The sequence below is a fragment of the Motacilla alba genome, chromosome 26 (assembly GCF_015832195.1).
Source record: "Motacilla alba alba isolate MOTALB_02 chromosome 26, Motacilla_alba_V1.0_pri, whole genome shotgun sequence".
Classification (NCBI taxonomy): domain Eukaryota; kingdom Metazoa; phylum Chordata; class Aves; order Passeriformes; family Motacillidae; genus Motacilla; species Motacilla alba.
The window spans coordinates 3,199,036-3,251,494 of record NC_052041.1 but is presented as its reverse complement, the minus strand read 5'-3'; the positions used below and the strand labels follow the sequence as shown (position 1 = coordinate 3,251,494).

Below are 52,459 nucleotides of genomic sequence, written 5' to 3'. Positions count from 1 at the left end.
GAATTATTTAGGTGGGAAAATTAGAATTATTTAGCTGGGAAAATCAGAATTATTTAGCTGGGAAAATCAGAGTTATTTAGCTGGGAAAATCAGAGTTATTTAGCTGGGAAAATTAGAATTATTTAGGCGGGAAAATCAGAATTATTTAGCTGGGAAAATCAGAATTATTTAGGTGGGAAAATCCCTCCTGGATCACCAAATCCAAGCTGTGCCCAATCCCCAGCCCCGAGCACTCAGGAATTGCTTGGGCACCCAGGGATGGGCACTCCAGACCTCCCTGGGCACTTCCAAGGCCTGAGCACCCTTTCCATGAGGAAATTCCTGCTGATGTCCAACCCCCGGGGCTGTCTCCCCTGGTCCTGTCCCTTTTTCCCGGGAGCAGAGCCTCCCTACCCTGGACTTCATCTCCCTGAGGTGCAGCACTGCCGACCCCCCCTTTATCTCGTTGATAAGGGAATCTTGATGGCAAAAACCCCTTGAAATTCCAGCCAGGCCTCTGTTCCTCCCCGGAAAGCTGCCGTGGGTTGGAGCTGCAGCTCTGCTCCCCCTCTCCAGAGAGGAATTGTCACTCCCAGAAATTTTCACTTCATCTCCTCAACTCCTGCTCCATGAGGAGCTCAGAGGGCAGCGAGCCCAAACCTGGGCACCCAAACGAGAGCCCAAACCTGGGCACCCAAACGAGAGCCTAAACCTGGGCACCCAAACGAGAGCCTAAACCTGGGCACCCAAACGAGAGCCTAAAGCTGGGCACCCAAACGAGAGCCCAAACCTGGGCACCCAAATGAGAGCCTAAACCTGGGCACCCAAACGAGAGCATAAACCTGGGCACCCAAACGAGAGCCCAAACCTGGGCACCCAAATGAGAGCCTAAACCTGGGCACCCAAAGGAGAGCCCAAACCTGGGCACCCAAACGACAGCCCAAACCTGGGCACCCAAACGAGAGCCCAAACCTGGGCACCCAAACGAGAGCCCAAACCTGGGCACCCAAACGAGAGCCTAAACCTGGGCACCCAAACGAGAGCATAAAGCTGGGCACCCAAACGAGAGCATAAAGCTGGGCACCCAAACGAGAGCCTAAACCTGGGCACCCAAACGAGAGCCCAAACCTGGGCACCCAAACGAGAGCCTGGCCTTGTTTACACTGACGGTTCAGCTAGACCCAGTCCTGGGCTTAAAAAGGGATCATTTTTGGGGCAGGGTTGAGCCACCATGGGAACGTGCGAAGCGGAATCCTTTATCAGGCAGAGGAAATGCAGAGCCAACGGCCGCCTCAGCTGCTCGTGCCTGATTAGATCCCAGCAGAGATCAGAGATCCCTGCTCTGGGCCAGATCTGATGGATCCAGCCAAGCTGACCAGAACCTTGTCAGGGGTCGGCAGCATCCCACGCGGCCAAGAAAAGGAGCTAAAAAATAAGGTTAAAATTAACTAATTTGAAAAACTGCTTTATAAATTAATTAAACCAGGACATTTTTTATAAAGTTTCCTATAGGTTCAGAATTTCGGTGAACAATTTTACATGAGAGAACAGGCAGTAATTTCTGGATTAAGAGAAAGAAGGGAAAAAGGTTTTGCTGGATAATGTCCTCAGCTTCCCCCAGGATGAGCTGAGGCAGCTCGGAGCTCAGATTCTGCTGCTGCAGCTCCACGGGGACAATCCCCTCCACGTTTTTGTGGCTTTTCTGGGTGCTCTGATTTGCTCTGGGAGCCCCAGCTGGGCCTGAGGCGTCTTTAGACCCATTTTGTGCCACGTTACAGAAAATTCAAGCCCAGATCTTGGCTGCTGACTCACAGCCCAAACCTTTCTGGAGGCAGAGAGCACAAACCCGGCCTCAGCACCCCACCCAGGGAGGCTGGAGGGAGTATTTATCAAACTTGCAGATCCCAAGGTGGAAAAGTGATAAAGAAATGCCAAAAAAACCACATTTTGGGGGTGTCCAGCGCTGCTGCCTCAGGTACAAAGGTGAGGATTCTTTTAGAAAGAGCTCCCCTGACGAGCTGATGGCTAAAAAACTTCTGTGCCAGTCAGGAGTGATGCTGGGCTTTGTTTAATTGTGTCTAAAGCACCTTTGGAAAGAGGACAGAGCCCCTGGAAGGAGCTGCAGCAGTTCGTAGCCGAGGTAGCCGAGCACTTGAGGGCTGATCTTCGCTCTCTCTCTAAACAGGAAATGTATTTTTGTCTCAGCGGCGCAGGAGAAGCCACCGGGCTCCTCCGTTCAGAGCGTGGGGTGCCAAAAAGCAGCAGCTCTGCAGCCTGGGGAGGGCTGGGGGCTGCTGGGGCTGCCCAGAGCAGCCGGGGATCAGCCGGCAGGGACCCTCCAGCACATCCCAGGACATCCCATCCCAGTGTCCCCTGATGCCAGGGACAATCAGGGCAGGGCAAGGGGTGACAGGAGCAGCTCCTGAGCAGCCAGAACTGTCCCAGCCCGAGAACCTGGGCAGGGGAGCTGCAGGAGCTGCATCTTCCAGGGCACGAAGAGCTCGGGCTGGAACCGGGGCAGTCCCTCCCCACCCTGGGTTCTGCCAGGAAAGGTTCTGCTCCTGAAGGCTCCCAGGGCGCTTTTGCTGCCTCTCCAAGAGCCAAGCAAAGCTGCAGCACCCCAGAGCTCCCCCATCTCCTCTCCCAGAGTCATCCCCAGGTGACGGGAGCTCCTGGGGGAGCTGGGTCAGCGCTGAGCTCATTCTGTGGAGCAGAACTTTTCACTCCCCCCGTTTTGCCTGAAGTTTCATAACATTTGAGTTCCAAGCACTTGGAGTCATGGGTTCAATGAGAGTTTTCGCTTTTTTTTTTTTTAATTATTTTTCTTTTTAAAAATATCCATGTTTTGGTTGTGGAGGAAAGCTTCGGAACCACGAGTGGCCATAAACTGCCAAACCCAGGGAGCAATTTATTCATTTATTCATTTATTTATTATCAGCCGGGAGCCTCAAGACTTCAACAACTCCGGGATTTTGAAGCTTTGCAAAGCTTGTCTGAAGCAGGGTCTGGCTCTGAGGGATTTCCTCCTTTGGTGGGGTCACTCATGGGCTCCCAGGCCTTTGCAGCCAGGCAAACAAACCTGTAAAATCCCCTCTGATCCCGGCCTGGCTCTGGGGCTGCCAGCACCGCGCAGGGAGGACGCTCCTGCTGCTGAACCCAGGCCTGAAATCCGCATTTCTGCTCTGTTTGCAGAGGGCAGGACAAACACTGCACGTCCCCCTGCTGCTCCTGGGCGGCATTCCTGCCCCCGCCTGTCCCCAGAGCCAGCTCCTGCCTGTCCCCTGTCCCCAGAGCCAGCTCCCTGCCTGTCCCCAGAGCCAGCTCCCTGCCTGTCCCCAGAGCCAGCACCCTGCCTGTCCCCAGAGCCAGCTCCTGCCTGTCCCCTGTCCCCAGAGCCAGCACCCTGCCTGTCCCCAGAGCCAGCACCCTGCCTGTCCCCCAGAGCCAGCTCCCTGCCTGTCCCCTGTCCCTAGAGCCAGCTCCCTGCCTGTCCCCTGTCCCCAGAGCCAGCTCCCTGCCTGTCCCCCAGAGCCAGCTCCCTGCCTGTCCCCTGTCCCTAGAGCCAGCTCCCTGCCTGTCCCCTGTCCCCAGAGCCAGCTCCCTGCCTGTCCCCCAGAGCCAGCTCCCTGCCTGTCCCCTGTCCCCAGAGCCAGCTCCCTGCCTGTCCCCCAGAGCCAGCTCCCTGCCTGTCCCCTGGCCCCAAACCCAGCTCCCTGCCTGTCCCCAGAGCCAGCTCCCTGACTGTCCCCTGTCCCCAAACCCAGCTCCTGCCTGTCCCCTGTCCCCAGAGCCAGCTCCTCACCTGGGGAGGTGTCCCCAGAGCTGTGACTGACCCAGGGTTTAGAGAGGTGTCCCCAGAGCTCTGAGAAGTGTCCCCAAAGCTGTGGCTGTCCCTTGTCCCAGCACAGCCTCACGTGCTCTGCTCCCCATCAGGGGGAACCCAGAGTTTTGAGGTGTCCCCAAAACTGTGGCTGTTCCAGAGTTCTGAGAGGTGTCCCCAGAGCTCTGAGAGGTGTCCCCAGAGCTGTGAGTGACCCAGAGAGTTCTGAGAGGTGTCCCCAGAGTTCTGAGAGGTGTCCCCAGAGCTGTGACTAATCCAGGGCTCTGACAGATGTCCCCAAAGCTCTGGCTGTCACTTGTCCCAGCACAGCCTCACAAGGGGGGTCCCCAGAGCTCTGAGAGGTGTCCCCAAGGCTGTGAGTGACACAGAGCTCTGAGAGGTGTCCCCAAGGCTGTGTCTGAAGCCGGCAGGGAGGGGTGGCCCTGCCCCGGCTGCGCAGGCAGGAACCGGCAACCACAAAGCAGCAGGAACCCAAAGAGCCCCAGCCAGGGGAGGTTCAGGAGGAGCAGAATTCAGCCTTCTCCCCTCCCCTCCTCGCTGTTTTTGTCACTGTCACCTCCGCTGTGACCCCGAGGTTCCGGTGGGTGCAAAGGAAGCCCGGCAGGGCAGGGCAGGGCAGGGCAGGGCAGGGCAGGGCAGGGCAGGGCAGGGCAGGCTGCAGCTCTCTGAGCCCCCATCCTCAGCGCCCCCACAGCCAGCCCGGGGAGCTCCTGAACCCTCTGCACCCCAGGGACAGCTTGGGGACACCTGGCACCATCCACAGAATCCCAGAATCACCAGGCTGGGAGAGACCTTCAGGATCAGCGAGTCCAGCCCAGCCCCAACACCTCAGCTCAGCCCTGGCACCCAGAGCCACATCCAGGCTTTGTTAAACACCCCCAGGGATGGTGGCTGCACCATCTCCTCGGGCAGAACATTCCAGAACTTTATCACCCTGTCTGTGAAAAGCTTTTCCCTGCTCTCCAGCCTGTATTTGCCTCGGTGCAGCTCGAGGCTGTGTGCTCTGGTTCTGTCAGCTCCTGGAGACAGAGCCCAGCCCAGCTGAGCACAGGCACCTTTCAGGAGCTGTGGGAGTGATGAGGGCAGCCCTGAGCCTCCTTTTCTCCAGGCTGAGCACCCCCAGCTCCCTCAGGGTTCCTCACAGGGTTTGTGTCCCCAGCCCCTCTCCAGCCTCGCTGTCCCCTCTGGATGTGCTCCAGGTCCTCGGTGTCCTTCCCAAGCTGAGAGCCCAGAGCTGGGCACGGCGCTCGAGCTGTGCCCTCACCAGGGGCAGAGTGACCTCCCTGCCCCTGCTGGCCACGCCATTCCTGACACACGCCAGGTGCCACCGGCCTTCGTGGCCACCAGGGCACACTGCTGGCTCGTGTCCATCAGTGCCCCCAGGTCCCTTTGTGCCTGGGCACTGTCCAGCCACTCTGTCCCCAGCCCAGAGCACTGCAGGGGCCGTTGTGCCCATGGGGCTGTTGTAGCTATGGGGCTGTTGTGCCCATGGGGCCGTTGTGGCCAGTTGCCAACTCCCATTCAGCTTCCTGGCCACTCACCAATCACGCTCCGCAGGAGCCATCAGGCCATTAAATATATAAATATATATTTTGTATATTTATATATAAAATATTTATTTAGAAACAATTTTTTCCTTTCCTTTCCTTTCCTTTCCTTTCCTTTCCTTTCCTTTCCTTTCCTTTCCTTTCCTTTCCTTTCCTTTCCTTTCCTTTCCTTTCCTTTCCTTTCCTTTCCTTTCCTTTCCTTTCCTTTCCTTTCCTTTCCTTTCCTTTCCCTTCCTTTCCTTTTCCCCTTTCCCCTTTCCCCTCCCCACAGCCCCCCAGTCGCCATCCTGTGTTCCCACACCCTCTCCTCTTTCCCAGCCGTTCCTGTGCAGCTTTTGGGGCCGTTTTGATCCAGCAGCCCCAGTTCCCCACTCCTGGGCCGAGCAGCAAACCCCGAGCAGGAAAGAGCAATAAAATATTTACAGAAACCACCCCAGTCCTGGGCGCAGGAAAAGGCATTTCTGGTCAAACCAGTCGATCAGGAACGATTCTCCGGGAGACTTCAGAGGATTAAAATGTTGCCTTTTCTTGGCTCTTTTGTTCCGGGGCTGACAGGCTGATGTTTGCTGCAGGTAAACAGCGCAGCCCTGTTTATGGGCCACAGAGCAAACACTGCCCGGGCTGTTTACTCTGCAGGCAGGAAGCGATTGCAGAACGAGGACAACCCCTGGCCCTGCTCCTTCCCAGAGGCTTGGGAAAGAAAGTAAAATGATCAGAGAATAAAATTATTGTTATGGAATAAAATCCATCAGTTGGATAAAATCCACCATCAATTGGATAAAATCCATCTTAAGTTGTATAAAATCCATCAGTTGGATAATATCCATCATAAATTGTATAAAATCCACCATCAGTTGGATAAAATCCATCTTAAGTTGTATAAAATCCATCAGTTGGATAAAATCCATCATAAATTGTATACAATCCACCATCAGTTGGATAAAATCCATCTTAAGTTGTATACAATCCACCATCAGTTGGATACAATCCATCAGTTGGATAAAATCCATCATCAATTGGGTAAAATCCATCATAAATTGGATAAAATCCATCACCAATTGGATAAAATCCACCATCAGTTGGATAAAATCCATCTTAAGTTGTATACAATCCACCATCAGTTGGATACAATCCATCAATTGGATAAAATCCATCACCAATTGGATAAAATCCACCATCAGTTGGATAAAATCCATCACCAATTGGATAAAATCCACCATCAGTTGGATAAAATCCATCTTAAGTTGTATACAATCCACCATCAGTTGGATACAATCCATCAATTGGATAAAATCCATCACCAATTGGATAAAATCCACCATCAGTTGGATAAAATCCATCACCATTTGGATAAAATCCATCACCAATTGGATAAAATCCACCATCAGTTGGATAAAATCCATCACCATTTGGATAAAATCCATCACCAATTGGATAAAATCCATCACCATTTGGATAAAATCCCCATTTTTTGGAGGATGACTCCTGCCCTGCAGTAGCTGAGGTGCCGGAGGTGGAGGAGGCTGAAGCCATCCCCGTGTCTGCCCCGAGAGGATCCTTCAGCTCCTTAATTCTGGTTCATTAATTAAAATAAAGGCTCAGCAAAAGAATAACGAGAGAGTTCCCCATTCAATCTCACAGTGACAGAGCAGGGCAAAAATGATTTTAGGATTTTATGTCGTTTGCTCATCACCATCCCAGGTTTCTGTGTCCTCCCCTCTCTCCCTAAAAGTCCTTTTCCCTCCTGTCCTCTCCTTGGTGGCGCGGGGAAAAGGAGATTCCAGAGTGAGAGCAAGGATTTGCACCCAAGGTTTTTCTTTTTCCTTCTGGCACCTCGCTGGCCAAAAGGAGGAAAGGGGGAAATGTTTTAAAGTCACTTGAGTGGTTTTATTTAAAGGTGTGAAACCGGTTTAATGGGAAGGAAGGAACTGAGGCTCTTCCAAATGTGAGAGTGCTCTGCCTCTGCGAGATGTGTCACTGATGGATCTCAAATGAACGGGCTGAATGCTCTGGGAACAGAGGCTGCTTCACATCCAGAGTCACAATCAGCAGTGAAGAGAAATCGAGGGAAATAAATAAGAAATAAATAATAAAATAGGGCCAGTTTAGGGAAAAAGAAATGACAGCTTAGCGTGGTAAATTGGATTGTAGACAAATTATTCCTTCACTCATTTCTCAGAAACACCACAATAATCTCACCTGCAGAAAACCACTTAGCTTAAAAAAACCCAAACCACCAGAATGCCAAGCAGAGACTTTAAAAAGAAAAAAAAAATATCAGCACTGGCTTGATCTTGAGAGGAGGAAAACAGAAATTCTCGGGCTTAAACCACTGCAATTAATCAAAATTATCTGAGCAGGGCTGTAACGGGCAAAAGCAGCAGAGCGCTGTGGTCAGGGGAGGCCCTGGCTGATAACGAAACCCCAAAATCTTCTCCCAGGGCCACGAGCTGAGCTGGAAATGCCACAGGGGGGAAGAGAGGGCGCCACGGGAAATGAGACGTGCCGGAGCTGTTATCTGCCCCCAGCAGAAAGCTGAAAAAAGAGAGAATTCAAACAAAACCCCAGCTCCTCGCCAGGATTCAGCCGTGAACCTGCAGGCAGCTCTGGGCTGGAAAGCAGAATGAAACTTTTGGAGGGTAAATGAAATGAAATATCCCATTCCAGAGATTTTATCGTCCCGTTCCAGAGGGTTTTTTATTCTATTCCAGAGGTTTTTATCCCCTTCCATAAGTTTTTATCCCATTCCAGAGGTTTTCACCCCATTCCAGAGATTTTTTTTAACCCATTCCAGAAGTTTTTATGCCATTCCAGAGGTTTTTTATCCCATTCTAGAGGGTACTTTATCCCATTCCAGATGTTTTTATCCCATTCCAGAGGTTTTCCATCCCATCCCAGAGGTTTTTATCCCATTCCAGAGATTTTTTTTAACCCATTCCAGAAGTTTTTATGCCATTCCAGAGGTTTTTTATCCCATTCTAGAGGGTACTTTATCCCATTCCAGATGGTTTTATCCCATTCCAGAGGTTTTCCATCCCATTCCAGAGGTTTTTATCCCCTTCCAGAGATTTTTATATCCCATTCCAGAAGGTTTTATCCCATTCCAGAGGTGTTTTCACCCCATTCCAATGTTTTTATCCCATTCCAGAGATTTTTCATCCCATTCCAGAGGTTTTCATCCTGTTCCAGAGGGTTTTTATCCCATTCCAGATATTTTTTATCCAATTCCAGAGGGTTTTTATCCAATTCCAGAGGGTTTTTATCCCATTCCAGAGGGTTTTTTCCCATTCCATAAGTTTTTATCCCATTCCAGATGTTTTTATCCCATTCCAGAGGTTCCACCTCGCCCTGCCAGCGCCCCCTGCTGGCACAGCGCGGGCACGGCCGCGCATCAAAACGAGCCAAAATCGGGAACACCCAGAATTGGGAACACCGAAAATCGGGAACACCCAGAATCGGGAACACCCAGAATCGGGAACACCCAGAATCGGGAACACCCGAAATCGGGAAAACCCAGAATTGGGAACACCCAGAATCGGGAACATCCAAAAATCGGGAAAACCCAGAATCGGGAAAACCCCAAATCGGGAACACCCAAAATTGGGAACACCCAAAATTGGGAACACCAAAAATCGGGAAAACCCAAAATCGGGAACACCCAAAATCAGGAAAACCCAATATCGGGAACACCCAAAATCGGGAACACCAAAAATTGGGAACATCCAAAATGGGGAACACCCAAAATCGGGAAAACCCAAAACCGGGAACACCCAAAATCGGGAACACCCGAAATCGGGAACATCCAAAATCGGGAAAACCCAAAATTGGGAAAACCCAGAATCGGGAACTACCAAAATCCGCCCCGGGAGCCGCAGGAAAAGCGATGGGAGTGTGATGGGATCCGCTCCAAGGGATTTGGTAAAAGGAGAAATTCCCTGAGCACCTGGGGCCGGGCGAGGCCCGCCCACGGTTGCCATGGCAACAGCTAAAAATTATTTATCCCAAATTCCGATGAAGTTTTCCATTTAAAAGTTTCCCATCTGCTGGGACACCCCAGGGGAAGCTCCTGGAGGGGAAGGTGACATTCCAAGGGCTTTGTCCCTGCTCTCATCTCTCCCTCAAACTGATTTTGGAGCTTAAAATCTCCATTTGTAACTCCAGGAAGAGTCGGGGGAAAGCACAAATTTCTGGATTATTGAATTCTCCTTTATTATTGAATTCCCCTTTCAGTTCTCCAAAGTCACACTGGGCCCAAAGCTGGCTTCAACTCCTCAGAGAATTCCAAGGAATTCACCCCAAAACTCCCAGAACTCCTGGAAGGTGACATTCCAAGGGCTCTGTCCCTCCTCTCATCGGTTTTGGAGCTAAAATTCTCCATTTGTAACTCCAGGAAGAGCCTGGGGACAGCACAAATTTCTGGATTATTTCAGTTCTCAAATCACACCAGGCCCAAAGCTGGCTTCACCTCCCCAGAGAATTCCAAGGAATTCACCCCAAAACTCCCAGAACTCCTGGAAGGTGACATTCCAAGGGCTTTGTCCCTCCTCTCGTCTCTCCCTCTAATTGGTTTCGGACCTTAAAATCTCAATTTATAACTCCAGGAAGAGCCTGGGGAAAGCACATTTCTGGATTATTGAATTTTCTCTTCAGTTCTCAGAAGTCACACCTGGCCTAAAGCTGCCTTCAGGAATTCCGAATTCACCCCAAAACTCCCAGAACTCTTGGAAGGTGACATTCCAAGGGCTCTGTCCCTCCTCTCATCGGTTTTGGAGCTAAAAATCTCCATTTGTAACTCCAGGAAGAGCCTGGGGACAGCACAAATTTCTGGATTATTGAATTCAGTTCTCCAAAGTCACACCGGGCCCAAAGCTGGCTTCAGGAATTCCAAGGAATTCACCCCAAAACTCCCAGAACCCCTGCAGGTGAACACTTTCTACCTCTCACAGGACGAGCCCCCCTCGCAGCAGCAGAAGAAGGACACCAGGCGCGCTCATGGGTTATAAAAGCCCTTTTATAAAGCCATTTTTAAACAAAACCAAAAAGTTTACAAAAGAAAATAAAAGATACAGAAGAATGAGTTGCTTAATATATTCCAAAAAGGAGAAAAAATAAAAGAGGGGACACAATTCCAACATGCTGAACAATAAAGGGTTCGTTTTTTTTTTTTCCTCGTGGTTCTTTTTTTTAATACAAAATACAAGCGAAGGATACACATACTTAAAACAGAGCTCAGGAGCAGGTATGCAGTCCCAGGAACCCTTTTTTCAATCAAAGCAAAGCAGGGTTTTGTTATTTTTTTTTTTTGTTTTGTTTTTCTTTCTTTGCAGGTACATACAGAGACTGAGAGGATGTCAAATTAATTAGCACAAAAGACCATCACACGATTTCTACCAATGAATGTTTGCGTCTAGAAATTCACGAACATGGTCGGCGGTCATGTTCACTTCAACCCCTTAAAAAAAAAAAAACCCCGAACAAAAAAAAAAAAAAAAAAGTGTTGGTTTTGTTTTTAATTTTAATTTTAAATAAAGCATTAATGTTACATTCAGACTTATAACTCCTAGTACCATGCTAGAGCTCAGGGTTGTCAAGAGTTGCCAACCCCACGGCGCTGTTTGCAGCTGCCCCTTTTTCCTGCTTTTCAAACGAAACCAAAAAAATTAATAATAAAAATTCAAAAAGGACAGGGAGGGGAACTGCAAAGAGCCTGATTTTTTTTTTTTTTTATTTTAGTATTTTTATTTTCCAAAAGCTCACCAGGGGATCGCAGATACTCAAGACAAAATATTCCTTGCATACCAGAAAACGCTGCCAGTCTCCTCCTCCACTGCTCACTCAGGGTTTGCTGTGACACGATGGCAAACAACGACAACAAAAAAAAAATTTACGTAGCTCTTATTTACAATTCATCTTTTTTTCGTAACAATTGCTTCTGCGGGAAGGGGAGGAGGGGGGAAAAAAAGAAGAAAAAAGAAAGAAAAAGCTCACGAATGCTGAGAACACAAAGGGGACGGGGTGTCAGACGCTCCCGCTCGCGCACTCACACACCGAAGATTTTGGGGTTTGTTTTTTTTTTTACACACATTTAAGTCTGGCTTAAGCTGATTTTAGGATCTCCACCCACCCTCCCCGCCCCCCCCAATCCCAAAATATATATATAAAAAACCCTGGCCCCACTGTACAGAGCGTTCGCACACGGGCGCTTTGCAGTCACACTGAGCACGCTGGGCACGGCCGGGGCCACGCTGGAGCCCCAGCGACCCCCAGAGTTCCATGGAAACACATTCAGCTCCTCCAGAGGGAAGGCTGGGCTCGATGCAGAGCTCGGGGAGGTGTCTGAAGGGCACGGGGGGCTCTCCCTGCTCTGCCGGGCTCCCCAAACCCCGCGGGGACAGGCAGGACAAGGCGCGAGCGCCGCTGCTGCTCCAGCGCTGATCCGCCTCCCGAACTGCACTCCCAGCCACGCAGAACTGACCCTCCCCAGGGACAGGTGGGACAGCAAGCCCCCAAATTCCCACAGCCTGAACGCCACCAGCTCCTCGGGATGTCCCTGCCACGCTGCTCCGCGTCCTCCCCCCTCCAAGAGGTGAATTCTCCATCACCGCGTCCTCCCCCTCCAAGAGGTGAATTCTCCATCACCGCGTCCTCCCCCTCCAAGAGGTGAATTCTCATCCAACACCCAACTCCCGGGGCAGGCTGTGGCTTTCAGGAGCCGTGTATCAACGCTAGGATCTGGTAGAAAAATAAAAGCTTCACGGAGAAAGGACAGGAAAGCAAAGCACCAGGTTTGGTTTGTTTTTCCTACAGCTCCAAAAGCTTCCAGCACGGTGCAGAGTCCTCCCCTGCCTCCCTCACCTGGCGGCCTCAGCGGCTCCTGGACCTTTGTGGCCATCAGGGGAGGGAATTAAAAAAAAAAAGGGGAAAAAAAAGGAAAAAAACACCGAGGAATTTCAGATTTTTGCACCACGCCTCTCTCCCCTCACTCGCTCTGCCTCGAGGAAATGAAAATTGATTTAAAGCTCCTCAGCTGCCTCATCTTTCAGCCCCTCCTGACCCCCTTAGCTCAGCTCAGCTGTCCTGCTCCTGCTGACCCCCCTGCAACTGAACCAAACCATCTCCAGCACAAAACCCCAGCTGAAATTGTGAAATTGCAGATTTTGACTGATTCTGACCGATTTTGACTGATTCAAGGCAGGATGCTGGCAGAAACCAGAGCTGGAGGTGCTGCTGTGGATTCAGGGACACGATGGAAGTTGTGAAATTTTAAAATCAAGACCAGGGCAGGGCTGGAGCCTGACTGAACTTTGGAATAAATCCAAAATTTTTCATTTGGATTAAGAATTTTGGAATAAATCAATTTTTTTTTTTTTTTTACCTCTCTGCAAAGGCTTCAGAACTACAGCTGTGGGACAGAGAAGCTTTTCAAAGGCTCCTCCTCCTGGGAATGAAACTTTTCTGCTCCATAAAAATCTCTTGGTGCTCCTAAAGAAAGGCATTTTCCCAGCTTTCCTTCCAGGATGTTTAATACAAATTAATTCCAGCGGGCATTTAAAAAGGTGAAGTCTGCCGTTGCTGCAAAATGATGGATGTTAAAATAAAAATATTCAAAATAACAGAAATATTGGCATTGAGCATTTGCTCCTCTGTAAAATTGTGAAATTGCTGTCTCAGTGTTTGTACCGAGTAACAAAAACAGGTTGGAAAAGGTACAAAATCCTGAAAATCTGGGATTTTTGTGGTGCTTGGGCTGTGAGACACTCCAAGAAGCACCAGGCAGCCTCCAACCCATGGGAAATGAAGGAGGGAGAAGCAGAGGGTGAAACAACCCAAAATCTGACTGAATTTGCATTTTCACAGCCTTAACTTCTCTTAACCGTGTCAGGAAAAAATTAATCCAGCAACCAAAAAATGTATTTGAGGTGAGAGTCACAAAATACACCTCAGAAACCATCAGGGAAGGGAAGAAGCAGAGCCCCTGGAATTCTCCTGCACACCTGAATTAAAAGAAAACCCTACAAACCCAATGCAGAAAAGCAGCTGAAAACATTTGGGGCTGCAGGGGAACAGCTCTGGGAAGCAGAGATTGATTTGCATGTTTGCTACCCCCAAATGGTTTTTGTTTTTCAAATGTGGGTGTTTGTTTGATCACAGAATTACCCAGGAAGTTTTGGGAATTTCTGCTCTCCAGGAGGTGGAAGAGCTGAGGGAGAGGAGAGGGAATTCTATTTTCAAGACTGAGATTTCCCTGCGGCCTGATGCTGTTCTGGAAAAAAAAAAAAAAAAATTAAAAAAAAAAATCAAACCGTTGTAAAAAAATAAAAATAGATTTACAATGAAACATCATCACCTTTATTGTAACTGCAACAGTTGTTCCACGAGAGTCAAGAACGTCAGAGGAGTTCAGTTTTTAGGAGGTAAAGGAATTTCCCAGCCTCAATAAAATCCAGGGAGTCACACAGGACAATCACTCAGCTGCTGGAGGAATATTCCACCCCCACCTGCACTGGATTCAGGGTCCTTCCTGATCATTTTTAGTGTATCACCCTCTAGGAACTCTCCAAAATCCCCCAGAGGATTCAGAACCTGCTGCCACCAGCAATCCCAACTGGTGGGTTAGCTGCCTTATGTCACCTTCCAGAGGCTGGTCACAAAATGGGGAGCTCTGGGACAAAAAAATAAAAAGCAAAAAACCCGAGAAGGACGCAAAGCTTGCCAGCTGGAGGGAAGGTGAGCAACAGACAAAGCACAGAGGGTTTCAGGAAAAAAATCCAAATAAAAATGGCAGGTCCAGTTTTCAAGGTTTCCACCAGCAAACGCGGCAGAAAACTGTCTGAGGGGGTGAAAATCGAGGTTTGGGGAGCTTCATGAGGTTCAGAAAATAAAACATCAAGGAAAGGATAGGGCTGCTCGGGTAAAAGCACATTAAAATGGCAGCACGAGCTGAGGGGCCTGCTGTGCAGGGACAGCCCCGCGGCAGCCCAGGGCCCTGACCCCACTGACCCCACAGGGAGGAGCTGATCCCACTGACCCCACAGGAACCTGGGGAGCCGATCCCACTGACCCCACAGGAACCTGGGGAGCTGACCCCACAGGAACCTGGGGAGCTGACCCCACAGGAACCTGGGGAGCTGACCCCACAGGGACCTGGGGAGCTGACCCCACAGATCCCACAGGAAGCTGAGGAGCTGATCCCACAGATCCCACAGGAATCTGGGGAGCTGATCCCACAGATCCCACAGGAATCTGGGGAGCTGATCCCACAGATCCCACAGAAACCTGGGGAGCTGATCCCACTGACCCCACAGGGAGGGAGCTGATCCCATGGACCCCATAGGGAGAGGAGCTGATCCCATAGGCAGGATGGGAGCAGAACCCACAGGCAGGAGGGGAACAGAGCCCTCAGACCCCAGAGGAAGGGTGAGGAGCTGAACCCACAAATCCCACAGGAAAGGGTGGGGAGCTGATCCTACAGGCAGCAGGGGAGCAGATCCCACAGACCCCACAGGTACAAGGGGAGCAGATCCCACAGACCCTACAGGTATAAGGGGAGCAGATCCCAGAGACCCTACGGGCAGGAGAGCAGATCCCAGAGACCCTACGGGCAGGGTGAGGAGCTGATCCCACAAGTCCCACAGGAAGGGTGGGGAGCTGATCCTACAGGCAGCAGATCCCACAGACCCCACAGGTACAAGGGGAGCAGATCCCACAGAGCCACGGGAGCAGGGTGGGCACAGGGAAGTGCCCCTGGAGCTGCCAGTGCCCGCGGTGCCCCCGTGCCAGGATCCCTGGGGCTCTGCTGAGGGCACCAGGAGGGAGCGAGGAGGAGGAACACTCAGGGCTGACTCACGGGATCTGCAGTGACCAGAGCACTACAGCAACCCTCTGCTCACACCCACGACAGGACACCCCTCACCCCAAAAGCTGAAGAATCTCATTTTACATTATCTGTTAATTTGTTGGTTGTTTTTTTTTTTCCCTTGGAAAAATCTATAATAAAAACATTTTCCACGATACCCGATGGCAAGCAGTTTTAAAAACGATTTTGCAATTTCTCTTCCCTGTTCTGCCCCTCTACAGCAGGAATCAAAGCAGGGTGAGTGATAAGGGAAGGCTGTAGGTTGAACAGCTCAATTTCTCTGGGATGGGCTGCAATTTGCCTACAGCAGAAGAGTTTTCTATCCAGCAGAGACAAAAGATCTCCCATCCTGACTGAGGGGTCTTTTCTAAATCAAAGACACTGGAGCATCTCCGAGTTTCTTGATTGCTTTCCATGAAAAACGTGCCTGAATCCAAGAAACACAGGATCCCTCCCCGTGTTCCATCCTCCTCCACTGCAATTACATCAACTGCATTTCTGCTGAGAGTGAACTCGGCTCAAAGTCTGTTAAAGCAGAGGTTCATTATTTTTTTTCCATATATTCCAAATACAGAATAATAGTTTTAAACAGCTCTTACCAGCACTGGGGGAAAAAAAAATCTATTCTACTTAAGGATTTGTAAGTATGGTTTCCACAGATCAGTCTCAAACCTTATTGCTTCACAACTGCAGTATCCCTTGAAAAAAATAAAATAAAATATTGAATGGTCTGTTAATTTGTCTCAAATGGCTTTTCAGATTTGGCAGGGGAGGGAGAACGGAATGGCCAACAGAGAACATTGACTTCAAAATATTACTGTAGAAGGGTTTCCTCTTATTAAAAAAGAATACACTGTATTAAACAGCTGAAAGGAAAGACAGCATTCAAAGCCCATGAGTCAAGCCACAGCCAAAACCGTGTTCTACCCCTAAGTATTGTTTTCTTTTCCTTTTTCTTTTTTTTCCTCTTTTTTTTTTTTAAACAAAGATTTTTTTTTTCCTCGACTGCCATTTTAATCTTCACCAGAGGGTGCTTCATCTTCAGATCCCTCATCCCCTGACTTTTCTGGTGGAGGGCTGGCTGATTTTTTCTTTTCTGGGGGACTTTCAGGCTCTTCATCCTCTTCTTTGGGGGATGGGGTCTTTTCTTTTGTTGCCTTGGAGGCTGTGGGGCGACCTGCCTTCCCTTTGCCTTTCACTGGGCTGGGGGTCACTGGAAAAAGAAAAACCTTGTAAAACTCAGCAGCAGCAAAGGCACAAAACTCCCAGTAAATGGGATTTCAAAGTCATTCAGCAGCAGTTCGACCGTACCCACGGTGGTTTCAGCACTCCCAATTAGCAAAGCTGAAGTGAAGAGCAATCTGATGAGATTTAACAGCTGGTTAATTGCAGGTCCTGGCTAATTGCTGCATGTGGCACGGTAAACGGACACAGCTCTTGTCAAAGCAGAGCACACGCTGTTATCATTTGAAATTCCCTGCAGAAATGCATCCAGCTTTCCTCTGGTTCCCATTTCCCCACCCTGACAACATCACCAAGTCCCACCCAGAGCCACAAATCGTTCTTAGGTGGCTGTGAGACACCAGGGCAGAAGGCAGCACCTCGGCAGGGAAGCTTTCCAATACCCTGACTTTTTACCAGCAAGGCACAGCTACCAAACCAAGCCCTAAAGCAAGAACTAAAGCCAGCTCCTTTCTCCATACTGCTGCTTTCAAGCGTGGCATTTTGGCCCTTCAACGTTTTTGTGGATGTCTGGGACCCCAAGATTTCAACCAAGCCTCTGCAGCAAAAAGAAAACCTGGGTTTTAAACGGAGAAACTTTCCTTGCACACACCCACCTGTAGCCTTTAGCCTGGGCTTGGGCATTTTCTTTTCTTTCCTCTCTGGCTTGGATTTCTTGGAGACCTTCTTATTTTTCTTTTTTGAACTGCCATAGTCACTGTCATCATCATCTTCCATGAGGAAGTCTTCATCACTTCCTGAATCTGCTGGAAGCATAAGGAAATTTCAGTTTTTTGGGGGAAAAACAACGAAAAAGGAAGGAAAAGATACAGCTGAGATCTGCCAGTGAAATTGTGGACACAGACTCTGGGACCTTGTGGGCTTCCATTTATCTGCTGTGCTGAAATCTGACTGGGTTTTTACATCAGCGCTGCCACAGGGACAGCAAAAAGCATTGAGAAGTTTACAGTTATCCTTTAGGGCTGCTTACAAAGAAATACAGCCCTGGGAAACTCACACTCACAGCCCTGGAAAACTCACACACACAGAGCCCTGGACAACACACACTCACTCACTCACAGCCCTGGGAAACACACACACACACACACACAGAGCCCTTGGAAACACACACACACACACACACTCACAGCCCTGGAAAACACACACAGCCCTGGAAAACACACACACACACTCTCACAGCCCTGGAAAACACACACACACACACTCACAGCCCTGGAAAACACACACAGCCCTGGAAAACTCACACACACACACTCACAGCCCTGGAAAACACACACAGCCCTGGAAAACACACACACACACACTCACAGCCCTGGACAACACACACATACACACACACACACACACACACAGAGCCCTGGAAAACACACACTCACTCACTCACAGCCCTGGAAAACACACACATACACACACAGAGCCCTTGGAAACACACACACACACACACACACTCACAGACAGAGCCCTTGGAAACACACACACTCACAGCCCTGGAAAACACACACAGCCCTGGAAAACACACACACACACACAGAGCCCTTGGAAACACACACACACACACAGAGCCCTTGGAAACACACACACACACACAGAGCCCTTGGAAACACACACACACACACACACAGAGCCCTTGGAAACACACACACACACACACACAGAGCCCTTGGAAACACACACAGCCCTGGAAAACACACACACACACACTCACAGCCCTGGAAAACACACACAGCCCTGGAAAACACACACACACACACAGAGCCCTGGAAAACACACACACACACACTCACAGCCCTGGAAAACACACACACACACACTCACAGCCCTGGAAAACACACACACACACACTCACAGCCCTGGAAAACACACACACACACACTCACAGCCCTGGAAAACACACACACACACACTCACAGCCCTGGAAAACACACACAGCCCTGGAAAACACACACAGCCCTGGGAAACACACGCTCACACACACAGCCCTGGGAAACACACACACACAGCCCCGGGAAATAAATCATCATCTGCAAAGAAAAGGCACCAAGATGAAGTTTCTTGTCTCCCAGATTAACTGAGTGAACTCTTCAGTTATTTAAGGATTTCCTAAAATCTGTCATTGAATCTTAAAGACTTTTGACTGCAAAAATTCCAAAGCAGTTTTGAAGCACTGCCTTGTCTCCTCATCTCCCACTGTACCTGACCAACCCAGCAGGCAGAAACAGCAAGCAGGGCAAATGACAGATTCCAACTTTCAAGTGACAGAAAGTTGCCACAGCCACATTTATATCACTGAAGTACTTGAAGACTTAAAATGTCATTCTGGATAAAAACTGCAGGGAAGGGATCAACAGATCTACCCGCTTGTGAGGACAAATTTTGTGGGACACAGACACACACACAGACAGACACACACCCCTCCTTTGCTGCAAACTTGGAGCACAAATTCCAGCTGTGGAAACCCAGCTTGGACAGGTACACAGCGAAAATGAAGTTACTGAGCACAATTTCAGTGTCCCAGCCAAAAAGCAAACTGTGTCTCCTCTGCTGTCCCTTTTTCCAATCCCATTTACTCACTCTCCTGGAACTGTGCCTCATCATCCTCCTGCTCTTCCTCCTCACTGCCCACATCATCCATGAGCATCTCCCTCTGTTTGGAGGCTGCTTTGGACGCCGCCTGCCGCTGCTGACGAACATTTTTGTGATCTTCCTTCTCATCCTCGCTGTCCTCTGCAGAAAAAGGCCCCAAACTGGGGTGAGCACAGAGCACAGAGCTCCTGCCGCGGGGCAGGGCACTCATCAGGGGTAAAACACTCACTGAGTTACTGCGAGGACAGTTCAACACCTTCCTTACTTACCCAACAAAGATCCCCTGCACAGTAACTACTTTTTGCCTTTTTTTCTCTCTCTCTTATTTATTTTTCCTTTTTACCTGCAGGCCTTTTCCTGGATTTGGAGGCTGCTCTCTTGTTCTTGTCTGGTTTAGCCTTCTTTCCTTTTTTGCTTTTTTGAGAGCTCTCGTAGTCGCTGTCGGCTTTGCCATCGTCGGCTCCTACGTCATCGTCTTCGCTGCCAAAATCTTCATCTGCAAGGAAAAGGCACCGAGATGGAGATTCTTGGATCATTCTGGATAAAAGCTGCAGGGAAGGGATCACATCTAGCCACTTCTGAAGACAAATGTCACAGGACCATCACATTACACAAAAAACCCCGTTAGCCCAAACCAAGGCGGGAAGTAACAGCAGCAGAGGCAACACACGACTTAAAAGAGATCAGAATAATTTAATTTCTGCCTCAAATCCTTCTGCTGCAACTCTGGCAGGTGTGAGGAGACATGATTTGAAGATGCACAATCAGTACAAGGCTATCAGTTACCTGCTGAGTGTGAATCATCTTTCTTAGTCTTCACATCTTTGTCTTCTGAATCCTCACTGCAAATGAGAGGGATAAAGTCTGAGTGCTTGCCTCAGCTTTGATTTCAGTCACCCTTGTGTGCAAAACAACAACTTCTAAAGAGCAAACTGATGTCCAGGCTGAGGAGTTTCACTTTTCCTGCACGTACTTCAGGATTACTCAGCTGTCTGTGGAGTTCTCATGTTGGGAAGATAAAGTTCAAACTGTGAGTCACAAAAAAACTGAAAGCAGGCAATGATCAGATTGAGGTGAACCGTGCACTTCACTCCCAAACCAACCCACAACCCACATGGCTTCCAGTTCAGTGACAATTCTGATGGTTTCCATGCAGTCTAGAAATGAAATAAAGGTTTATCCTGAATAGATTTGTAGGCAGCACTTGTCTTTATGTCATTGTTCAGATTCCATTCTGTGCATCTGGCTCTTAACTGGCACAGGTCTGGCCTAAGCTTCCTCAAATGCTTTGATCATGCGATTGATTTGGAAAAGAAAAGACATCTTGGGGTGACAGAACAAGAACCAGCTGGCAGAGCCTCAAGGACCTTCAGAACCAGCATCCCTGAAGCTGAAATCTGTCATAAAACACCAAAAAATTATTTCAAAGGTCTCGTGGCAATCACTGGGGGACTGCAAAATGGAAATTCTACAGGAAAATTTCACTTTTCAGCAGGGCAGCACTGAGGCTGCCGGAGCAGCTCCCAAAGCAAGTTCTGTGTTTACAGATTACCCAAAATGAGGAACAAAGAGCCACAAAACTTCCAGCTGTCCCCTGCCCTCAGTGCCACCCATCCCTGGCAGCACAGGTCAGAAAGTATGAGATAAGAGAAAATAGACAACCTTGAGAAGCAGAGCTGAAGAATCTCGACTTCTTTGGTCATGGGGCTGGGAAAAAGGACTTTCTAACATCTCAGGGGTGATCTCAGGTCTGGCAGTCTCTGCTGTCAGGATGACCCTCAGATGTGTCACAAAGTCTCTTTTCCCAGCCTGGCTGGCTAAGAAGGAGTCAGGACTCCTCGGCTGCAGTTCTCAAGGTTGGTTATTATTTCTCATTTCATACTTTCTTCCCCTGACCTGCTGAGATCTGTTCAGCAGGCTGAGCTGAGGCACAGTGCCCGCCCTTGGGGTGGTGTTAGCTTTTTATACTGAGAACCACGTGTGCTTTATTTACAGTGACATTGCAACACCTGTCACCTGTGTTAGACAGTCTGTCTCTACTCTGAACCAATCCAAAAGTGTCACCATCACAGCAGAAGATGGAGCACAAGAAGGAGAAAGGCAGGACAGGCCCAGAATCCTCCATTTGCCTCTTGAACCCCCATTCTAAACCCCCAAAATTCTACTTTTTCACCCTGTGACAAATCAACTGTCGTTCTACTTGTAAGACACAAGACTGAGACACAAACTCTTGAGGCTTGGACAGTCAGTTTCTACTCTGAACCAACCCAAAGTGCCACCATCACCCAAATCACGGAGGCCTGAAGGAACAAAGGAGGAAAGATGCTTGAGGTGCTTGAGCGTGTCCAGAGGAGAGCACGAGGCTGCTGAGGGGCTTGGAACACAAGCCGTGTGAAGAACGACTGAGGGAGCTGGGGGTGCTCAGCCTGGAGAAAAGGAGACTCAGGGGTGACCTTGTCACTCTCTGCAGCTCCTGAAGGGGGGCTGTGCTGAGCTGGGGTCGCTCTCTTCCTCCGGGCAGCACTGACAGAACAAGAGGACGCAGTCTCGAGCTGCGCCAAGGGAGAGCCAGGCTGGGATTGAGGAGGAAGTTTTTCACAGAAAGAGTGGGCAAACACTGGAATCATCTGCCCAGGGAGGTGGTGGAGTCACCATCCCTGGATGTGTTTAAAAAAGCCTGGATGTGGCACTGGGTGCCATGATCTGGTTGAGGTGTTAGAACATGGGTTGGACTCAATGGTCTTAAAGGTCTCTTCCAACCTAGAAACTCTGTCATTCTGTGACAGGGCACGCCCAAATTCCTCCATCTTGGGACCCCGAACCTCCATTCTAAAAACCCCCAAAATTCTACTTTTCCCCCTGTGACGACTACTGTTACTTAAACTTCTGTGACTTGAAATGCTTCATGCAGAGTTGGTGACTTGTTCCGTGGTCACAATCCGAGTCCCAGGTGGCTCTGGCTGCACGCCAGGGGCTCAGAGCCCCCTGCCAGGGCTGGAGCCACCCTGAGCAGTCAGAGGAACGTCCTGGACACGCAGGCACAGAACCCCGACCCCCGGCTCTGAGACACGCCGCCACGAGACGCAAAGCTGCTTTTCTTACCTGTCCTCCTGAGAATTCTTGCCAGATCTCCTCTTGTTTTTGGCCTCTCGGGGAGACGAGCGGATTTTCTTGGATGGGGGACCCGAATCTCTTCCGTAATCATCGTCTGGACAGGACAGGAGAGCACAGAATGGGCTGGGGTCAAACTCACCCCCAGCAACCTGCTCTCCTCAGCTACAACTCCAGCTGAGCATCTCATGCACAGCAAAAGGAAAAATATCACAAAGCTTCCAAAAAATCTTTGGTGGAAGCAAAGTCCTGGCTTAAATCACTGATCTGAGCTTTTTTTTTCCCACGAGAATGTTCTGTACTGCCAAATCTCACCAAAAAACCTGACGAGAGGACACAGGATTCATTCTGCATTTATAAACCCATTATTTATAATAAACCCGTTATTTTATAAACCCATGAAAATTACCATCCATGTGTATTTCTGCATGAATTTAACAGTACACACCATTTACTGCCTGGGATGGGATAAAGGATGTCATGAAACAGGAGGTTACAGCAGAACTCCTCACAATACCTTATTTCATGAATAAAACCACTGGAATTAAGAATTGTGCATGCCTTATTCAATGAATAAATGAATTTATTTAATGAATAATACCACTGGAATTAAGAATCATGCATATTTGTCTCATCTTAAGTATCAGTGCAACCTCAGCATTGAGTTTATCTTCCAAGAACTCAAAACACATGCCAGAAAATTTCTGTTCATTCACACAGATTAGGATTTTTTAATAACTGGGATCCAGGAATGTTAACTCACAGACATTCCATTTTTTCCAAATGTGATTCAGCACTATTTTGGTCATTCACACAGATGATATTTTTTTAGAAATACTATCCAGAATTTTAATTCAGAGATTATATTTTTTTCCAAATGTGATCCAGCACTATTTTGTTAATTCACACAGATTATATTATTTCAGAAATGAAATCCAGAAATGTAAATTCACATGGATTACATTTTTCCTAATGTGATCCAGCACTATTTTGTTAATTCACACAATTATATTATTTCAGAAATGAGATCCAGGAATGTTAACTCACAGAGATTCCATTTTTTCCTAATGTGATCCAGCACTATTTTGGTAATTTATACACATGATATTATTTCAGAAATGAGATCCAGAATTTTAATTCAGAGATTCCATTTTTCCAAATGTGATCCAGCACTATTTTAGTCATTTACATAGATGATATTATTTCAGAAATGAGATCCAGAAATGTAAATTCACAGGGATTCCATTTTTCCAAATGTGATCCAGCACTATTTTGGTCATTCACACAGATAATTTTTTTTAGCTGCAATCCCCCTCCAATGCCTGATAATTTGAGCTCAACTGGAGCCATAAAATAAATGGAAAACATCTTTTCCTGTGGGAAAAAAGTGGCATCCAGGAGCCTCTGCCCCAGAACATAACACAGAGCGAGGAAGGCAGTGCTGCCAACAGCCTCCAGGCACTACAACAATAATAAGATTTCTATCACCATTGTTTGTTTAATACAGAACATATGGGAACGATTACATTTTCAAATACTTATTAACAGTTCAGGCTGTGAAGAACAGAAACTCCTCGGAACTGGAGTTGAAGATGTGATTAGAAGCAGAACAATTAATATGCACGGCAGTAACGAGGAGATGAAGGGAAAAAAAAAGTCATTTACCAGCATCATCTGATTCCTGAAACTGGGAGTAATCCACCACCTTCCTGTTCCTGTCAAAAAGCAGGAGAAAAAAAAATGAGGAATTCAGCCCTTCAGGGCTACTAAAGCTTCAAGGAACACAAAGTGTCACATCCTCATTTCCAGCGCTGCCTCTGTAGCCCCAAATCATCCCAAGAAAACTTTGATACTTCAGCCACCTCCACCTCCGCAGCCAGAAGTGAACACAGAGTGCATTAAACAGCATTTTCCTGAGGAGATTTTATAAGAATCTGGATTGCAGTCTCAGAATGTGAGTGTTCTTTTTGATAAATACACAAAGATTGGGAATCAAATGTTTCTGAACTGCTCCTTTTGGAATTTCTGCTTCTCACAGCTCCCCTGCTGCCACACCTTCTCCTCCAATCTTTATTCTCCCATACGACCCCTGGTTTTAAAGCATTTGAAGCTTCCCCTGGGGTTCCCAGGAGCTTTCTGAATGAGTTACACCAGTCTGGAAGTCAACAAAATCAAATCTGCTTCCTGAACTTACTGCAACCTCCAAAATGGAATTGTCGGTGATTTTATCAGCACCTGGTCCATCCAATCCCAGCTCTTCTATTGATAAGATACCAAATCCCAGCTCTTCTAATTGGCAAGATACCAAATCCCAGCTGTTTCATTGACAAGATATCAAACCCCAGCTGTTTTACTGACAACATTTCAAATCCCAGCTGTTTCATTGACAAAATATCAAATCCCAGCTCTTTTAATTGATAAACTATCAAACCCCAGCTGTTTTAATTGACAAGGTATCAACTCCCAGATGTTTTACTGACAAGATAACAAATCCCAGCTGTTTTATTGACAAGATACCAAAACCCAGCTGTTTTATTGACATTTCCATTCCCAGCTGTTTTTATTGACAAGCTATCAAATCCCATCTGTTTCATTGACAAGATATCAAATCCCAACTGTTTTAATTGACAAGCTATCAAATCCCAGCTGTTTCATTGACAAGCTATCAAATCCCAGCTCTTCTAACTGACAAGATACCAAATCCCAGCTGTTTTACTAACAAGATATCAAATCCCAGCTCTTCTAATTGACAAGCTATCAAATCCCATCTGTTTCATTGACAACATTTCAAATCCCAGCTGTTTTAATTGATAAGCTACCAAATCCCAGCTCTTCTAATTGACGAGATACCAAATCCAGCTGTTTTAATTGACGAGGTATCAAACCCCAGTTGTTTCATTGACAAGGTATCAAACCCCAGCTCTTCTATTGACAAGGTGTCAAATCCCAGCTGTTTTACTGACAAGATACCAAATCCCAGCTGTTTCATTCACAAGGTATCAAATTCCCAACTCTTCGATTGACAAGGTATCAAATCCCAGCTGTTTTACTGGCAATATTTTAAATCCCAGCTGTTTTATTGACAAGATATCAAACCCCAACTCTTTTACTTGACAAGGTACCAAATGCCAGCTGTTTCATTGACAAGCTATCAAATCCCAGCTGTTTCATTGACAAGCTATCAAATGCCAGCTGTTTCATTGACAACATTTCAAATCCCAACTGTTTCATTGACAACATTTCAAATCCCAGCTGTTTTAGTGACAAGAACCTGCCCTATAAAGCAGCAACCAAAGGGAACCTCGATTTCCAATCAATTCCATTAAATTTCAGCTGCTGATGCCTCAAAGGCAGACTCCAAACACCTCCTGGAAGCCCGGCAGGGGCTGGGAGGAGCTGGGAATACAGAGATTCCCCGAGTCCCTTTCTCCTGTCCTTCTGGCCCCAAGCCAGGGACAAATGGGATTTTGCAGCAATCACCACGTGAGCTCAGCTCTGCAGCTGCAAACTCCATCCAGCACAGGATCCTTCCTCCTCCTTCCCTTCTCTCAGCACAATTCACACCCAGCTCCCCAAACTGAGCTGCATTCGTTGTCCATTAATTAATTATCATTACTAATTGCTGATAAACCCAGTCAGTTCAAAGATACCCCAAAGCCAGCAGTGCTGATCCATCTAAAATCAAATTTGAGTTGTTCTCCTGAGCATCTCTAACTCATGGCCTACAGAAGGACGCAGGAGCAAAACTGCTTTATTTCAACCCAAACCTCTTAAAGAAATTAAAACCTAAAAATGAAACCAATCCCTTCAAAACATCCCAAAATAAAAAATACAAAAAAGGCAAATGAAAGGAATAAGCTGCTCTCCTGTGCAAGCACCTCTAACTCATGGCCTACAGACGATGAAGGAGCAAAGCTGGTTTATTTCAATCCAAACTTGTTAAGACATTTAAAAAGCAAAAATTGGAACCAATCCCTTAAAAACACTCCAAAAATACAAATGAAAGGAAGACAAGATTGGTACAGGTAAATCAAGTTTGTCCTCCTGAGCACCTTGAACTCATGGCCTACAGAAGGATGTAGGAGCAAAACTGCTTTATTTCAATCCAAACCTCTTAAAGATATTTAAAAAGCAAAAAATGGAACCAATCCCTCAAAAAACATCCCAAAAATACCAAAAAGGCGAATGAAAAGACAAGACTGGTACAGGTAAATCAAGTTTGAGTTGTTCTACTGAGCATCTCTAGCTCATGGCTTACAGACCATGCAGGAGCAAAGCTGGTTTTATCAACCCAAACTTCTTCAATTAAAAAACCAAAAAATGAAACCAATCCTTTCAAAACACCCCAAAAATACCAAAAAGGCAAATGAAAAGACAAGACTGGTACAGGTAAATCAGGTTTAATTGTTCTCCTGAGCATCTCTAACTTGTGGCTTACAGAGGATGCAGGAGCAAAGTTGGTTTTATCAACCCAAACTTCTTCAATTAAAAAACCAAATTATGAAACCAATGCTTCAAAAACCATCCCAGAAATACCAAAAAGGCAAATGAAAAGACAAGATTGGTACAGGTAAATCAGGTTTAATTGTTCTCCTGAGCATCTCTAGCTCATGGCTTACAGACCATGCAGGAGCAAAATTGCTTTATTGGTTTTATTTCAACCCAAACCTCTAAATGAAATTTAAAAACCCAAAAAAATGAAACCAATCCCTTAAAAAATGTCCCAAAAAGTACCAAAAATGACAAATGAAAGGAAGACAAGACTTCTAAAGGTGAATCAAGTTTGTTCTGCTGAGCATCTCTAGCTCCTGGATTACAGAAGGACACAGGAGCAAAGTTGGTTTTATTTCAACCCAAACTTCTTCAATTAAAAAACCAAAAAATGAAACCAATGCCTCAAAAAACACCCCAAAAATACCAAAAAGGCGAATGAAAATACTAGATTTGTACAGGTAAATCAGGTTTAATTGTTCTCCTGAGCATCTCTACCTCATGGCTTACAGACCATGCAGAAGCAAAGCTGCTTTATTTCAATCCAAACCTCTAAAAGACATTTAAAAAGCAAAAAAAAATGGAACCAATCCCTCAAAATATACCCCAAAAATACAAATGAAAGGAAGACAAGATTTGTACAGGTAAATCAAGTTTGAGTTGTTCTCCTGAGCATCTCTAACTTGTGGCTTACAGAGGATGCAGGAGGAAAATTAGTTTTATTTTAACCCAAACTTCTTCAATTAAAAAAACCAAAAAATGGAACCAATCCATTAAAAACACCCCAAAAATACCAAAAAGGCGAATGAAAAGACAAGATTTGTACAGGTAAATCAAGTTTGAGTTGTTCTCCTGAGCATCTCTAACTTGTGGCTTACAGAGGATGCAGGAGGAAAATTCGTTTTATTTTAACCCAAACTTCCTAAATTAAAAAACCCAAAAATGAAACAAAGGGTGCACGTAAAAAGTTCAGAGCAGTTTTCAGGCACAGCTGTCAGTGCAATGGTTTGGGAACACAGAACTCATCAAGACCCAGGGCAGTCACCCCCAGGAACTGAACTGCAGCTCCAGAACGCACAGCAATCCTGCAGCCTGCCCTGACACCTGCCAACGTGCAACTCTGCAATTACACACCAACATCAACACGCCACAGGATCACTAAATGCCTGTGAAACTGAGAAAAAATACATCAGTTTAGTCCCCAAACCCTCAGTTTTTAAACCAACAGCAGCACAGCCCTACAGTCAGATAGAAAAGTTTTGGGTTTTTTTCTTTTAAGGGAATGCACAGATGAAATGCAACATCAACATGGCACAGGATCACTAAATAAAACTGAGAAAGGATCTCATCCTTACACCTCATCTTCAGTTTAGTCCCCAAACCCTCAGTTTTTAAACCAACAGCAGCACAGCCCCACACTCAGAAAAGTTTGGGGTTTTTTTTAAGGGAATGCAGAGATGCAATGCAACATCAACACGCCACAGGATCACTAAATGCCTGTGAAACTGAGAAAAAAATATCAGTTTAGTCCCCAAACCCTCAGTTTCTAAATCAGCATCAGCACTGCCCTACAGTCAGATAGAAAAGTTTTGGTGGCTTGTTTTTTTTTAAGGGAATGCAGAGATGAAAAGCAACATCAACATGTCACAGGATCACCAAATAAAACTGAGAAAGGATCTCATCCTTACACCTCATCTTCAGTTTAGTCCCCAAACCCTCAGTTTTTAAACCAACAGCAGCACAGCCCCACACTCAGGAAAGTTTGGGGTTTTTTTTTTTAAGGGAATGCAGAGATGCAATGCAACATCAACATGCCACAGGATCACTAAATGCCTGTAAAACTGAGAAAAAAAAGAGTCATCCTGATACATCTTCAGTTTAATCCTTAAACCCTCAGCTTTTAAACCAACATCACCACACTCAGAAAAGTTTTGGGTTTTTTTAAGGGAATGCACAGATGAAAAGCAACATCAACATGCCACAGAATCACTAAATGCTTGTGAAACTGAGGAAAAAAATATCAATTTAGTCCCCAAACCCTCAGTTTTTAAATCAACAGCAGCACAGCCCCACACTCAGGAAAGTTTGGGGTTTTTTTTTTTCAGGGAATGCAGAGATGAAATGCAACATCAACACGTCACAGAATCACTAAATAAAACTGAGAAAGGATCTCATCCTCACATCTCATCTTCAGTTTAAGCCCCAAACCCTCAGTTTTTAAATCAGCATCAGCACAGCCCCACAGGCAGATAGAAAAGTTTGGGGCTTTTTTAAGGGAATGCAGATATTCCCAGATATTTGTACAGGCATTAAAACCCCCATTTTAAAAAAAATCCCACAATATATAATCCCGCAAAGCAATGCTAAGAGGAGTCTTCAAAAACACAGGCACTGAAGAGAATGTTTAATTTAGGTCCAATCCAACCACCCACCCTCAGTCCAAAGGCAAGGAGATTCAATGGTTACTGAGGGGTTCTTATGGGTTTTTTCAGCACAGCCTTGATTTATCCAATGTAACCAAAACTCCTCAGCATTTGTGAGCAATCTCCAGCCCCTCCTGACGCCCAGGGCTGGCTCAGCAGGCAGGATTCACTTCCAGGTGAAGGTGAGACCAATATCATCACCAAATCTCACCACTAAAAGCACTTTTTGGTGCCTTTTTCATGCTCAGAAAACACCAAATCCAGCCACAAGGGTTCCCTACAGGGATTTTCAGAGCTGTGCAAAGCAAACCTGCAGGGCTGCATTCGGGCTGTCCCTGAACAGGCACAGGGCACCTGGTGACAGTCAGGGACCCAAACCAGGGCACTTTGGGGTTAAACTGGGTAAAAACTGGACTCAGGACTCAGCACTGAGAGGGTCCCAGCACAGCTTTGGGGCTGGGCTGACCCCCCACATCAGCTTCTGCAGGGTTTCCAGGGATCCACACAACTCCACAAAACCATGAAATGGTTTCTGCAGCAATCATTAAAGCAGTTTTGTGCTCGTTGTCTGTTTGATCCGAACTGGAATTGAGATTTTACTACAGAACCAGTGCAGAGCAGGAGGGGAAGCAGCCCCAAACACCCAGCTCACTCCCCTCCCTGGTACTCTGAGTTTTCTTGTGCCTCCACCTTGTCCCTGCTTCTCCTCAGACTGACAGAGAGCAAGAATCAGCTTTGTACTCGTCAACCCCTGGACCACACAGCCTCACTCCATTTTATTAAGTGCCAATCCCCAAGGAGCTGCTGCTTGCCTGCAATCCCACAGAAACTTTTCCACAATCACAATTATTTCTGCTTTACCCAGGGACAACAAGTTACGTTTAATAGATGTATTTTATTCCTGCAAGTACAATTTAACCCTTCCACTGCAGGGCCGACAGCAGGCTGCGGTTCAAACCCAGAAAAACCAAAGCTGTAAAGCCTTGAAGCACTGAGATAAATTCATAACTGGCTTTAAGCTTAAAATGAATGACCAAAAAACCCCTGGGATTTCCACCCCTGCCCACAACACCTCAATCTGCAAAGGCTGCAGGAGACCAGCAAGTAAAAGTGACCGGGGGGAGAAAGCAGAAGAAAGGCTGCACCAGAAGTCAAAATTCTGACTTTAAACACATTAATTGATGCTGGATATATAAAAAAGTGGCTCCAAGTATTGAAGTTCACTTTATTTTATCCCCACAAGCAGCCCCAGCTCTCCCTGCAGAACTTCAGCAGAGTTACACGAGAGGTGCAGAAGCTCAGCAATTTCAGGCTCCTCCAGTTTTCACTCCTTGCCTTTTTCTACCACCGAAAGCCCATCGCTAGCCAGGCAGAGAAATGGAACTGTGCAGGAAGTGCCTGGCTCTCAGGGCCAGCCACACGAATAAACAGCCAGGACTTTATTACCACTGAATTGTAAAACTGACATCAACAGCCAGCCTCAGCCCCAGGTCGGGTTTCTCTACGAGTGGAGTAAAAAGTTGGGGTCTAGGGTGGATTTTACAAAGCTCGCTGCTTTAGGGGCACACACATTCAACCACAAAGCAGCAGGAAACACCAATGAGTTCAAAACTCTCCCACCACCACATCTCCCTCCGATGAAGAACCTTCCACCAGGCTTCCACTTCACCAAAAACCAGCCAAGACAGGCAGAAAAAACCACATTCCAGCATTAATTCATGAATGGAGTTAAACCTACAGGCAGGGTTCTCCAGCTAGCAGGGCAATATAACGCACCAGGCACTGAATATTTACCTTTTTTTCCCCCTGGAAGGGCTATTAAATGCAGGGAGATAAGGCACTGCTGCATCTCTCCTGCCATGTGCCAAGAGGTTTTGTGCTCTGACAACCTGCTGGACTTTGGTGCTTCATCTTCCTGCAGAGCAGAGCCTGCCAGCTGAGGCTGAGAGCAGGCAGACCTCTCACAACATTCCAGGACTGGACAGAGGCGCTTTATTTTAATTATTTTCTTGAAACTCTTGCAAAAATATTTAATTCCAGCAAGCTCGGAGGCTCTGCTTTTTAAGACAGCAGCCTTTCCTTAGCTGGAGGGACTCCCCAGCACTGAAGTGTCCCCTCAGGCAGCAGTGTCACCTCACCCATCCCCAGCCACTCCCCCACTCAGCAAAGCAGTCCTGGCTTCCATTTCTATTTTAAATTCTGCATTATGGGAGATACGACTTAAATACAAATGCTGTCATCTCTAAACGTACAAACGCATGATTATCACAATTAATTTGTGCTTTTTAGTTAAATTAGCCAAAACACCCAACATCCAAAGCCCAGAGCAGGCTCTCTGGGACTGAAACTCCAAGCGGGGCTAAAACTCCAGCGAGTCACTGGAGAATGAAGAAATTCCAAAGCATGACAAGAACACCGTGGGAAACCTCACACCTCTGCCATAAAATCAACTTAAATCACTCTCTTGCCACCTCCTTGGCAAAGCTTTGAGACACAAGGGAATCACAGAATGCCCTGAGCTGGAAGGGACTCGCAAGGATCACCCAGTGCCGCTGCTGGCTCTGCACACACACCCCAAAATGCCACCCTGGGCATCCCTGGCAGCAATGCCCAAACCCTCCTGGAGCTCTGCGGCTGTGCCCGTTCCCTGGGGAGCCTGGGCAGTGCCCAGCACCCTCTGGGGGAACAAATACCCCAAACACTGCCCCAAACACCCGCCGTGACACAGCTCCAGCCCTTCCCTCGGGGAAACAAATACCCCAAACAAATACCCCAAACACTGCCCCAAACACCCGCAGTGACACAGCTTCAGCCTGTCCCTCGTGGGAACAAACACCCCAAACAAATACCCCAAACACCCACCGTGACACAGCTCCAGCCCTTCCCTCGTGGGAACAAACACCCCAAACAAATACCCCAAACACTGCCCTAAATATCCACCGTGACACAGCTATAGCCCGTCCCTCGGGGAAACAAATACCCCAAACACTGCCCCAAACACCCGCAGTGACACAGCTTCAGCCTGTCCCTCGTGGGAACAAACACCCCAAACAAATACCCCAAACACCCGCCGTGACACGGCTTCAGCCCTTCCCTTGTGGGAACAAATACCCCAAATATCCACTGTGACACAGCTCCAGCCCTTCCCTCGTGGGAGCAAACACCCCAAACACCCACCGTGACACAGCTCCAGCCCTTCCCTCGTGGGAACAAACACCCCAAACAAATACCCCAAACACTGCCCTAAATACCCACCATGACACAGCTCCAGCCCTTCCCTCGGGGGAGCAAACACCCCAAACACCCACCGTGACACAGCTCTAGCCCTTCCCTCGGGGAAACAAATACCCCAAACAAATACCCCAAACACCCACCGTGACACAGCTCCAGCCCTTCCCTTTTGGGGTGCGCACACCCCCAAACCCACCCCGCTGCACCCACCGCAGCGCGCCCACCAGCCCCAGCCCCACCTCAGCTCAGCCCGGCCCGGCCCGGCTCGGCTCGGCCCGGGCAATAGGGAGGCAGAGGAGCGGCGGGAAGGCGAGCGCGGGGCGGGCGGAGCGGGGCGTGCGGCGGCGGCGCTCGCACCGAGGGGGCGGCTCCCGGCGGCTCCTCCCCTCCGCGTGGTTCCCCATGCACGGCCCCCGTGCCCCGGACCCTCGCCGGATGGCACCGCGTCCCCTCCCCCGGCAGCGCGCTCGGCCCGGCCCCGCCGCCCGCGGGGGCCCGCGGGTGTCGGCGGCAGCGGCGCCCGCCCCGCGCCAAGTGGGTCACGGCGGCGGCGGCGGCGAAAAATTCGCTTCCCCCCGTTCCAAAATGCGGCCCGGCGGCCGCCCCGCCGCGGTAGCGGCCCGGGGGCGAGGCGCGGCGCTGCCGGCCGCGGCCGCGCCGAGCGAGCGGCGGGGAAACAAGGGGAAATAGAGGAGAAAGCCGCGCGGCCCGCCCCGAGCGCGGCCTGCCCCGCGCGGGGCCGGCCCGGCGGGAGCCGCCGGCGCTCACCTGACGGGCCGCGACATCTCGGCGGCGCTTCGGGCCGCCCGGGGCTGCGCGCCGAGCGAACGGGGACGCTGAGGCCGCCGCGGCCGCCGAGGCCGCCCGCAGCGAGCGGGAGCGCTGGGCCCAGCGCCTCAGGCCGCGCCCGCGGAGCCGCCGCTCCCCCGTCAGGCGCCGCCGCCGCCCCCGGTGCCGCTGCCCGCTGCCGGCCCCGGCGCCGATGCCGGTGTCGCTCCCCGATGCCGCTGCCGGTGGCGGTGCCGGTCCCGCTGCCGCCGCTCCCCCCCGCAAAATGGTCGCGCTCGCCCCGCCGAGAGGATGCGAGCGGGGGGGCGGCGCCGCCGACCCCGCCGGCCACGCCCCCCTCTCCCGCCGATTGGTCGGAGGCCGCGAGAGCCCGCGCCCCATTGGCTAGTTCGAACCATCACGGCGCGCAGGGCCCGCCCACTGTCCCCGCGGGGAGGGCGGGCAGCGCGGCCCGCACGCGGCCGAGCCCCGGCGGCAGATTCGCCACGGGCTCCCGGTGCCAACGCGGCTCCTCCGCGCCCCGTCCCGCCGCTCCCGCCGCGCCCGCCGCGTCCCTCCCTCACCGGCGGCACGCTGAAATTTTTTCCCCGTTTCTCCGTGGATTTTTCGGGGCGTTTCGGCGCCTGAAGGCCCGAGGCGCAGATTCGCCGCGCGGGCCCGGCGCGGTTTTGGAGGGAAAAGGCGGCCCCGGCGCGGGCGCGGTGCCGCTCATTTTTATGATTAAAAACCGCAAAAAATCCCCCTCAGAGGCAGATTTTGACACCAGCACTGCTGTCACCACCGGCACTCCTCCCCGTGCCGGTCAGCAGTTAATACACGCGCAGCCCATGCAAAGTCCAGTGAAGAATTTGGATTTTTTTGCGCTTTAAACTCGCCAGAAATGCCAAAATCCCTCGTTTGGTTAGGAAAGGGGATGATTCAACCGTGGAATATCAAAAATATTCCACAGCCATTAATGGCAGCTTCTCGTTTTGCTTTGCAGTTTGGTTTCCCTGCCTCCATTTTAGTAAAACACCATTGAAATCCCATTTTTCCACCATGTGAAGATGGTTTGACGACACAAATCCCATCAGATTTATAGCAGAAATTCCAATTTTGGGGGGTTTTTTTGGGTTTTTTTTCACCATTATCTACCTGCTAACCAGCACAATTCATCCAATTGCCACTGAAAATATTTTACACTTTAAATTTCCTCTAAACACCCAAAATCCCTCATTTTGGTTGGAAAAAATACATGAAAAACCATGAAAAAATAAAAATATTCCATATTTATTAACGGCATCTTCTCGTTTTGCTTTGCATTTTGGTTTTTGGAGGTCCCTGCCTCCATTTTACTGAAAATCCCTTTGAAATCCTCTTTTTCCACCGTGTGAAGATGGTTTGACGACACAAACCCGGTCAGATTTATAGCAGAAATTCCAATTTTGGGGTTTTTTGGGGTTTTTTCACCATTTTCCCTCGGCTAACCAGCACAATTCATGCACAGCCCACTGAAAATATTTGATTTTTACACTTAAAATTTCCTCTAAACAGCCAAAATCCCTCATTTTGGTTCAAAAAGGGGATGCTTTAACCATGAAAATGAAAAATATTCCATATTTATTAATGTGTATTTGGGGTTTTGGGTGTGTATTTGGGGGTTTTTTCTGTCTGTATTTGGGTTTTTTGGGGTTTTTTTCCATTTTTGGGGTGTGAATTTCTGGGGTTTGGGTGTGCATTTGGATTTTTGGGGTGTGTATTTGTGGGTTTTGGGTGTGTATTTGGGATTTTGGGGTGTATTTGTGGGTTTGGGGTGTGTATTTGGGGTTTTTTTCTGTCTGTATTTGGGTTTTTGGGGTTTTTTTTCCATTTTTGGGGTGTGAATTTGGATTTTTGGGGTGTGAATTTGTGGGGTTTGGGTGTGTATTTGGAATTTTTTGGGTGTGTATTTGGGATTTTGGGTTTTTTTTTTCCATTTTTGGGGTGTGTATTTGGGTTTTTGGGTGTGAATTTGTGGTTTTTCCTGTGTGTATTTGGAATTTTTGGGTTTTTTTTTTCAATTTTTGGGTGTGTATTTGTGGGGTTTGGGTGTGAATTTTTGGTTTTTTTCTGTGTTTATTTGGTTTTATGGGGATTTTTTTTCCATTTTTGGGGTGTGGATTTGTGCTTTTTGGGTGCGTAATTGGAAATTTTTCGGTATGAATTTGGGATTTTTGGCTCTTTTTTCAATTTTTGGGTGCATATTTGGGTTTTTTGGTGTGTATTTGGAATTTTTGGGTGTGAATTTGTGGTTTTTCCTGTGTGTATTTGGGTTTTTTGGGTGTGTATTTGGAATTTTGGGTGTGTATTTGGGCTTTTGGGATGTGTTTTGGGGGATTTTTGGGTGTGTTTTTTGATTTTTGGAGGTGTATTTGGGATTTTTGAGTGTATTTGGCATTTTTGGGGGTTTTTTTTTCAATTTTTGGGGTGTGTATTTGGGATTTTGGGATTTTTTTCCATTTTTGGGTGTGTATTTTGGGGTTTTGGGTGTGAATTCGGGGCTTTTGAGTGTATTTGGGTTTTTTGGGGTTTTTTTCAATTTTTGGGGTGTGTATTTGGGATTTTTTTATGCGTCTATTTGGGGGTTTTGGGTGTGTATTTGGGTTTTTGGTTTTTTTTCCATTTTAGGGTGTGTATTTGTGGTTTTTGAGTGTGTATTTGGGATTTATTGGATGTGTATTTGGGTTTTTGGGTGTGTATTTGGAGTTTTTGGGGTTTTTTTTCAATTTTTGAGTGTGTGTTTGGTTTTTTTGGGGTTTTTTCCATTTTTGGGGTGTGTATTTGCATTTTTTGGGTGTGTTTTTGGGGTTTTTCTGGGTGTGTTTTTGGGTTTTGGAGGTGTATTTGGAATTTTTGGGTGTGTATTTGGGATTTTAGTTGGTTTTTTCAATTTTTGGGTGTGTATTTGTGATTTTTGGTTGCGTATTTGCGATTTTTTTGCTATTTTTTTCTTCTTTGTCTTCTTTTGATGTGTTTTTTTCTTTTTTTAAATTTGTTTCACTTTTGTTGTGGATTTTTTTTGTTCAGTTGGTTTTTGTTAGTTTGATTTTTGGGACATTTCAGAGGAATTAGAAGTTTTGGGATATTTCAGACGAATTTGATTTTTGGATATTTCGGAGGAATTTGATTTTTTGGGGGGATATTTCAGAGGAATTATTTGATTTTGGGATATTTCAGAGGAATTATTTGATTTTTTCAGGATATTTCAGAGGAATTTGATTTTTTGGGGGGATATTTCAGAGGAATTATTTGGTTTTTTGGGCTATTTCAGAGGAATTTGAATTTTTGGGACATTTCAGAGTAATTTTTTTGGGGGGCTATTTCAGAGAAATTGGATTTTTTAGGGGGGACATTTCAGAGGAATTTGATTTTTTGATATTTCAGAGGAATTATTTGATTTTGGGGATATTTCAGAGGAATTTTTTTGGGGGATATTTCAGAGAAATTTGATTTTTGGGGGGGATATTTCAGAGGAATTTGGGTTTTTTTTGGGATATTTCCGAGGAATTCCCTCCAGCCAGCACAGCACAGCTCCCCGTCATGTTTTGCACATTTTTATTCTTTTTATTCCAAATTTCCACTCATAAACTGATTTTTTCAGCCCTGCTCAGACAGAAAACAACGACTCAGCCAGAAATTCCCAATTTTTATTTCCAACCCTTCCAGCGCTGCACCCACGGGGATTAAAATCCAATTTTTTCCTCTTTACGCCCCCATAATTCTGAATTTCCACTGCTCAGGAGCCTGGCCCTGAAACCCTGCAGTGAAACAGCAAGCAAGTAAAATAAAAATAAAATAAAAGCTTAAAATAAATTTAAAATTAAAAAGAAATGATAAAAAAAAACCCCAAAAAAACAAAAAGAATTGAAAAGAAAAGCTTTGGAGCTTCAAAAAAATTAAATTTAAAAAAATTTTAAAAATTAATATTATTTTAAAAACCCAAAAACAAGCTTTGGACCTTAGAAGGAAATAAAAATAATTATAATTAAAAAAAAAAAAAAACAGAAAAAAAACCAAAAACAAGCTTTGGGGTTTTTTTGCTGTTTTTTATGTTTTTTGGGGGTTTTTTTTTTGCTGTTTTTATGGGTTTTTGGGGGGTTTTTTGCTGTTTTTTATGGTTTTTTGGGGTTTTTTGCTGGTTTTTATGGTTTTTTGGGGGCTTTTTTGCTGTTTTTTATGGTTTTTGGGTTTTTTTTGCTGTTTTTTATGGTTTTTTGGGGTTTTTTTGTTGCTGTTTAAAACAACAAAGTAAAATCCAGCAAGGCACTTCCATTTTGTTGCCAACCAGCTCCTCCTGGGCGCAGAAAATGATATTTTGAAGCACAGAAAATGGTATTTTGAAGCCCCTGTCACCCCAAATTTGGCGATACTTGCACGGCACAACCCTTGCCCGGGTATTCCAGCTTTGCCTTAAAAGTGCAAATCCTTCTGAACCCCAAATAATTCTGAATTTCTTAACCCTCGCCGTTCCGTTTTAAATTCTTTTCAGCCCCAGAGAATTCAAACTGAGGGTTTTTTAGGGCCCGTTTCCCTCCGTGTGAGGCGGGCAGGAGCGATCATCCCCATCCAGGACGCAGCAATTCCTACTCCTGTCTCCCAGTGAAGGAGGTGAAAAAAAAACCCCAATTATTGAAGGCTTTTCGCTGAAACCCAAACCCAAAACGCCAGCAGGGTGCTGGTGTTCCGCCAGCAAATCCTGGACCAGCAAACCCAGAACTGAACCCACAAAGCTCCAGCCCCGAAATGTGAATTTCCCAACAATTCTCCTCAATTTCCACCAATTTTTTTTTGCCCAGAACCCAAATTCTCCTCAATTTCCACCAATTTTTTTGGCCAGAACCCAAATTCTCCTCAATTTCCACCAATTTCTTTTGCCCAGAACCCAAATTCTCCTCAATTTCCACCAATTTTTTTTGCCCAGAACCCAAATTCTCCTCAATTTCCACCAATTTTTTTGGCCAGAACCCAAATTCTCCTCAATTTCCACCAATTTTTTTGGCCAGAACCCAAATTCTCCTCAATTTCCACCAATTTTTTTTGCCCAGAACCCAAATTCTCCTCAATTTCCACCAATTTTTTTTGCCCAGAACCCAAATTCTCCTCAATTTCCACCAATTTCTTTTTGCCCAGAACCCAAATTCTCCTCAATTTCCACCAATTTCTTTTGCCCAGAACCCAAATTCTCCTCAATTTCCACCAATTTCTTTTGCCCAGAACCCAAATTCTCCTCAATTTCCACCAATTTCTTTTGCCCAGAACCCAAATTCTCCTCAATTTCCACCAATTTTTTTTGCCCAGAACCCAAATTCTCCTCAATTTCCACCAATTTTTTTGGCCAGAACCCAAATTCTCCTCAATTTCCACCAATTTTTTTGGCCAGAACCCAAATTCTCCTCAATTTCCACCAATTTCTTTTGGCCCAGAACCCAAATTCTCCTCAATTTCCACCAATTTTTTTGTGGCTGCTCCCCACCACCAACAGCGGGGGGAAAGGGGCACCAGAGGGAAATGGGGGGTGGTTCCTTCCTTTCCTTTTATCCCATAAAGTCTTTTTTTTTCCCTCCTCCTCCTCTTCCTCGGCCCCACTAAAGCAGCAGGGGGTTTTTAGGGAGCTGTTTCCTGCTGGATGCAGCGGGAGCCTGCGAGGCAATTCAGCAGCACTTGCCAAAAGGGGCCGGGGGGCCACAAAAGGGGTCCAGAGCCCCCTCCCCACCCTGCCCCACGAAGGGGCAGCACAAATTGCAGCACACATTTTGGGGTTTCTGCTGCACAGGGGGGACCCAGCAACTCCTGACCACATTTTGGGGTCTCTGCTCCACAGGGGAGTGAGGGTTGTGCTGCTCCAGGGAGGGCAGGAGCAACTCCTGACCAAATTTTGGGGTCTCTGCTTCACAGGGGGGACCCAGCAACTCCTGACCACATTTTGGGGTCTCTGCTCCACAGAGGAGTAGGTTCTGTGCTGCTCCAGGGAGGGCAGGAACAACTCCTGACCAAATTTTGGGGATTCTGCTCCACAGGGAGAACCCAGCTGGTCCAAGAAGGGCAGGAGCAGTTCCTGACCACATTTTGGGGTTTCTGCTCCACAGAGGAGTAGGGTCTGTGCTGCTCCAGGGAGGGCAGGAGCAACTCCTGACCAAATTTTGGGGTTTCTGCTTCACAAGGAGAGCCCAGCAACCCCTGACCAAATTTTGGGGATTCTGCTCACAGGGAGAACCCAACTAGTGAGGGTTATCCTGGTCCAGGAAGGGCAGGAGCAGTTCCCGACCAAATTTTGGGGTCTCTGCTTCACAGGGAGAACCCAGCAACTCCTGACCAAATTTTGGGGTCTCTGCTCCACAGAGGAGTGGGGGTTGTGCTGCTCCAGGGAGGGCAGGAGCAACTCCTGACCAAATTTTGGGGATTCTGCTCCATAGAGAGAACCCAGCTGGTCCAGGAAGGGCAGGAACAATTCCATTCCATATTTTGGGGACTCTGCTCACAGGGAGAGCCCACCTAGTGAGGGTTATCCTGGTCCAGGAAGGGCAGGAGCAGTTCCTGACCACATTTTGGGGTCTCTGCTCCACAGAGGAGTAGGGTCTGTGCTGCTCCAGGGAGGGCAGAAACAACTCCTGACCAAATTTTGGGGTCTCTGCTTCACAGGGAGGACCCAGCAACTCCTGACCAAATTTTGGGGATTCTGCTCACAGGGAGAACCCAACTAGTGAGGGTTATCCTGGTCCAGGAAGGGCAGGAGCAGTTCCTGACCAAATTTTGGGGTCTCTGCTTCACAGGGAGAACCCAGCAACTCCTGACCAAATTTTGGAGTCTCTGCTCTACAGGGGGGACCCAGCAACTCCTGACCACATTTTGGGGTCTCTGCTCCACAGGGGAGTGAGGGTTCTGCTGGTCCAGGGAGGGCAGGAGCAACTCCTGACCAAATTTTGGGGATTCTGCTCCACAGGGAGAACCCAACTAGTGAGGGCTGTGCTGGTCCAGGAAAGGCAGGAGCAGCCCCTGACCAAATTTTGGGGCCCCTGTTACACAGGGGAGTGGGGTTTGTGCTGGTCCAGGAAAGGCAGGAGCAACTCCTGACCACATTTTGGGGTCTCTGCTCCATAGGGAGAACCCAGCAACTCCTGACCAAATTCTGGGGTCTGCTCCAAAGGGAGAACCCAAACAGTGAGGATTGTGCTGGTCCAGGAAGGGCAGAGAAGTTCCTGACCAAATTTTGGTGTCTCTGCTCCACAGGGAGAACCCAGCAACTCCTGACCAAATTTTGGGGTCTCTGCTCCACAGGGAGAACCCAACTAGTGAGGATTGTGCTGGTCCAGGAAAGGCAGGAGTGATTCCTGACCCCATTTTGGGGTCTCTGCTCCACAGGGGAGTTGGGGTTGAGCTGCTCCAGGTCCCAGCTCACCCCGGAACTGCACAGTGCTGGGGCACATCCAGCTCCTCCTCCTCCTCCTCAGCAGGTTTGGGATGTGCTGCTCCCTCCAGGACACAGATCCAGCACCCAGAGCAGGGAGGGAGGAAACGGCTGGGACGGCCCCAAAAGGGACGGGTAAAGGTGCAGAAAGTGAAAAAAATCCCCCTGACAGCCCAGGGCAGCACTGCCAGAGGGGGAAGTGCTCAAAATTAAAAAAAATAAAATATTCAATGTAATCCAAGGCACTGCTCGGACACGGATTGTGCTCCATCAGAGCAGCAGAGATAAACAGGAACATTCCCCATGAGGAATAATCCCAATGAGGAATAATCCCAAATGAATATTCCCAATGAGGAATATTCCCAAATGAGGAACAATCCCAAATGAATATTCCCAATGAGGAATATTCCCAAAGGAGGAATAATCCCAATGAGGAATATTCCCAATGAGGAATATTCCCAATGAGGAATAATCCCAGTGAGGAATATTCCCAATGAGGAATAATCCCAATGAGGAATAATCCCAATGAGGAATATTCCCAATGAGGAATAATCCCAATGAGGAATAATCCCAATGAGGAATATTCCCAATGAGGAATAATCCCAATGAGGAATATTCCCAAATGAGGAATATTCCCAAAGGAGGAATAATCCCAATGAGGAATATTCCCAATGAGGAATATTCCCAGTGAGGAATAATCCCAAATGAGGAATAATCCCAAATGAATATTCCCAAATGAGGAATATTCCCAAATGAACATTCCCAAATGAGGAATATTCCCACTCCTCTTCCTCCACCCCTCACCCCGAGTCCCTGCAGCAGGGCTCTGCTGGGGAAACAGCCCCGGAAAAGTTCAAAAATCACAGGAAAAAAACTGCAAACCAGGGACAGTCCAGGGAAAGGTGACCATGACCATGATGACCATGACAATGACGATGATGACCAGGATGACCATGATGAGGATGATGATGACGATGATGACAATGACAATGATGATGGTGATGATGATGATGACGATGATGACGATGATGGTGATGGTGATGATGATGATGATGGTGCTGGTGAGCAGCCCATCAGAGCCGGAGCCGGGGCATGCAGCCTCAGTGGCCTCAGCAGCCTCAGTGGCCTCAGCAGCCTCAGTGGCCTCAGCAGCAGGCCCAGCCCGGAGGGGAGCTCTCCTTGATGCTGATGTAATCCCCAGAGCCAGCAGAGCAGGAGCCTCCATCTCCAGGGGACGAGGACATCATCTTCTCTATCAGAACCCTGGGCAGAAACAGGCCTCAGCTTGATCTGGGGGTTCATCTGGTTTTTGGTTGGTTGGTTGGTTGGTTTTTGGGGTTTGGTTTTTTTTTGAATCAGCAGCATTGGGCAGTGCAGAAAAGAAATGAAAACTAAAAAAAGCAAAGCTCAGAAGTGTTTGGGATGGATTTGTAGAGTTGGGCAGTGCAGAAAGGAAGTAAAAAGTAAAAAAAAAAGCAAAGTTCAGAAGTGTGGGAGGTGGATTTGTAGAGTTGGGCAGTGCAGAAAAGAAATGAAAACTAAAAAGCAAAGCTCAGAAGTGTTTGGGATGGATTTGTAGAGAGTTGGGCAGTGCAGAAAAGAAATAAAAAATAAAAAAGCAAAGCTCAGGAGTGTTTGGGATGGATCTGTAGAGTTGGGCAGTGCAGAAAGGAAATAAAAAATAAAAAAGCAAAGCTCAGAAGTGTTTGGGATGGATCTGTAGAGTTGGGCAGTGCAGAAAAGAAATGAAAGCTAAAAAGCAAAGCTCAGAGTGTGGGAGGTGGCCTCGGGCAGGGACACGTCGCACTGTGCCAGGCTGCTCCTGGGCACTGCCAGGGGGCAGGGGCAGCCCCGGGCAGGGACGGAGCTCTGGGACACAGCAGCGGGCACTGCTCCCACCTCATGGCCTCGCTGATGTTCTTGTTTTCCTTCACGGAGGTCTCCACCCATCCCGAAAATCCATTCTCTTTGCTGAACCGATCGATTTCTTCCCTGCTCACTGCCCACGGGGAAAGGTCACACTGCAAGGCAGAAAGGGGCACGGAGGGGCACTCCGGCCCGAGCGGGGTGGGTCGCAGGGCACCCTAAACTCACCCCGGGCAGGGGCATTCCCACCGTGCCACGCTGCTCCAGCCCGGCCCGCGGCACTCCCAGGGACGGGGCAGCCACGGATTCTCCGGACCATCGGTGCCACGGGGGATTCCTCCCCGGTTTTGCAGCTGGCAGGGCCCTGCGTGGCTGGGGGGCAGCTCAGCCCTGCCAGCTCCCCGATCCCGGGGCAAGGCTCTCCCCGGGGTGCTGCAAGCAGCCATTTCTTTATCGGGTATCTCAGTCGCCGGCACACCTCGGCCAAGCGCGCCTGGAACGGAGCTCCCGCCTCGTCCCTCATCCCAAATCTGCCCTGGCTCCCTGCCCGGGACAGGTGGCACAGGTGTGGTGGCACCATGGTGGCACTGATGCCAAGGGGACACGGAGGCAGAGGGAGAGCCTGGCCCCGAGCTCTCCAGGTTTCCCTGATCCTTTGAGGCAAAGTTGTTGCCTCAAAACAGAATCGCAGGATCCCTGAGGCTGGAAAATCCCTTGGGATCATCGAGTCCCAGCTGTGGCCATCCCCACTCAGTGCCACCTCCAGGGGTGGGCACTCCAAACCCACAAAATAAACACACAAGAAGCATGGAAACCCACAGAGAAACACACAAAAACATACAAAACCCCACACAGAGCATACAAACACACAGAGAAACACACAAACACCACACAAACCCACAGAGAAACACACAAAAACATACAAAACCCCACACAGAGCATACAAACACACACAGAAATGCTGAGAAACACACAAACACACACACAGAAACACACAAACACACAGAGAAACACACAAACACACACAAAAACCAACTTAGAAACACACAAAAGCCATACAAACACACAGAGAAACACCAAGAAACATACAAAACACACAGAGAAACACAGAAAAACACACACACAGAAACACACAAACACACACAGAAATGCTGAGAAACACACAAACACACACACAGAAACACACAAACACACACAAAACCACACAAACACACAAACCCATAGAGAACCACACCAAAACCATACAAACACACAGAGAAACACACAAAAAACACACAAACACACAGAGAAACACACAAAAAACACACAAAACCCCACAGAGAAACACACAAACGCAGAAAGAAACATACAAAACCCACACAAACCCACAGAGAAACACACAAAAATAGAAACAAACAGAGAAACACACAAAAACTATACAAACCTATAGAGAAACACACAAAAACCATACAAACCCACAGAGAAACACACAAAATACACACAAAACACACACAAAACCCCACATAGAAACACATACTCACAGAGAAACATACAAAAACCACACAAACCCACAGAGAAACACCCAAAACACACACAAACACACAGAGAAACACACAAAATACACAAAAAACCCCACATAGAAACACATACTCACAGGGAACCACACAAAAACCATACAAACCCACACAGAAACACACAAAACACACACAAACACAGAGAGAAACACACAAAACACACTCAAAACCCCACAGAGAAACACACAAACACAGAGAGAAACATACAAAAACCACAGAAACCCACAGAGAAACACAGAAACCCACAGAGAAACACACAAACACAGAAACAAACAGAGAAACACACAAAAACCATACAACCCCATCGAGAAACACACAAAAACCATACAAACCCACAGGGAACCACACAAAAACCACACAAACTCACAGAGAAACACACAAAAACCATACAAACCCACACAGAAACACACAAAAACCATACAAACCTATAGAGAAACACATAAAAAACATACAAACCTACAGAGAACCACACCAAAACCATACAAACCCACACAGAAACACACAAAAACCATACAACCCCATCGAGAAACACACAAAAACCATACAAACCCACAGGGGACCACACAAAAACCACACAAACCCATCGAGAAACACCCCAAACCCACACAAACCCCCAGAGAACCACACAAAACCTCCCCCAGCAGCCCAGCCCAGCCCAGGCAGGCTGCCCACCTTGTTGGCCAGCAGCAGGCAGGGCACGGGGCTGCCGTCTGGCAGCAGCAGCTTGCTGTCCAGGTCCTGCTTCCACTTCTGGCTGTTGCTGAAGGTGCTGGCGTTGGTGACATCGAACATGATGACACAGGCTGAGGCCTCCCTGTAGTACAGGCGGGTCATGGACGTGAAGCGTTCCTGCCCTGCGGGGTCAGAGGCAGAGGGGAAACCCAGCCTGAGCGGGTTTTTGGGGTGGGCAGGTGGGTGGGGGGTTCGTGGTGTTGGTTTGCAGCTGGCAGTGAGGAGTTGTGGTTAGTGGGGGATTTGGGATGTGGGATGGCTGGGTTAGTGCTGGGCAGGGGTGGGGTCAGGTCACAGAATCGTGAAAAAGGCACGGAGAAAGATATAAACCCACAGAGAAACACACAAAAACTGTACAAACACACAGAGAAACACGCAAAACCACACAGAGAAACACACAAAAACTGTACAAACACACAGAGAAACACACAAAAACACACAGAGAAACACACAAAAACACACAAACACACAGAGAAACACACAAAACCACACAGAGAAACACACAAAAACATACAAAACCCGTACAAACCCACAGAGAAACACGCAAAAACACACAGAGAAACACACAAAAACTGTACAAACACACAGAGAAACACACAAAAACCACACAGAGAAACACACAAAAACACACAGAGAAAGATATAAACCCACGTAGAAACACACAAAACCACACAGAGAAACACATAAAAACACACAAACACATAGAGAAACACACAAAAACACACAATAACCATACAAACCCACAGAGAAACACACCAAACCACACAGAGAAACACACAAAAACCATACAAACCCACAGAGAAACACAAAAATACAGAGAGAAACATACAAAATACACACAAAATCCCACACTGAAACACAGAAAAACACACAAAAACCCATACAAATCCACAGAGAAACACACAAAAACACACAAAAACCATACAAACCCACAGAGAAACACACAAAATGCACACAAAACCCCACACAGAAACACAAAAACCCACAGAGAAACAAACAAAACACACAAAACCCATACAAACTCACAGAGAACCACACAAAACACACACCAGGTCAGTTTGGGTTAAAAGGGACCGGAGATCCCCCATGGGGCAGGGACACCCTCCCCTGGCCAGGTGTCCTGGACACCCCCAGGGACGGGCAGCCCCAATATCTGCATTACTGCCAGGTCCCCCAGTGCCCTGGGGCCACCCAGGGGTGCCAGGGCACCGCAAGGGCACAGTGCCAGCTCTGCCCCCCACACCTCCAGCTCCTTTTTGGGGCCAAAAGCGAAAGCAGTTCCTTGCTTTGCTCGCTCTGGCAACTTCTCCTTCCTGGTGCCATTTTAAGGATTCCAGCAGCAGGGCCAGAGGAAACCACAGCCCTGTTTTCCTCCCTGCTCCCCATCCACAGGGGCCATTTTAGAGATGCTGCTGCCCAGAGCTCTCCTGGTGCCAGGGAATTTGGGAAATTCGTTTCTCTGCCCCTCTCCGGGGAGCAGGAGCTCCTTGTTCCACTCCAGCTTTTACAATCCTGTCCCTCGGAGCGCGTCTCGTGCCAGAAATTTGGATTTGAACCCAAATTTTGGAGCTGAGCAGTCTGATATCCAGCCAGTTCCACACTCCCTCGGCTCTGGCTCTGAGCAGGGAGGAAAGGCTTGGCAGGAATTACTGAGTGCGTTCCTGGCAGGTGGATTTTTAATTAAATATTTAAATTACTGCAGCGGGCTGGAGGCAGCAAAGCAGAGCAGCCCTGCCCCTGGAACCCACAGGCAGCTGGGATTTATTTCTGGAGAAGGAAAAGGAAGAAAAAGGAAGAGGGAAGGGAAGGGAAGGGAAGGGAAGGGAAGGGAAGGGAAGGGAAGGGAAGGGAAGGGAAGGGAAGGGAAGGGAAGGGAAGGGAAGGGAAGGGAAGGGAAGGGAAGGGAAGGGAAGGGAAGCAGAGGAAGAGGAAGAAGAAGGCAAAAAAGGCCAAAACATTGAGAACATGAAAAAAACCTTCCAAACACCTGCAATGTCCCAGAGCTGCAGCCGAACCGTCTCCGAGTCCGACCACTGAACCACCTTCAGAGCAAAATCCACTGGAGAATTCCCAAAAAAGCAGGAAGGAAAGCTGCTCAGGGCCATTCTGCACCACGGGGCTGCTCCTGCAAAGCCTCTCCCCATCTCCCAGAGCCCCAGCCCAGCTCCAGCCTCGGGGCCACCCCAAATCCTGCACCAGGGTCACCAGCCCAAGCACAATTCCAGGCTGGATGGGGCTTGGAGCAACCTGGGACAGGGAAAGGTGTCCCTGCTATGGGGTCAGAGGTGCTGTGAGGTCCCTGCCAAGCTGAATCACCCCATAATAACCTGGGACAGGGAAAGGTGTCCCTGCTATGGGGTCAGAGGAGCTGTGAGGTCCCTGCCAAGCTGAATCACCCCATAATAACCTGGGACAGGGAAAGGTGTCCCTGCTATGGGGTCAGAGGAGCTGTGAGGTCCCTGCCAAGGTGAATCACCCTGTAATAACCTGGGACAGGGAAAGGTGTCCCTGCTATGGGGTCAGAGGAGCTGTGAGGTCCCTGACAAGGTGAATCACCCCACATTTGCTGTCACCAGTGAGTCAAAAGGGGAAGCCCTGTGCTGCTCTCAGACCCTGATGTGTCAGGGTTTCAACCTGGCAGCCAGACCCTGCTGGGCTGGAACTGACCAAAACCAGGAACAAAGCACCAAAAGAAGAGTCCCAGGAACCAGTTTGCAGCATTTCCTGCTGGGAGAGACCAGGGCACCGCCCAGAGCTCTGTGCCCCTCCAGAGTTTTCAGCTCTAATCCAGCCCCTCTCGGGTCAGGAATAAGAAGATTTAAACTGCTGTGCTCAACACCCCCAGTCCGGGTCCTTGGGGAGATCTCCTGGGTAAACCCTTGGCAGCTCCTGCTCCTTCCAGGTCACTCATTCACACAGAAAACCAAAATCCTGCTCAGCCCCATTCCCTCCTCCCAGAGCTTCCCAAGAGCTGCTGACCCTCAGCAGCGAGGCCAGGCTGCTTAACTAAAGCAAACCAGTGCTGCTGCTGGTTTTACTGGGACAGGCTGAGCCTGGAACCTCAGCCTGTCCATCTTCCAGCTCCTGGGGGGGTTATTCCACGGGCTGGGACAAGGATGGGGCACCCCGAAGGAGCCAGGCAGAAGCTCTGGGGGCTCAGGGCTGTTCCATTAACACCAAACCAGCCCTGCTGCTGGTTTTACTGGGATAGACCGAGCCTATAAACTCAGCCTGTCCATCTTACAGCTCCTGGGGGGGTTATTCCAAGGGGCAGGGGCACCCCGAATGAGCCAGGCAGAGGGACAGAATCCCCCGGGGGCTCAGGGAAGAGGGCCTGGGAGTTAATACCCCATAAACCACCCACGATAGGCGGCTGTTCCCACCCCAAATTCCCAATCCCAGAGCCCGGGGGCAGAGGAGGGAGAGGGGGGAGAGGAGGGAGAGGAGGGAGAGGAGGGAGCTCCCCCGGGAGGAGGGGCGCGGTGCGGGCTGGGGATGGGCACCGGGATGGGCACGGTGCCGCAACCCGGGAACCCCCGGGACCCCATGAAAACCTCCAAGAACTCCGGGGAACCCCCCAGTAACTCCCGAGAACCCCCCGGGAACCTCCTGGGACCCCCCCGGGAACCCCCAGGGAACCCCGAGAACCCCGGGGAACCCGCAGAAACCCCCCGAGAACCCCCGGTAACCCCCGGGGAACCCCCAAGAGCCCCCGGGAACCCCCAGACACCCCCGAGAACCCCCGGTAACCCCCCGAGAACCCCCAAGAGCCCCAGGGAACGCCCCGAGAACCCCCCGGTAACCCTCCGGTAACCCCCAGAAACCCCCGGGAACCCCCAGGGAACGCCCCGATAACCCCCAGGACTCCCCGGTAACCCCCCGAGAACTCCCGGTAACCCCCAGGGAACCTCCGAGAACTCCGGGGAATCCCAACAGAATCCCGAGGGAACCCCCGCTAACACCCAGGAACCCCCCGAGAACCCCGGTAACCCCCAGAGACCCCTCCCGGAACCCCCGGTAACCCCCAAAGACCCCTCCCGGAACCCCCGGTAACCCCCAGGGAACCCCCAGAGAACCCTCCTGGAACCCCCAGGAACCCCCGGTAACCCCCAAAGAACCCTCCCGGAACCCCCGGGAATCCCCGGTAAGCCCCAGAGAACCCTCCCGGTACCGCCGGTAACCCCCAGGAACCCCCGGTAACCCCCAAAGACCCCTCCCGGAACCCCCGGTAACCCTCCGGTAACCCCCGGTAACCCCCAGGAACCCCCAGATACCCCTCCCGGTAACCCCGGTACCCCCGGCAGCCCCGGCAGCCCCGCAGCCCGGGCTCACCGCCCACGGTGGATTTGTAGTGCCGGTTGAAGCTGTCGTTGGCGTAGCGCTGCACCAGCGAGGTCTTGCCCACCGTGGCGTCCCCCACCACCAGCACCTTGAACATCCGATCGCGCTGCCCCATCCCGGCCCGGCCCGGCCCCGCTCGCTCATGTGAGGCTCGGGCGGGGCAGCGCCGCGGCCTCCGGGGCTGCCGGGAGCTGTAGTTCGCTGCCTTCCGCCGGAGCCGGTCCCGGGCATCGCCGGAGCCAGCCCTGAGCGTCCCCCGTGGCAGCAGATCCTGATCCTGCACCCCCAGACCCAGCCCTGCGCGTCCCCCGTGGCAGCAGATCCCGATCCTGCACCCCCGGAGCCAGCCCTGCGCGTCCCCCGTGGCAGCAGATCCTGATCCTGCACCCCCAGATCCTGATCCTGCACCCCCAGACCCAGCCCTGCGCATCCCCCGTGGCAGCAGATCCTGATCCTGCACCCCCAGACCCAGCCCTGCAGCAGATCCTGCTCTGTGCACCCCCAGATCCTGCTCGGTGCGCCCCCAGACCCAGCCCTGCGCATCCCTCGTGGCAGCAGATCCCGATCCTGCACCCCCAGATCCTGATCCTGCACCCCCAGACCCAGCCCTGCGCATCCCCCGTGGCAGCAGATCCTGATCCTGCACCCCCAGACCCAGCCCTGCAGCAGATCCTGCTCTGTGCACCCCCAGATCCTGCTCGGTGCGCCCCCAGACCCAGCCCTGCGCATTCCCCGTGGCAGCAGATCCTGATCCTGCACCCCCAGATCCAGCCCTGCAGCAGATCCTGCTCGGTGCGCCCCGGATCCTGCTCGGTGCACCCCTAGATCCAGCCCTGCACATCCCCTGTGTCTCCAGACCCAGCCCCATGCACCCCAGTTCCCCCAGATCCCGATCCTGCACCCCCAGATCCAGCCCTGCACATCCCCTGTGTCCTCAGACCCAGCCCCATGCACCCCTAGCCCTGTGCACCCCCAGATCCAGCCCTGCATCCCCCAATCCTGCCCCATGCACCCCCAAACTCTGCCCTGCACATCCTCTGAATCGCCAGACCCTCCCCTCTTCAACCCCAGATCCAGCCCCATGCACCCCAGTTCCCCCAGATCCTGATCCTGCACCCCCAGATGCTGCTCTGTGCACCCCCAGATCCAGCCCCGCACATCCCCTGTGTCCTCAGACCCAGCCCCATGCACCCCTAGCCCTGTGCACCCCCAGATCCAGCCCCATGCACCCCCAAACTCTGCCCTGCACATCGCCTGTAACCCCAGATCCTGGCCCTTGCATCCCCAGCCCTGTGCACGCTCAGATCCAGCCCCATGCACCCCCAGATCCAATCCCATGCACCCCAGTTCCCCCAGATCCTGATCCTGCACCCCCAGATCCAGCCCCATGCACTCCAGTTCCCCCAGATCCAATCCCATGCACCCCCAGATCCAATCCCATGCACCCCAGTTCCCCCAGATCCTGATCCTGCACCCCCACATGCTGCTCTGTGCACCCCCAAACTCTGCCCTGCGCATCCCCTGCCCCCCCAGCCCCAGCCCCGTGCACCCCAATTCCAGCCCCTGCACCCCCAGCCCCATTGTCCCCTGGCCCTGCAGCCCAGGCCGTGCTCCCCGCACCCCACAGCGTGCACAAACACCTCCCCCAGAGGATTTTCATTTTCAAACGAGGTTCCCCGCCGCTGGGATGTGGGGAATGGAACTGCAGGCAGCTTTTAGGGTTTGCTAGAAGGTTGACGGAGTTTGTATCTGTATGTAAACTCTGAGATAGGAAATGCTGATTTAGAAATGTCATGGAATGGGACAGAGAGTGTTGAGAGAGAACTGGAGCTGGGAAAAAGTTGCAAAAGATGATTTTGCAAATAAGATTACACACTTCAGAGAAATAGAAATATGAAAGGTACATTATAATAAGATTTATGAAGAGTAATTTTAGATAATTAACTTTAAGGTATCTACAACCTAGTGTAACAAAATCTTAATAAACTAAAAAAATACTTTCAGCGTGTTGTCATTAAGAAATAATTAGCTTCTAATTGTAATAGCGTAAATTACAACATTTATATTGTCTCACCTTTCTCAGAGGACTAAAAATAAAATAAAGGTTTTCAAAACACCTCTCAGTTACCCCATCTCTAGGTCAGAAAAAGGTTTTCTCCAACACTGGGATTTCTCCAAGCTCTTGAAGCCCAGCTGTTCCTTTCTGCACCTCCTGCTCCTTCCCCCAACGAGGAAATGGCACCAGGACCCCCAGCCCCAGGAGAGCAGGAGATGTGCCCCAGCCCCCCAATATCCACCCCAATATCCACCCCAGTGTGTGAAGCCAGCAGGGTCTGGGGCGCTGCTCCCCAAACCCAAGGCTGATTTTGGGGTTCTGCACCAAGAGCCTGCCCCGGGGGCACAGCCCTGCAGGGAAACACCAATTCCTGCAACTCCAGGGGCTTTTCTGCACCCGGAAGGGGCAGAACCCTTTTTGTTCCGTGGAATCAGCAGGAACAGGCAGAGGCCACGTGGCAGCAGGGCCTGGATTCTGAACCAACACCTGGAGTGGGAGCCCCCAGGAGCTGCCAGGACCTGACCAAGGGCACGCCCGAGGTCACCTGGCACTCACACTGAGCCCAGTTTGCTTCATGGCCAGCAGTTTATTTGATTTTCGTAACTCTCCCATCAAAAGAGAGCTCAAATAAGCCTCAAACTCAGCCTGAGTGCAAATAAGCCTCAAAAGCTGAGAGGGGCCTTCAACCTGATGGAAAAGAAACACCAACAGCCCACATAAATAAATGTCATCTTTATTTAACCAAATATAATTTATCCATTAGGTCGACATCTGTCAGTTATAGGAACTATAAATAATTAAGACAGTCTTTTTCCTTTAATAAAAGAGTAAACCAGGATTTTCATCTGCAGGCAGCTGTAGAGTCGGCATGCATTGGAGTGCAACCAGTGGCAAGAGGTTTGGTTTTTGTTTTGTTGGTTTTTTTCCATCAATATTCCTCAGTTTTAAATTAAATTCTTCCCTGACCATTCCCCAAGCACACCTTTGACCATATTTCATGTACAGAACCCCCCAACCCCGACCACGAGAGGCAGATTCCTCCTCTAGGGAATCTTTTCCTGGGGGATTAAGTGGTGATGTGACAGCAGAAAGGCCAGCAGAGTTTCTCTTTAAATCCATAAAAGCTGAAGTGTTAATGGAAGGAAATCTTGCATTTATTCCTCAACATCAGGCAGAGAAATCAGGTGAGCAGCTGAGAATATTCCAGAGAATATTCCAGAAAAGAATATTCCAGAAAATAATATTCCAGAAAAGAATATTCCAGAAAATATCCTAGGATTCCCTGGGCTGAGAGCTCAGCACAGCAGGGACAGGGATTGTTTTGTGGTTGGGTTTTCTCCTTTGAGCACAGCTTTGGCCAAAGGAGAGCTGAGAAATGTCACCAGAGGGGAGAGA

The 52,459-nt window shown here is 49.0% G+C and overlaps 3 protein-coding genes and 1 long non-coding RNA gene across 7 annotated transcripts; 2 read left to right on the top strand and 2 right to left on the bottom strand.

The window, feature by feature from the left end:
• The first annotated feature begins 10,365 nt into the window (after positions 1-10,365).
• On the top strand, positions 10,366-12,287 carry LOC119711763. The gene is made up of 2 exons (XR_005259755.1): positions 10,366-11,953; positions 11,991-12,287. It is a non-coding gene; the product is annotated as an uncharacterized LOC119711763 (long non-coding RNA).
• Positions 12,288-15,301: 3,014 nt separating this feature from the next.
• Positions 15,302-33,393, bottom strand: NUCKS1 (nuclear casein kinase and cyclin dependent kinase substrate 1). 2 transcript variants are annotated; one of them, XM_038162283.1, is made up of 8 exons: positions 33,073-33,393; positions 23,825-23,874; positions 22,151-22,256; positions 19,835-19,890; positions 19,392-19,544; positions 19,037-19,189; positions 17,062-17,211; positions 15,302-16,436 (listed from the first exon to the last, which is right to left on the bottom strand). In XM_038162283.1, exons 1-8 carry the CDS (start codon positions 33,087-33,089, stop codon positions 16,237-16,239), a joined length of 885 nt encoding a protein of 294 aa, XP_038018211.1. In that variant the 5' UTR covers positions 33,090-33,393; the 3' UTR covers positions 15,302-16,236. The 2 variants fall into 2 exon arrangements, with proteins under 2 accessions (XP_038018211.1, XP_038018213.1); XM_038162285.1 differs by having other exon boundaries at positions 17,062-17,208; positions 33,073-33,392.
• Positions 33,306-39,333, top strand: LOC119711772 (DNA-directed RNA polymerase II subunit RPB1-like). The gene is made up of 4 exons (XM_038162307.1): positions 33,306-33,894; positions 37,654-37,938; positions 38,020-38,936; positions 39,319-39,333. Exons 1-4 carry the CDS (start codon positions 33,306-33,308, stop codon positions 39,331-39,333), a joined length of 1,806 nt encoding a protein of 601 aa, XP_038018235.1.
• Positions 39,334-41,548: 2,215 nt separating this feature from the next.
• RAB29 (RAB29, member RAS oncogene family) lies at positions 41,549-49,176 on the bottom strand. 3 transcript variants are annotated; one of them, XM_038162287.1, is made up of 5 exons: positions 49,000-49,169; positions 46,655-46,726; positions 44,608-44,789; positions 42,416-42,537; positions 41,549-41,779 (listed from the first exon to the last, which is right to left on the bottom strand). In XM_038162287.1, exons 1-5 carry the CDS (start codon positions 49,121-49,123, stop codon positions 41,662-41,664), a joined length of 618 nt encoding a protein of 205 aa, XP_038018215.1. In that variant the 5' UTR covers positions 49,124-49,169; the 3' UTR covers positions 41,549-41,661. The 3 variants fall into 3 exon arrangements, with proteins under 3 accessions (XP_038018215.1, XP_038018217.1, XP_038018216.1); XM_038162289.1 differs by having other exon boundaries at positions 46,644-46,726; positions 49,000-49,047; XM_038162288.1 differs by lacking the exon at positions 46,655-46,726 and having other exon boundaries at positions 49,000-49,176.
• Between the last annotated feature and the right edge of the window lie 3,283 nt (positions 49,177-52,459).

Coding starts and splice junctions, on each gene's coding strand:
- LOC119711772 (XM_038162307.1), top strand. CDS start 33,306: ATGCCGCTGCCGGTGGCGGTGCCGGTCCCGCTGCCGCCGCTCCCCCCC. Junction 33,895..37,653: donor CGGCACTCCTCCCCGTGCCG/GTCAGCAGTTAA, acceptor CCTCCGTGTGAG/GCGGGCAGGAGCGATCATCC. Junction 37,939..38,019: donor TCCTCAATTTCCACCAATTT/TTTTGGCCAGAA, acceptor ATTTCCACCAAT/TTTTTTTGCCCAGAACCCAA.
- NUCKS1 (XM_038162283.1), bottom strand. Junction 17,212..19,036: donor TGAGGCACAGTTCCAGGAGA/GTGAGTAAATGG, acceptor TTATGCTTCCAG/CAGATTCAGGAAGTGATGAA. Junction 16,437..17,061: donor GCCCAGGCTAAAGGCTACAG/GTGGGTGTGTGC, acceptor TTCTTTTTCCAG/TGACCCCCAGCCCAGTGAAA.
- RAB29 (XM_038162287.1), bottom strand. CDS start 49,123: ATGGGGCAGCGCGATCGGATGTTCAAGGTGCTGGTGGTGGGGGACGCC. Junction 46,727..48,999: donor CTACAAATCCACCGTGGGCG/GTGAGCCCGGGC, acceptor GGAATTCTCCAG/TGGATTTTGCTCTGAAGGTG. Junction 44,790..46,654: donor GCAGCTCTGGGACATTGCAG/GTGTTTGGAAGG, acceptor CTGACCCCGCAG/GGCAGGAACGCTTCACGTCC.